Below are 72,089 nucleotides of genomic sequence, written 5' to 3'. Positions count from 1 at the left end.
GCTCTATTGTCTTTCTATTTATTTATTTTTGTTCTGTTTGTCTCTGTCCCATGTAAAACGTCTTTGAGCATTTTGAAAAGCGCTATATAAAATTAATGTATTATTATTTTTATTATTATTATATTATTATGTTGTTGGTTTGTTTGGCTACCACTTTTAAGTGTTACACTCTTTAAGGGATTATACATTTTTTCTTCTTTTTTGTAGCTTTGTTTTTGCTTTGTTGTTCATTTTAATGTCTGACGCTGTGGTTTAGTGGTTAGTGCATTTCACATCAGCATTCTTTACACACACACACACACACACACACACACACACTCACAGAACAGAGGGAACAGTTGTCATTTCATAAATTACGACATTCATTTAGTTAAGTATATAATTGCTTGTTATTAGCCTTTCAGTATGTTCATTTGTGTGACTTGTTCTTCATGAGGCAAACAAATTGATTTATCAAACAGATAAAACATGTTAAAATACAACAAACATGCTGCGTTAAAAAAAAACATATCCTTGTGGAGAGGAGACGGGTATGAGGAGCAGCGCAACAACAGAGAGAGAGAGAGAGAGAGAGAGAGAGAGAGAGAGAGAGAGAGAGAGAGAGAGAGAGAGAGAGAGAGAGAGACACAGAGAGAGAGAGAGAGAGAGAGAGAGAGAGAGAGAGAGAGAGGGGATCTAAAGGGACAAGTGGTGTCGGTCCTTAATTTGGAGACGGAAATGGACCAAAAAAGGAAATACAAACAATGACAGGAGTCAATCAAAGTTCCACTTCACATGGCTCCCTACACATGTGAATGATCTGAGTGAGCCTTTCCACTGGAGGGCTGGTGATCGCCCGTGTCACTGGGAGGGCTGTAACTGGGCTCGGGCTCCTCGGTCAGCCCGCTTGACGCTCCGCTTGTGTCGGGGACAACCGGGGACACACTTCTTCTCCGACTTGGTGCCCAGCGACGCGGGGGCCGGAGCTGCAGAGCCCGGCTTCCTGTTCAGAGAAAGGGAGAAACCAGACACACCGGCGGAGGAATGAGAGGAGGAAGCGTGGGGAGTGTTTGTTCTGGCAGTGACACGAGAGTCTTTCATTATTAACGCGCAGACTCCTGTGGCCTCGAACCGCTGGTGTGATCACAGTCCAGTTTGAGGCATTACTGTCCTCGCGCAAGTCATCCATAATGTAAAAACAATAATCAGCCCGATGGATGCGTGTCAACTCAGTCATTACCGCAGAAGAATCGATGCTTTTTAAAACGTCAACACCGACCAAGACTCAAGTACAGAGAAATAAACATGTCGAGCCCTTTCAGCTCGAGCCACATACTAATCACAGGAGTGTGTTCATGGTGATATCAATAAATGTGGCCCAATATCCATTCATTAATTAATTATCAAAAGTTACAGCTGTTTAGAAAGGGTTCCTGGATAGGAAAGTGGTTCTCAAATGTTCCAAAAGCGGTAGTAAAGTTTATTATAATATGCTTTACCTAATATTGCATTTCTACATTTTGACCATTATATTTATGTGCTGGTTAATGTGTCTTTGGGCAACAAAACATTCTCCACATATTATACCGTTTTTAGCTACACCAGCTGGCTACCATCGGTCCGGCAATGTTGGCTGTTGGCTGATCCACGACTTTGGATCAGACTGAAATGTCTCGACAGCTATTTGATGTATTGGCATGACATTTTGAACAGATATTCATGGTCCCTAGATGATGAAGCCCAATGACTTTGGCGCCACAAGCAGGTTAAAATGCTCACTTATCCAGCAAAATATCTCAACATAAACTATTAGCACAAATATTATTGCAACGCATGACTTTTCCTGTGGCACCATCAACAGGTTGACAATTCAATTTGTCCAACTAATTTGTGATACCAAACAAATACCTGCAAAACTAATAGCATTCCCATTGGCGTCGGCTGTGCTTTGTGTTTGGCGCTCACAAGCAATTGTTAGCATGCTAAGCTAAGCTGGTAAACATGACGACACTAAACACTATGTCTCAAAATTGTTATCAACATATAAAAAAAGCTAAGGTCAATTAATGCACTATAGTTACTGGCTACAAGTTAGAGGTCACTGAGTTGTTCCTCACCTGTTGGCGGCGGCAGCAGCAGCGGCGGTGACAGCCTCTGTGTTCCTGACCTGCTTCATCACCTTCAGCATGCGACAGATCTGTCTCAGGCTCATCCTCGGAGCGTGGCATACCAGGCGGGGCCGCGGGTCGAAGCGGGGGTATGTGAAGAGAAGCAGGTAGTTGCCCCGTCTGGGTCGTCTGCCAAACAGCTGCAGGGGCTGAACACTGGCATAGCAGGATGCGAACTGGGGGGAGAGAGAGAGAGAGAGAGAGAGAGAGAGAGAGAGAGAGAGAGAGAGAGACATTTGTCACATGTTGTGATCTGCTGAGGAGATCGATTAGACACGGACATACATGCACTTTGTGGATATATGGTCAAGTAAAAAGAACAAAATTTAAATTTTAAGATTAACCTCAATATTAGCAACAAATAAGTCATTTGGAGATTCAAGTAGTTATTTTTAAACTTGTCTTGTGACGTGGATCCCCAAATTCTATCTTCTCAAAATTCTAACTTTAAAAGCACGAGGCCTCATTTATTTTTCCACGTGGTGCTAATCTTCTTTTAGCAACTGAAGAAGGACACAAACGCCTTAATATATAATAACATAATAAATAATAATTAAAGGAATAGTGTGGTTACAGCATATGTGCAGCGTGTAATGCACTGAGGAACACAAACCCTGAATGTGCATCTCTTTACACGGCGTGTGAAGCTCTGTTCTTACACTACGCATGTGTTAACCAAGAAATCCACTTGGCCACCGGCGCATTATGGGACACACTGATTATCACTTAACCAATAGAAAACCAACATATTTTTAGGCCTCTGCTCGAAAATTGCATGACCAAACTAAAAAGGGTTTATCTCTGCAACCACTAGGGCTATTTGAATAATTACACTTCGACACACACACATCACACCATTTTAATTAGTGTACGAGCCGCTGTCTTCCTCTCGCAGACTTAATCCTCCTCTCAATCAGAAACCCAAGACACACACACGCACACACACACACACACACACACACACACACACACACACACACACACACACACACACACACACACAATAGCTGACCTAGCGTGTTTAAGTTGTCAAGCAAAGAGAAAACGACACCTTTGAGCATATCCAATATCGCTATTACTCAACATTTTTTCGTACAAGTATGGAAACGCGTCTCGTAGAGTATTTTGTATACTTTGAGCGCTGTAGGTCACTTGCACTGAGTTTACTTGCTGAGAACACCTAACACCTCAAGTCACACAGCGATGCATCTCTCTGCACGAATGACACAGATGAGACACTTTGGAAAAGTTTGAGATACTCAAAATGTCCTCACTCTCAAGGTCTAATAAACTCACATCGGTTCTCACAAAGACAGACGCACAAGTACACACACACACACACACACACACACACACACACACACACACGGATACTTACAGGGACGACAGTAGCCATGGAGGAGTGTTTTTGCTCTGTGAGAAAAAGTTCATCACAAAGGGAATCGTTGCCTTCTTATGCAAGTTGATGTGACCGGGCCAGAGCACGGGCCAATCATTCTTTAGAAGACAACATAGCCCCACCCACTTCTGACATCACCACAGTGATGACACACACACACACACACACGTTTTTTCTTCAGGTTACACGACATTGACACGTAGTCTATTATTGAGGACTCTTTTGTTATGGGGGGAATATTTAGAAAGGCTGTAATAACTGAGAGAGGAAGAGAGACAGGAGGGGGACTTTGAGGGGGGTCAAGAAAGAAGAGAGACATGGCAAAGGAGGAGGAGAAAAGACAGTGATGGAGGGATCACACAAAAGAGGAGGGGAAGCAGCGTCACAGTGTGCGGTGGTGACGTGCCAGAACAATGTGAGGCATCGGCGCGTTACGTGTCATCCATCCAGTACAATATCACACGCCGCTGCCGGGAAGGGACAACAAAGGTGAGACGAGTTTGTGAAGGAAAAGGAAACCGGAGAAGGGCCGAGCAGCCGACACGTCAAACCGTTCCAACCGTCGTTGAACTCATCGCCTGAGCATCATCATCATCATTCGAGTACGCTGGACTCGGCCTCTGATTGTGTTTAGATGCTCAACGACGGGCGTGAAAACGATGCACAAGACATCTCAAGATGGACTTTGGTTATGTACTTCAACTTTTAAGTTTAGCAACCCTGACCAAACTAATTTCTTAATGGACATGAGATTCTGTAATCAGTTTAAGCTCCGAGGAGGTCATGAGCTGTTCTGAAATGTGACTTTATGTAACAAGTGTAAACAAAAACAAAAGAACTGATTTTTCGCAGCTTGAGTCCGAAACACCTTTAATGCCACAACATAACTCTGTTAGTACAAAACAGCACAAGCAGACATTTAGACCCCCAAACAACAACTGCTCTAACACAATATCATGTCTGTCATAACACACCTGGAGCTTAATCTGAAGATTTCAGAAAACGGCGAGAAAGACTGACAACAATCACAGCTGACATGAACCCAGTGTTTACAGTATGACACCAGACGACTCCAGCCTTATAATACAAGTGTGCTGAGATGTCAGCAATTACATGTGAACCAAACGTGTTACTTCAATGTCAATATCAACACCTTTTTACATTGTCAAAAGATAAAACTAGAACATATTGACACAGTTATGACAGTACTGTGTCTAAAGAAATATGAGCAATTTGGACTTTGCTCCATGTTCAAGAGCATTTTGTAAAACAGTTGTATGTATTTCAAGCATTGCGAGCCATCTGGGTGAATCATAGCACGCTGTTATGATATCTGGTGATGAGGTCACAGGTTTAATCTGGCGATACAGGTCTCTGAGTCTTGACACAAGACAAAAGCAGATCAGATTTCACAGATGTGATGCCTTTTTCTAATGTGAAGACCAAAAATCTCATGCCAGGACAAAACAGTACTAAAAGATTCTCAAACTAGCAATGATTGTTTCTCATTTGTGTCGCATGCATGAGGTTATTCCTAAACTTGTTAAATACAAATCAAAGCCAAATGCTGTAATTAAGGCTAAAGGCTTAAATGTATGATAGCAATATGTAATTTTCTTCTCTCCTGCAACACGCATAAACAACACCAAATGTTGCAGTATGTGAACTACTCCAATAATCAATTATCACATCAAACCTGCAGTCTTGGTCACAGATCATGAATGATGTGCTGACTATTATTAGGAGATATTACATAATAACATAATAGATTATTAGTTAATAGATCATCTCCATAAGCAAGGTCCTCGGAGTGATTTTTTTCTCACTCACTCGGAATGCTTTGGTTTGGATGCATGCTGGTGATGCAACTCATCTGTTTATTATCCGGCATCACATGAAGCAACAACAACATGAACATCAACCCACACTGTGCATCTTCATTTGAGAACATCGTGGTTTATTCTGTTGTCTTATTGCCGTGTGATGTGCTTTAATATCTTGGGAGTTATAAGCAAGCGGTGGTTTCAAACCTTTATGTTTTGTGGCCCCTTAAAATAAAGCCATATTAACTCACATCACATACGAATGGGAATAAGAGAGGACTTTAAACTAAATGTTGGTTCCCTGCTCAGACAGTGTGATTAGAAGGCTTTATGGTTTTAGTTTTATATATTGCAAGAAAAAAGAAGAAACAATTACAGAAGAATGAGAAAATAAACATTATTTGGTATAAATACATATATATATGTATATATATACATATATATACATATATATATATATATATATATATATATATATATATATATATATATATATATATATATATATATATATATATATATATTTATTCTGAACCTCTGATTTAACTTGGGACCCTTTGACAGATCACGACCCGGAGGTTGGGAACCACTGCTGTAAAGCAAGAAGACCTAAATGAGATGCCCTATAGGGGACATTTATATGGTTGTAAAACATACTTTTTTAAATGCTGCTTAAGATGTACAAATGTATAGGCCTCAATACATTCTATATGCCAGTCGTGGGATCATTTTATTTGAACAGGTTTCCGATCGAGCAGCAAAACAGCAACTGGCCTAAACTAGTTGGATTCAACAGGTGAAAGAAGAGCAACCGTGTGGAACACTGCCCAGGTTTCAATGTCACTGGCTGGTAAGAAGGACCACTCTTTGTCCAGCTGCAGTGAGAAGTCCTGGCAAAGAAAATCATGAAGATAATGCAGTTGTCCTTTTCTGGGTATATTACTGCATAGGAGCAACCTCCTGAATGATTGTTTGAACAACAATGCAAAATAAATAACGCTTTTCTCATGAAACCAGCCGTGAGGGACGATTAAAAGTTGAATGTAGCTGCAAACGCGTGCTCACAAACTGGCTTGACTTACATTCAGAGACATCCACGAGTGTTTTTCCGTGTGCTCAGCTATTGCTCAAGTGCAGTTTGATGATTAACTTAAGATGATAAATCACCCGTTTGAAGAATGTGCTGTTGGGAATGACCGATTTAGCTGAATAAATCAAGTTGAGCAGTGTGGATGTGACATCAAATATGTAGGCTGCAATTCAAAGTTTGAGCCAAACTACAACATTCATTCTCCACCTAGAATAATATTTAAGGAGGCATCAGGGTCAGGTTCTCTAAAAGCAACTTTATAGTTTATTTGTATGTATAGCCAACAAGAATGGAAGGCATGGAAAAAGAAAATGTTCCTTTTTTAGTAATAAAATCACTGTTTCCACTAACATCTCAAATCTTAATAAAAACACGTCTGCCCTCTACTGGAGAAACGATGAACATACAGTATATGAAATGTATTAAATGGAGAATAAAAAATAAGTCTTGCAAATGACTGCAGGTTTAGTGTAGTTCTTCATTCACATTGCTTCATGAATGCACTTCAGCCATTAGCCACCTGAATAAACAACATCCATCTTTTCAGATTGGGAAATTGGAATATTGTCCTTGGATGTATCTTGTGAGGGAAATTTAAGATAAAATAAGATAATCCTTTATTAGTCCCGCAGTGGGGAAATTACAGGATTACAGCAGCATTGCTCACAAGTGAATAAAAGAATAATAAAATAGAAATAAGTCATATAAATACATATAAATAAGCAGTAAAACAGTAGAGAAGGATATTAATATACAGACTGAATAGAACAAAGTATGTATAAAAAGGTACTTAAACGTATTGCACGTAATATTGCACCAGGTGAATGCTAAAGTGAGTTTGTAAAGTTTGAGGCTGTGACTATATGTAGAAGGTATACAGTACCACTTAAATGAATATCACACATATCAATTATTAAAACAAGTGCTAAAGGGAACCAGGGCTTGAACAAAAGAAAAGCTGAGTGTTCAGGTATATCAAAACATACGTATGAGATGCTAATTACAAAGACTATCTTGCCAATCCCCCACAAAATGGAGACTATATTGTCGGTCAATACCTTCATTAGATAATAAAGCATGTTAGCGATGTAGATACAAAATACTGCAATATACTCACCTGTCTATTATTTATGCTGACATGCAACTGTCAAAAGCCTGTTTGTGTTCTCACATGTCACATAACCAGATAAAGCCATCTATCATGGCTGCTGAGGTTTCATATAAACTGTCTGTGATGAAAACTAATGAGAGAAGAACTGACGTGAACCGTATGATTACAATGATGCAAAGCAGGAGTCCGTCTAAGCCACAGAAAACGAGGAGGACAATGTTGAGCATCACGTTGACCAGCATACTGTCTACTTCCTGGTATGTCTGCCATTCCAGGAAGTAGACCGTCATCAGGATAGTTGTCCCAGTTCCAATGAGGTTTAAAAGAATAAGGTCCTTATTCGCCGTCAGGTAGTCCAACACATCTGCAGACAGAGTCAAAGATGGTGGAAGAGGGATGTCAGTTACTGTTGAATCTATTGTTTTCTGTTGAAACATAATACGAAAAATGTATAACTGAAAGTGTGCTTTACAAACTGGAGTCAGGCCGTTTGAAAGACAAGATCAATTCTGCTATTAATTGTGGGAAATGTTGCATCCAGTGTTTCAGGAGCTTGACCCATGCTAGGAATTTAAATCAGGATATTTCATACTCATCACAGGCCTTTAGATTAATATGTGTTTTATCACCATTTGTTTGAGCACTTTACAAAATCACACTTGCAGAGTCATATCACAGTGAAACATCATCTATCTATATATTTTCGTCAAACACTGTTATTGCTGCAAGGTGAGGATTTCAAAAGTGGACGGTTTGGAATCTCTTCCATGGGCCTTGAATTTATACCCCACGTTGTTATAAAATGTAATAGCTAAGACACGTATTACGAAATCACGTCATAGTAGTTTTGATTGCTTTAAAAAGGTTGTTCTCAGCCAGAACAAATTTGAAAGCTGCTGCTAAGTCTGACTTGAGTAAGTTGCTCCATGTCAGACGTTTAAGCAAACTACAAATGCTACACTAATTGCCAGTGGTCCTAAAGCTACTAATTAGAGGTATTCACTGGTCTGTTATGTATTGTGTGTTATAGTTATGAGGACATGTAAGTAATGTCACTCTTCTTCTTTCTGTCTGCTTATTTCGTTTTTTTACCTGCAGACAAATAGACATGTTTCCCCATTGAAAGGGGGTTTAAAGGTGGAGAGGTGTATCTTATTTATGCAACACTGTATGCATGTATGAACTGTAAATATGTAGGTAAAAATAAAATGCAGTCATCAACCTTGAAAACTATCATATGCTTTTGGGAATGGACGAAAAGCAATAATATATGATAACGCAATCCAGTATACATGCACTGTATGCAGAAACATGGTCCTAAACAGGCAGCATGCCCATAATAAAAAACCAACCATGCGAATCTGTTCTCTCACCAGATAATACAAGGAGGAGCACCAGACCAACCAGGAGGGACCGCAGATAGGCGTCATCGACCAGGTCATCAGTGGAATAAGTTAACCCCAAGCCTGAGAGCAACAGACTGTTCTCACTGTTCTTCAGTCACGCTTACCTGCCTTAAAAACTTGAGTGTAAATAGGCACCAAGAATTAGAGAAAGACTTGCAAATACTTAACAAGCAATGTTTCTGAAGAGCCGCATTATTTTGATGAAGAAATGCAAAAGAAATGTATATGGTCATAGTCCTTCACTATTTACTGTTATCTTGGGAAAATAATAAAGAAGAAGACAAACTCCTATTTTCCATTGTCATCAATTAATGTGGGAATCTATTACAGTAGGCATGAATTAAAATGAACATTGTGATTTTCCGAATGTTTTATTCCAAAAGGCGTAGCATAACATGCAGATTAACTGTACTAAGGCCATCAGAGACATCAGAGTAAAAGTACCTCGACATGTAGAGTAAATGGGCAGTTACTTGAACTATTGATGAAGGGTCAACAGAGCAACCGTTAACCTTTAAAAGCTCTCACCAAACACCAACAGTGAAATCAACACGTGTTCATCGTTTTGAGTTTCTTCATCATCCCTCCGAGGATACAGAGCAGGTGTTACCAGACTTTGATGAAGAGTAAACTACTACAACAGTAGCCTTTGTAAAGATTACCCGAGAATGTACTGCAGTCCAGCCTCCACTTCAAAAAACAGTCTTAAAGCCTTTAAGGTTTTCTTTAGGTCCCCATATACAGGCATTACGGTAAGAGCGTAGAACTGACTTCTTCCCGTAATGCCGAGTACATACGGGTACTTGAAAAACACGAGCGCTGAGAGAAGCAGCGATATTACACTCCCTTTATTCTCTCACATGTACAGGCAGCGTGCAGCACTGCGCACATGCGCAGTCCTGGTTTAGGGCTCAGCACAATAACATAATCAAGTAAACAAACACTATTTATACCAGGAGGGAAACACTGTTCCCCGAGGGAACACACTTCCACATTACACAGGGGAGATGATTTGATTTGTAAAATGAGACAAAAGGAGAAAACATTTGACAACAATATCCTATTTCTGCTATTCAGTTGTGTCTTCTTTACCCCAGGTATCCAGAAGAAGTCGGCGCTGCACAATAGAAAAAGAAGAAGAAAAGCATCCTGCCGTAAATATTGTATTACACAGTAATCATTTTATCTTCCCCTAACAGTTTAAAGAAGTTGAGAGGGGAAATGTCTCTTAATCTGCAAAGTTACTATTTATCGTAAAAAAGTGCAATAAATACTCAAAATAAACGTGCAATAACAATCCAATTTCCCCTCAAATTAAATACTCAGAGTGAACAGAGATATTATTCACAACAATAACTATATACTATATAATATAACTGTATTCATAGTTTGACATATGAGCTACTAAAAAGGCTCATCACCAAGGTCATTGGTCATTTATTATTTGTATTGTTAAAAAATTATGTTAGAATAACAAACATTAAATCATGTTCAGTTAGCTGTAGTCTGTCTGTTAATCTGGGTTGAAATAAAAATGGAAGAGTGGTCGTTATGAAAATGTTTGAACTCAATAATCTCAATCATGTTGCTGTCTTTGTCACGTTGGAGAGAAACAGGGCAACAGGGCAACTGCAACATGCAACTTCACTTTGCAGATACTTTGTCTTTGATAGAAAATCTATCTACATAAAATGTTGGTGGTTTGGTCTTTTCAGAATAATAAACTGCTACAATATTGGGACTAAATATTGTTCTGGCATACTAATCGTATATAAACCTCCAATAAACCACTGAACCGGTCCTGTTCTGGTCCAGCGCCATTTTCTTGAGTCAAGACAATATCAGTGTTTCAGAAAAATAAATAAAAGTCAACACAAATGAAGCTTTAGAGTAAGTTTAGTCGAAGACCAAACTTTTGCAAGCCCGTCATTTATGTGTATACATCTGCCGCCACGTCTCACGCATGCGCACTCCTTGTTTACTAGCTGTCATTGTTCGGGCCGTCAATCACGACACCAGCTGCAGATCAGCTGGTCTCCTCTGACCAATAAGCACCACGAAACAATCATCTTGCTGCTGTCTCTTTCGATATGACCGTCTCTACTTCAGTTCATTTATGTTGCTGTTACGCACCCTCCAACTCCCATCTCCGCCCAGTCTTCATCAGATCCATCATCATCACCACCATCACCACCAGGTCTGGACTCCACGGGGGGATTCATCTTGTTGCTGATCGGGCAGACGGCCCTCAGTTACAGATCTCCATGCAGAGTCCAAGTGCCGAAGACTGAGACTTTATCATCACATATCATCTGTTAACAATAAACAATGATCCTTTCTTTATTTGACTGGTCTCTCCTGATTGAAATGAGCTTATCTTGGTGGTTTTGGAGTTGAACAAGGGGAGATGATGGTTTCAACAAATCTATACAGCATGCGAGAAGGAACAAAAAAACAAGATGTGCAACAAAGTAAAGCACACAACGCTGTAATTGTTGTGATTAATACAGCGAGAGCATAATTATCTACAATATTGCCCGATAAAAGAGTCTATTTAATTTACCATTTGGCTTTCAGTGTTCAACAGATCTGTTATGTTGTGAGACATTTGTCCAACAACACATTTACAACGGAGGAGCACATATCTCTCTCTCTCTCTCTCTCTCTCTCTCTCTCTCTCTCTCTCTCTCTCTCTCTCTCTCTCTCTCTCTTTCTTTCTCTCTCTCTCTCTCTCAATACCGACGTGTTCACATATCGCAGAGACGGGTTGTGTAAGGTTTACAACTCATAGCTGTACAACAGATCACTGACAAATGAACTAAACATAACTTTATATGAATCAAATAAATATATACAGTAAATTTGACAAATGTGATCAAAACAATTAATATCTCTCTTTCTGTATTGTTTAATGGCACGCACGGAGGCACGCAGTTACGTACGCACGCACACACGCACGCAAGCACGTCAGTAAATGCCATGGAAACCGGACCGAGGCTATTTAAGGGCCGCGGCGGTTCTGATTCTTCCCTTTGCACTTTGGACTTGGACATGGACTGAAAACCTCCTGTGAACCCAAACCGTGTAAAGTTTACTCTTTGAGTTTTGAACTGCTTGAGATAATTTGCTGGAAAGAAACTTGTTGGCGAACAGAACTACTACACCTGAGCGACAGAGACCCTGAAAGAGGACCAGAGACCCTGAAAGAGGACCTCAGTGGCCTGCTGAAGGGACTGGGCTGTGAGTTGGACCAGAGCTGTGGAGGTAAGACAACTTTTATGTTTTTTTTTTTATTATCAACGAAAACAATTAAATAAAAAGCTTTTAAAAAAAAGCTTTTAAAAAGTGTTCTCAGTTTAGAAATCAGTGAAACTTTTTGACTTTCAATGTTAAAACGTCACAGAATGTTATCAGGCCTGTAAAATTATATTTGAGCGACAGAATGGCTTAAAAATTGCGGGAGATGTGTGGAGTGTGTTAACGATTAGTATAGAGGTTCGAAACCCTTGTTATTTTGGGTTTAAGGCATCAAAACTCGAAATGTAACATTGAAATGTCAAAAACAAAATGGCGCCTGAGCCATTTTTATCGAATTCTGTAGACTGTGCACCATGGAAACCATATTTGTTTTGACTGTTGAAACGTGACTTATTGCACACACATCTGCTCTTTATACTTTAGTATATTAAATACATGATTTATTTAACATTTAACATTGAACATTGAAATGCACTTTGCTCGTTGTTGCGATACTTTGTTTTGAGGGGACAAGAGCGATCTGTTAAGTCATTATGGGACCCTCCACGCACTGTGATTTGCACCTCATGAACAGGGAGAATTATGAGTTATAAACGAAAGAGATTACCATGGTTATGTTGGATTAATATCGCCATGTTTTACTGTGCGTCATGACGCACGTCCTCAGTGTCAATTAAATACGTTCGCGCCGTTTATTGCAAACCATTGATTGTTTTGTTCACACAAACACTGAAGCCCTTACAATTGTTTGGTGCAGAATACATGTATTTGCCAAGAGCTCACGAGAACTCAACATGTCGGTTAATTGACCAGAAAAAAAAGCTGAGCGAGAAAGGCACCTGCATGGTCTGTGCTTTTTAAATGAAGCACTCTTCATGTGCAATTTAAGATTTAAGCTTGCTAATTATGAACGCTACATTGTTGTTTGAGACAAATACAAATAGTAATACTGCTGACAATATCAATAACGATACTAATAATTATTGGCATTGGAATATATTTCTCTCTCTCTCTATGTATATATATACATGTGTATATATACATACAGTATATATAGTAAAACAGCCCGTGAACAGATGGAAGCAGTATTATTTGTTTCTGATTCCCTCATCTCTTTAAACTAACACAGGCAGAACTTATGTATGTTTGATATTACTGTTTATAAATGTTTACAGGCACAGCCTCCTATGTGCTGTCTGCGTTGTTAGGTTATGGATATGCTGTCGTTTTTTCTTTTTTTTAAACTTTGATTATTGCTCAATGTAATCCAGAAATATTTAATGTTATGAGAAATCCTTACGTTTGAACCTTTCCCTTTCAGCTGGTGTGAACTACGTCATGGAGCGTCCTGCTAGAGGCCCCGTCAGGCTCGCCTTAGACGACGAAGGTAAGGAAGGTGAGTTGGAGCTTGCATTTGTGAATGGTCATTTTGTGTATGGTGTTTGGGAACAGGAGGTGTTCATTCGCCAGCTCCTCCATGGTGAACGCCTAGAGGACGACGAGGGAGAGGAAGACGAGGGAGAGGACAAGGAGAGAGAGGACGACGAGGGACACTGGGAGGACTGGGAGGACGACGAGGAAGAAGACGACGAGAGAGAGGACAACGAGGAAGACTGGGATCCCGAAGATTCCGGATATGGCTCCATGGACTCTCCGGAGGAGGAAGAAGAGGACGAAGAAGAGGTGGTGGAAGAGGAGGATGAAGAAGATGAAGATGACCCTGTGGCGCCCACATCCCCAGAAGAGTCTGCGCCCTCCACGTCAGGACTTGCACCCTCCGCCAAGAGGACCAGAGAAGAGGACGGGGAGTCTGCGCCCTCCACGCCAGGACTCGGATCCTCCGCCAAGAGGACCAGAGAAGAGGACTACGGGGAGTCTGCGCCCTCCACGTCAGGACTCGGATCCTTCAGAAGATACTGGCAGTGGGATGAGGACAGCGACTCGGATTGAGACCGACAGCCTGTTTGCTGCAGGATTGTAAAACCTTTATGTCTGGCAGGACTGATAAAGCACCAGACAGCCTTCCCTCGCGTCTGGCGGGGTTGGCAATAGGTAGCATCCTGCAGCAGAGGCTTGGTGCGGATCGTCCTGAAGATGCTTCGCTGAGGAGGAAGAAAAAGATGAAGATGACCCTCTCACCCAGCGGTTCCCAACTCTGAGTTTCTGACAGGACCTGCAGCACCCAAGTCCCTTTCCCCCTGGCTATCTTTTCACCCTCCCTTTTGGCGTGGCGCCCCCAGCCCCACAGAGGTCAGAAGAGTCTGCACCCTCCAAGTCAGGCCTCAGATCCTCCACAAACAGAATACACTGGCAGAGGGATGAGGACAGCGACTCGGATTGAGACCGACAGCCTGTTTGCTGCAGGATTGTAAAACCTTTATGTCTGGCAGGACTGATAAAGCGCCAGACAGCCTTCCCCCGCGTCTGGCGGGCAAGGTAACCTCCCTCGCGTCTGGCGGGGTTGGCAATAGGTAGCATCCTGCAGCAGAGGTTTTGGCGCGGATCGTCCAGAAGAAGCTCCGCCCCCAGTTGTGTACTTTGGAGTTTTGTGTAGGGTACTGCGGGAGTATGGGGAGCTGGACCCGTTGCAACGGGCTATCCGGTCTCTGTACGACTGCAGTGTGAGCTCTGTTCTTATTCTCTGCATTAAGTCTGTGAATTCTGAATGGTTGTTATTCTGTGTATGTTTTTCTTCATACGGTGTCTTTCCCAGAACAACACTTAATACCAGCAATAACAGGAGTCCCCTGAAAGTGTCTGGCTGAACCAGACAGATGTGTTGTAAACAATTACTAACGTTAAGAAAAGTTTCCAAGTCTCTTTTACTCAGGTATCGATGGCCGTGATACAGGAAGCAACATCCAGGGTCTCCTTCAAGACGCAGCAGATGAGAAGGATAAGACTACAGGACCAGATGGAGAGCGGCGGTCGCCTTTCTTTCAGTGGGCTGAGTAAGTAATCCCTCCCAAGGACTACAGAAGTATCAGTAATACGATTGCATCATTGGAGGCCAGATTCAACACAACAATGTAAAGGTTGTGTAGTTGAGTTCCAAAGTATTCATCTCTTGTGTGTGTGTCTCACAGGGCAGGACTCCTCAGGTCTCACTCTTGGGGCAGCTGAGGGTGGACGTCAACCAACCCGTCATCCCAGGACGACTCAGACCCACAACAGACCTGAACCCCTCTCAGCACCCCAGAGAGTCAGAGACCCAGTGAGTACGGTCCTCCCTGCCCCTCCACCCCGACACCACCCGCCCCACCCACCAGCCGAGAGGACGGGGAGCGTCCCGTCCCCACCAGCACAGAGGACGTAGTTTGTCTCCATCTGCTTCTTCTGTGCTGGAGGGTTCGGGAAGCTCCTCACACACACAGGAAGCTCCTCACACACACAGGAAGCTGTCAGCAGCTGTTTGCATCTGCTCAGAATTCAAGAAGGAGACTGACGGTTCAGGCTGAACAAGAAATGATCATTCTAAAAGCTTTAAAGTATTTCATTTGTCACATAGAATACAGTATGTTCATGTAAACTGTATGCACAGTATTTATAGTTGTATTAGCATGATTACATACATGTTCTTCTACATATGTCTTTATATTAGAAACAATGTCATAATATTTCTGATATAATTAAATGTATGACACTTTATATACAATAAATATTGTGCAAATTATAATTGCATTTCTTTTTGATTTCCATTTGACTCAAAGGCATTACTGTTATTACTGTTAAGTATTGATCTTTGTAATATTACATGTTGATACAAATAAAATGGAGGAACAGCCAGCAACTTGTAGTATAATTCTTCTTCTCATAAACAATTGTTATCTTTACTGATTGTGTACCAGAACAGAAAGTAATGATACATACATGCAGGTGCATGGGAACAAGATATGACGTTAATATATGAGGGGGAAACAATGTGGGAACTTAATTAATGATGTCATTATTATCATGTTCATAACACTGCTGTAGCTTATTTCAAAATGATCACATAAAACTTACCAACACTGGAGAGGCATAACAAAATAAAGAAATACATAGAAAATAACTACAAGATCCATTTGTGTTTTTACTTTGCAACAAACAGGTCCGGCTCAAAGAGTATTGTCAGGTACATATACTGTCGGCCTAAATAGATCAATGAAACATTTGATTGTTATTGCACGATATAAAAATGAAATTATGAGATGAAAGTTCCGGTCAATACTCGGTCAATATGTCCAATATGGAGGGGGTGCGCGCCGAACAACTTCCCGTCATCCCCGTATTTATGTACATGATATCAGAGAGCAGACCTGGGTAGGAAATGCACGGCCTGCCACTGGAGGTCAGGGGTCAACCGCAAAACATCTGGTGTACAGTCTGATGCAACAACTAAGAGAAACTAACTCCTTTTTCACAGTTAAACGTGCAGTGTCACACAGATCAGACGGAGAGATCTGAGCAGACACATGCAGGGCAGGTTGTACATGGGCACAATAATCAACCAATTGCAAGTGACAGTAAATGGACCTGTACACATTCATTATGGATGTAAGACTGTTATACATACATGGATGTTCAATGCGTTTTATTAAACTGATGAAAATCACATGCGGAGGAAGTCAAGAAACAAGGTTGCACAAGTCATATTAATGTAACCAAACAGCAGCCGGGCATTATCCATTCAATATTACAATACATTAATTAATTAACATTTTTGCAGAATTGAAGTGATTTTAAAGCTCAATATTAGTTATGTATAGATTAGCCCACCATTCACTATCCATCTACTATCACTGTGGTACTGATGTGCTTTTTTTGCTGGGCTTTAGCAGTGTCAATGGATATCTGGACATGCTTTAGAGAGGTATAACATATATAATGAGGAGGACTATCTCCCTCTTTACAAGATTCAAATGAAATGAGTGTAATATGGAAGTGGAGCTCTCTGGAAAGAAACATGCTGTAATGGTTGCACACTTTACTTTTGTCCTGAACATTCTCGTCGCTGGGGAGCCCTGGACAGCACGTCCGTTACCACGTTGTCCGTCCCCATCACATAACCACCTGATTAACCTCTGGTTGGAACACGTCAAGGAGTTCAGGAAGGTAAGTGGGTTGTGGTCAGTAAAAACAACTACCAGAATATGTCACTCTTACCTGTCTTAAAAACTTGAGAGCCCTGCATTACTAATGTAGAAACCAAAGCAAACCAACTGAAATAAATAAACCCAGGGCAAATTTTTTTCTCAATAATATTTGTTATTCTAAGATACTGTAATAGCACTTAAGTTATTTGGGCAGAATACCGATTATTTGTACTTTTTCCTTGCCGAGGCTTCCAAATAGCTGTCTTCTTTCATGCTCATATTTCTGTCTGTGTAGAATAACATGTTCTATTGTTTCCTCTTGCCCACATTTGCCTGTGTCATGTTTCCCTATTTTTTTGTAGCGTACTATTCAGCCCAGTGTGTCCAAATGGCAGTCTTGATTTGACGGTTTCTTCTCCTGTTCCTTCCTGCACATCTAATTTCTCCCACTTTCATCTGGACTCTGAAAAACCATTTATGTCCTCCTCCCATTGCCGTCCTCCTCCCATTGCTTCTGCCACCTTTCCTTTAACCTCTTTTTAATAATGCTTTTGGTTTTTAATTTGCTGAATTTGACTTCAACTTTTGTGCAATTATTTTTTGTGGCTTCTTTTGCCGCTTTATCTGCCATTTCATTCCCTCTGACACCAACATGTGCTGGAACCAGGAACACTACTGTCAGACCCATCATTTGAATCCTGTATAATGTTTGTTGTATTTCAATGAGGATGTCTGGTCTACTGTCTGAATGACTGTTCTATACGCTGCATGATGGAGTCTGAACAAATGATGGCCCTCAATGGTCTTGTGTCCTCTATCCACTGTAATGCAGACATTATTGCCAGCATTTCCCCTGTGTACACCGATAATTTCAAAGCAGTTCTATCTGCCCCCCATTCCCTTCCCACCAAACACCTCATTATATTTAGCACTTATCCTCTACTTTTTTAATATGTACAGCCCATGTGGCCCTTTTGTCAAACCACACACCCAAAAAGTGTTTTACTCTTTACAATTCGTGATTATATAGTTTTAGTTTGACCTCATTACCAATTTGTTTCCTTGTAAAGAACATTGTTATTGTCTTATCTGCTGAAAATGTAAAACCCCATTTATATGACCACTCTACCTGTACAAATAGCTCTCTGCAGTTTCTTTGCTATGAATTCCACATTTCTTCCCTTCTTCCAAAATGACCCATCATCTGCAAGTATGACAATCCATTTTCTATTTCACTGAACACATCATTGATCATTATGGAGAATGACTATACTCCCTTGAGGTGTTGCTTTTTCGACACCACACTTTCCCGAATAGCTCTCTCCAACTCAGACTTCTATGAATCTCTTTAATAAAAATATTGCATCCATCTATACATTTGACCTTTAACACGCAACTTGCAAAGTCTAATTAATAACCCTTCCCTCAACATCATATATGCCTTCTCTATGTCAAAAAATACCGCTACCACACTTTCTTTGTGCTTTCCTAGTTTCATGTTCCAAACTTAAAGCTGGATCTGTTGTATTTCTCCCTTTCCTGAAACCACTCTGATATTTGGATAAATAACCTTTACTTTCATGATATGTTAATCTTTCATTTATAATTTTATAATGTTTTTATAAAGGTACTATGCTTTATAATCTGTTTATATAAGTGTATAATTACAGTTTTAAGCACTCAATCGATAATGTTTTTTAACAATAATCATCATCATTATTAAGCATTTTTATAATGACTTATAAGTACATACTTCAGGCAGATCACACAAGGATCAAATTACATTTGAAACTTTTTCCAGGGAAACACTTTAGTTAATCAAACGTTGGCATTACAAAAAATACTAAATTACAGCTGAAGGTGAAGTTATGGAAACGTCCATAATTCCAATTCATCATCAACACAAGTTATTTCTGTTTCATGCCTCTGAACAAATAAATATTTTTTTTTATTATATATTTTTTATTTATACTGAAAGCAAACAATGCACTCAGTCACTCATATTCAGCTTGTAATCGATTCCACAATGACCAAGTAGAGTAATCACATTATAGCGCATTATAACAGTGATTATAATGTGTTATAAATTGTGTTTTAGGATGTACCACAACTATATATGAAAATAATGCCGGTGAGTGATCAACAATTATGAAGTATTATGATACTTGACCTCACACTCATTATAAAATGCTTTCAAATATGTTCGAATTGTTGTCATAAATGCTATTATGAGAGTGCTTAGTGTTATGCAAAGATTGTAATTAATAGAAACGGGCTTCATAGATTTTTTTTATCCAAATGCCGGTGACTCATATTTGTATCTAAAAAGTGTAAATATGAATGTGTTGAACAGTGTGAGAGAGATGTTGTTGTTCAAAGCTAAATAAAGGGTCAAATAAAACCATCTACAGCTTAACAGAAACTAAACAATGTAATGAAGCTAACGATGTGATGCAAACCTTTTAAAATGACTGCAGGACAACTCTAAACTTCTCACTGATCTTCGAACTAACCTGACATAAGACTTTGACGTCACGGGAAGGCGCTCGTGCACAAGTGCGCGGTCTAAAGTCCTAAATGCCACATTGCGCATGCGTGTTTTTGATCGGCAACAATGTAATATTGTCATGTGTTTCCTACCGCACCGTTTTATACATAAGGTCTGTAGTTATTATCTTAATTATATAATAATAATAATGAGGATGATAATCATAATAATTATATTAATAACAATAATATTTACAGCAAGTCTTCATGAGCCTCCACGCTAACCATACAATCACTGCACTTTCATTTTTTTGGAGAGTTTTGGAGAGTCTGTGCGGAGAGTGCGCAAACGCATTGCTTATTATATCAAGAGTTGCTCCAAAAGGTCAGGTTTATATTACGTTTAGATTTAGATATTCTGTGATTTCTTTATTGTAAATTCCTCCTCGTAAGGGCAATGACCTCATCTTGTTTATGAGAAAGCGATGACAGGTTATGTGGTGTGTCCCATAACTTCTTTATTTGACGTCCGCAATGAAACTTTAAACTTGTTTGCACTTTATTATTATTATCACAATTCACTTCATGTTGGAGAGAAACGTACTTTCAATCTTCTGTTTGCACAAATGGAAATTGACATTAAAGCTTACTTTTGACTTTTTGACTTCTTCTTTTTTTAACTCTCATTTGAACAATCCAGGTTGCGACATGTTCATTTGTTCATAGAATATCATCCAATTATAAGATTAGTAAAGTTTGCTCTCCACAGCAGGCTAGAGGTCGGAGTGTCTTCACTGTCGCCCCGAGAGTTTTTTCGCAACAGGTGCGTCTGGATGCGATGCTGCATTCAGGGAACATGTAGGAATCGGGTACCTTTGACAGTCTTACACAAATCCCGTCCTCTCTCAGCTTTGAGGTAGACAATAGCGTTCGAGACAGCTGACCTTTGTTTACCAAACAAGAGCAACCCTCCAGGCACATTATTCAGACGTTTCGAGTTGTCGAAACAACCGCAGCGCCGCTGTGACTGTCATTAACTCGCGTCCACGATCTTTATCGGAGGCGTTTGAACGCCTCACAGACCCCGCCTCTCGTGAATAGTTGGGAGCTTTAATGCCCCTTGGTGTCAGCGGAGAAGTTGAACTCTCAGGCCAGTAGTCAGGTCGACGGCCCCGCGAGGAGGTCTCTGTGCTCCCTTCTTGTGTTCAGCTGGACGCCAGTCCGCATCTCCACTGTCAGCATGTCCCCGCGGCTCTTCACGCAGAGGGAGGTGGCCCGCCACAGCACCAAGGACTCCTGCTGGGTGCTGCTGGGGACCAGGGTGTACGACGTGACCTCTTTCTTGCGGATGCACCCGGGCGGGGAGGCGCTCCTCCTGCGGCGGTCAGGCAGGGACGTCCTCCGGGAGATGGAGGGACCCCCGCACCGGCACTCGGAGAACGCGCGGCGGTGGATGGAGCAGTACTACATCGGGGAGCTGGACGCACACAGCGGCTCGGACGAGGCACAGGTAAGAGGGGTGGGGGGCTACAGTTCTTTTAAACGACATGACATATAGTAACACATCATCTTGGTGGAAAGTTCATCGTTCCTTCAGTCTCCAGAGGTAAAGAAATAAAAGCTGGGATGAACCAGTTTTCCATAAACGCTCCATTATTAGATCATAATCATCAATTTTGCAAGCAGTGGCAAGCGCCTACCTGTGTTTTTAAAATGTCGAAGGTTAAAACAACTAACTAAAACTTTATTTATTCTTTTTTAAGTTATAAAATTAGAGGAGGAATGTGTCCCTCTGAGCTAAATATTCCACACGCTGAGCGAGCAGTACCTTGACAGCTCTGAGTTGTGGTGGTTTTGAAAGCCGAGGGCCCTGTTGGCCCTGTGAGTAACAACAGGTGTATAATTGTCTCTCACTTGACTTTACTGGGCGTTTCTGTGGGAGCAGAGAAAATAAACTCCCTGCTTCTCCTGGACTATTGATTTTAGGGGAGGGAATGAGGAGTTAGTGGAAAAAGACATCATGGGGCAGGCGGGGGGAGGCAGGTGATACGATATACCTGTGGAGGTAGAGTAGGGTGGGGGTCAGTGGTGTTAATGAATGATTCAAGAGCTGTGTGTGTGTGTGTGTGTGTGTGTGTGTGTGTGTGTGTGTGTGTGTGCGTGTGAGAGAGGAAAAGAGAGGGAGGAACTGGTTTGTTTTGTCCCAGTAGGGACCAGAGGCGACATCCACCAGGTTTCAAAAAACAAAACGATCTCCGCCCATAATAGCAAGCCTGAAAAGGAATATGGAGGCTATTCATGTGCGCGGGTGCCGGTGTAAACAGGTAGATTGGTTGTTTAGTATTAAAGCAGTCTTTAATAATAATAATAATAATAATAATAGATAGTGCTTGATAGTGCTTCAGATCTTCCTCTATAAACTCAAACAGACACATTTTCGTGGAAAGTTTTCGAAGTTTCATTTCTCTATCTCTCTCGCACACTCAACTAACACTTACAAATCAAAGTTGACTAGATCACGGGTCAATACATGTGGTCTTCCTTGGTTTCCTTGTCTCACTCGTAGCTCTGCCGTGTGGCTGAAGTCCCTGACGTACTGGGGAGCATTTATGCTTTTTTTCGTTTGCAGTTTCTGTGTGGACTAACGCCATGGCCTCCAAACGTATGTGTTTGTGAGAGGAGAGACCGAGCCAGTTTGCATAAAACTCCGGCCGATAAAAAAAAAAAAGAAGGACTTTTGGACTCCTTTCTTTTCTCTGTCAGCTGCTACATTGAAAGCTTTCTGTATCGGCTGTCTGTTTAATATGCTACCTGAATCGTTTTCTTTCTTCAGGACCGCCTGACGAACCTAATTTCAACGTGAAAGGACTGTTTCTTAATTGTACGGTCACACACTCACACAGACAGACCCACACACACACAAGAAAAAAATAATTCCCATTAACGTCCTCTGGTCACGCTATGGTTCTGCTAAGGAAGACTGGTGCAATCTGACAATGGAAGTCATGAGAGTTCTGCCCACTGACTAAAGTCACATGGACATTCCGGTTGTTGAGGATAATATCGCCCCGACATCGACAAGGACAAGCGGCACCTCGGCCTAACAAATGTTGAACCTACTCCACATTTTCTTCTTTAATGATTGGCCTGCTTAACAGTGGACGGCACGCAGCACAAATACCAGGGCAGGAACAGGGCGTGTGCCAGTGAGACTTCAAATGGGTTTTGATTTGCGCTTGGATGGCATCCAACGGGTCAGAGGCCACGCGTCTTGTCGAGTATTAGCAAGCAGCTTTGCCTTTTGTGGTCGGGTTTCTGTGTCATGGACACGGTGGCATTGATTAATAATTTGCTTTATGAAATGTGTCCCAACAATTACTGATACTATCAAAGAAAATGTAATTAATTTGCTGTGTGCAAGTAACTGGGATCTGTTTCTTTCCACTCTTTTAACCAATTCGAAACCAATCCCCCCCTAGGGGGTGCAGACTGAGCGATTGTTATATAAAACTGTAAATCATAGCTTGTTTTATGAAAGAAAAGCCCAAACGTGCTGTATTTGGATGTATTGAACACCATAAGTAATATACAAGTGAAATATATGGTTTGGTACATGGGAAAATCCTCACAGGCGAAAATGTGCCCCAATGCAAATTTGGGATGCCGTGCCTGAATTTTCTTTGTACTAAACCTCTCTAACTTTGTAATAATCACCCTGAAAGTGCTTTTTTTTTAGGCGGACCTGAAACCTTTTAATTTTAGCTGTGTGACATCTTCATTTACTCTTAACCAGTAACATATAGACTGATATTTACACATCTGAACAAAATCTCACATGTGTATCCTTTTATAATAACACTAAAATAGGTTGGTTTTCTATTGGTTAAATCATAATCAGTGTGTCCCATAATGCGCCAGTGGCCAAGTGGATTTATTGGGTAACACATGCGTAGTGTAAGAACAGAGCTTCATACGTGGTGTAAAGAGATGCACATTCAGGGTTTATGACCGTGTGCATCAGTGTATTACACTATAACCTAAAAATAGGTTCGTTTTCAAAAAGCTAAAGGAAGATCTTGTGCACCAAGGAGTTAAGCCCAGAGGAGGACACAGCCGCCGCTCTCGGGGGAGAACCTCTCGGCTGGCACTCTGCCTCATAGGATGAGAGTGTTTGATCAGACTACAAGTAAATGGCATTTAGCTCGGTGGACATTACAGGACATTCTGTTTGGTGTTGCTTACACAGCAAACAGGCGGAGATTAGAAGACATGGTATCCTCCTTGTTTGCGTAAGTAAGATTAGATATCCTTGTTTTAAAATTGCAAAGCCCAAATGCATCAGTCAAGACACGTCACACGTCTTTCCGCCAGTGCTCAACAAATGATCTCGACCCACGCCTCCGTATTGCCGTATTCTGCATTAATGCGCTATAGTCACATGCTTCCGGACCCCTGAACATGATGTTTTACTAACGATAGATAGACGTGTGTGTGTGTGTGTGTGTGTGTGTGTGTGTGTGTGTGTGTGTGTGAGCAGGTTTACGCCGATTGCTTCCATTCCGTGACGTCATGATCAATCGTCGGCAGCGCAGACACCGGCTGCAGAGAGAACGACCGATGTTCTCGGAGGTTAGCCTTATGGCATCAAGCCCTGTTTTCCCGAAAATCCGAATGGTTAATATTCCCATACTAAATTCCGATTATCTCCTCAACCACAAGGCCTATTTGAGTACGGTATAATATACAACAAACCCTTGGGAACATAGCTAATAAGTTCATATGTGTTACTGGTATATTGGTTTATTGGTTTATGCACAGAAAAGAAATAATATATATTTTGCAAAAAAATAATTAAAAGTTGTATTTCCTTATCATAACTATATTTTCTATATTTGAATTTAATGTTAATGTTAAGAGTATCTGTGCGAAGTTTGGCTTTGATTGAGTGAAGTTAAGTATTTCTAATATTTAAAGCAGGACATTTCTGAGAATACGTTTTTAGTGTTTGGGCGAGGCTAAAATCACGAGTAAATTTTTTAAATATAAAGATACTCTTAACATATGTTACATATTAAATTCAAATATAGCAAATATAGTTACGATAAGAGAAAACAACTTTTAATAATTTTTTTGCAAAATGTATTTATTTATTTTCCTTTTCTGTCATAAACCAATATACCAGCAACACATATATGACTTTATACATGTCCTTTCCAGTCCAGTAGCTGAGCTTTTTGCAGTGTTTCGGCAGGGTCGACCCCAACGTTTATATTAGTTAAATTAAGGAATGTGTGTAGCAGCGATCCAAAGTCACCAGTGTAGTTGTATGTTGCATTGTGGGCATTTTTCAAAGACATAACTCCTTATTCTTTAGTCAGTCACAGGTGCACCTTTGTTTGCCCTGTGCTCTGGTCGCCAGAGGCCAACCCACTTCTGGACAGGATGTGGGAATACCGCTCGCCTCGACAAAGTCTTTCAATTTATTTTCCTACTTTTTGTCTCTCTCTCTCTTTCTCTCTCTCTTCCATTGATCGGAAATGGCAATTAATTCAACGGTGGCAGGTCACATTTTTACGCCTAATGTGCAGGAGAATGCTGCTCTGTGGTCGTGAACTTGGGAGGATAGTGCGCCGTATTGTTAAATAAGTGGATCCGCAAATGAGAAAGCGACTGAATGAATGAACAGCGGTGTGTGTGTGTGTGTGTGTGTGTGTGCCGAATTGAATAGTCGTAGTTAAGAGCACAACAGGACGTTGTAAGGTGACTTGTGACTTTCAATATGCACGGATCCTCTCTGCTCAATGATGGGATTGTGTCTTTCACCAGAGGGCAGGCGGAGGAAGAGGGGGAGAGAATTGGGAAAGGACTCGGTACAATATTAACAGTAAGCTCAATTGGAATGTGGAAAATGTACGCCACTGGTTAGTCATTTATCTTTTCATCAGCATTGGAGATGGTTTGTTCCGATACCATCTTTTCCTTCCACATACCGATATCTGAACTTGCGTATCGGCCGATAGCCATCCCATACCAGTGAGGGGAAAATCCTTTGTTATTGTCCATCGTGGTTTTATTGGCATAAAAACACACCATCCAAATGATTAGGAAATATATGATTGTATTTCTATTTAAATATGTGCTTTGATTAAAACAAAATTGAAACAAAATCTAACGTCTCCTTCAAACAACTGTATTTATTTATTGTATTTATTCAAGATTACAAGATTACATTTGAAGACGCCATTATGAAGTGATGATTGACCTTCGCCCAGTATAAATTGTTCCCTACTGGAGCTTGAACGCACCTCCGTTAACGTTTGCCCTCCAGCCGCTAACGCCAACTAGCCGCTAACGCCAACCAGCCGCTAACGCCAACTAGCGCTCCTGCTTTTGGTTACGTTGTGGTTATTTATGAAATACATACTACTACTATAATACTTATTACTCCCTCAGTAGCCACTGAAATGAATAGCTTCGTATAATCTAGGATCCTTTGCATGTGTTTTGTTTACATTCAACTCCACTCCACACCAGCGGCGGGTCATCAGTTCTCTCCCCAACCAAGCTGTTGAGGCAAACGGCCTCTTTTACAACTCTTAAGAGCCGCCCTGAGTTTATCACCAGGGCGACACATTACCCGGCTCATTGTGTTCCTTTGCTGCCATAGAGACTGTCGATACGGCAATTAGTGCTCAGGTGCCCGGCCCCAGGCGGCTCCCCTTCACCTGGGAGAGACGGGGAGAGAGAGAGCGAGCGAGGATGAGGGAAGCTGGGTGGACGCTCAGAAGGGATGGAGACGACCATGTGCTCAAAGGAAACAATTGATTTGGGCAAAGGGTCTCACAGGAGTGATGCTGAAGCTCCCAGTGTTTGCACTGAGCCTAGAGTCCTAAGGTCACAACTTGATTTCCCCCCCGATGCTATTTCTGCGTTCTCATTGGTCGGTTGCTCGAGCAGCTCGAGGCCCCGCCGGTGTTCGCTAGTGACACAACGAACAGGACAGAGGAGAATATGGAACACTGGGACTGAATTTCCACTCAACTTTCCTAAAATATCATGATGCATTTTGTATATCCCGAGTTACTAAAACAAAGTCGCGTGACTCATTTTGAGGATGTGTTTGGTTTTGATTTTACAGTCCTTTAAAACAAACAAATAAGCATTTGTTCTGTATAAAATGAATACTCCAACTAAAATTGATTAACCAAATAGTGTTTTAGATTACTTTCCGCCCCTCCCGCTTAATCCCATTATGGATATTGTGTAATCAGTGCAGGTGCTCATCTGGGGAAACACCTCGGTGTCGGGTGAAAAGACTGGGAATTTGCGGTAAGAAATACGTGTGTGTGTGTGTGTGTGTGTAGTTGCCTTTTACTCCATGCCTTCCCTATTCCAACTCACAGGTTTTACAAAGACAGATTATTAAATAAATAAGATATGGCAACAATTCAATTTAACGTGGCTTCATGTGATTCACACATATACTGACACAGGAAATGAACCGAGACGCATTTAGAATGGTTGCACCTGCGAAATGGTCCATTCATCCATCGGCCAGCCGATCGTCTCCCCAGTGCTTGTTAACTTTTTTAACTGGGACGATATCACACAGTTCAATGTTCATGTCACTTACTGGCCACCGTACCTGAAGCCCAGACCAAAAACAGTTTGGTCTGGGCTTTTCCTTTTGGTGCCCAAGAAGTTCATTAAGGTCGATCCATTATTTCGGCCCCCAGCAAAGTGAGACTTGATTGAAGTCTTTCAATTTGTCACTGAGCAAATTTTGTTGTTGTTTTCTTCTAACAAGAACATTTCTTCAGAACATGGCAGCATGCTGAGGGTGGATGCACTGTTTATATGGGACTTGGCTCACTAGTTACTGTCTGTATTGTAACATGACACCTGCTGCACACACTGGCCAGCTACACAGAGCCTCTGATTATGACTCACACAGATGGAGAGGGGGAGAAAAGGAGAAGGAGGATGGAATCTCATTCAGGTTCGACTGGTTCCTTTAGTTGGACGGAGACGAGTGATATTGCTAGAGACACACACACACACACACACATACACACATACACACACACACACACACACACACACACACACACACACACACATATTCCATTCCTTTTGTTGTGTCCTCGGGCTACAAAAAAACACATCTGCACACACGAGCTACACTAGACATTGACTACGAGTTTGTCGAGCCACTGGAAAAAGATGGGGGATTAGTGGAGCTTTAAAATCGTTGTAATCGTGTTTACCTTCTGTGTGTTTGGTTTAGGTCTGTTTATCTGCAGGATTACGTCAAGAACTACTGGGGCCCTATTTAAATATATACGTACATATTTTTAAACTTGGTGGAAGAGTGAAGCGTGGGCTGCAGAAGTGTTCTTATCGGCCCGTCACCCGGCTGTGCCACGGGTGCGGGATCTTGCCGTTTAATAAATAAACAACGTTAGCACCTCTTTTTAAAGCTAAAGTGCGACAATTGATTTCGACTTTTTCTCGCACACCCTGTCTAGGACTGCTGTTCATCACCATGGCCGTTTTTGCAGGTTGTTTTTGTTGTTGTTTTGTTATAGTAGCTGCTATCCGGAGGAAGAGAATTATTGTATATATATACAAAGATTGTATTTTTATTGATTTAAAAATAAGTTTGAATTATGTATTATAAACTGTGAACAGCCTATAGTTCCCTCTCTAACGTCGATCTTATATTCCTGTAAAAAAAAACACCCCAAACATTTGACGATTACATTTAAACACATTGTGATTTACTGAAAAGACCCTGAACGCATCATAATGTAACTGAATTGAACCTCTGCATGTTAGCCGTTAGCGCCGGTGCTGCCAACGCTCCTCCTGATGATTTAAAACAGTTTATTTTTCTTCACAATGCATTATCAGGGATCCTCGACTAAAAAACATTAATGCCGATCTCCCGATCCCATATTTCTTTTACTGAATATCTCGATTGGCAGTAAAACTTTATTTCACTTAACTTAATTAATCCACAGTCCACGTGCTTCCATTCCACCACTAATGAGACTGAACACAGATGGGACTGGTTGCTGGATAGTGTGTGAAATGGATTGATAAAGGTCAACAGATTTTGGCTCATCATGTCTGTTGGATTTGTAAACAAACCGTTTTCCGTTCGCTGTAACCCGATGGATGGATGTGCCACACGATGGTCAGTGTTATCGAACCCTCCTCGCTGTTACTGAACTTTCAACCCAGCTCTTTCCACATGCATCCGGCCCGGGCACCTGCTGTCGACACACACACACACACACACACACACACACACACACACACACACCCAGGTTGCAATATGCAACTGTTAACGTCTCTGAACACGTTTTCATCCCATGTTGGCCATGTAAAAAGAATCGTGTGTGTGTGTGTGTGTGTGTGTGTGTGTGTGTGTGTGTGTGTTATGCGGTCAAACGCCCTCCAATCACACAACAAAGGTGGAAATACAAGAAATTAAAAATGTATATGATGTAATCACATGGTTTTGTAAGCTCTCAAAACGATCGTATCGCCGCGGGTGTGATAAACCAGGTCATTCCCCACAGGTGGACTGACGCTCCTCATCTGCAGTGTAAATGGAGACCAGAGGCACGAAGGTCGCCTGTAGAGCTTCTGCCTTTAAATGCCCTGTTGTGTCTTGGCTGTTATTTATTTACTAAAATCCTGGCAGGATCCTCAACCGTGCTGCTGGAGTCAAAAGCAGAGTCAATGTGATGATGATGATGTTTTTATTCATCACAAATAGGGTTTGACTTTAGGGAAATGAAAGACCAGCGGCAAGCGCCTGCACGGCTTCAGAGTGTCGCCTTTGAGCCACTTGACGTCATCCTTTCATCACAAAATCTCAACTTCACGACCAACCAGGACCACGTCCGCTTACGTGGTGGCGTTACCAGAGGGCAACGTCGACTCAGCCTTTGCCCTACACATAATCCCCCCCACACCTTTTAGTCCGAACACGCTCCCTGTCAACGGCCATAAAACACACGGTGATAAGAACATAATGATATGAAAACCCTGAAGGGGAGGACCCCAGTCTTTCTGGTGAGAATGCACAACCTTTAAATTGTTGGTTTAATATTAACTCAAATTACCTGTGGCCGAGCCTTTTATTGAGCCTTGAGAGTCGGTCACAAGTTGTGTTCTGAATAACATTACACAATTGCTCTATTTTAGATAAGTTTGTCATGATAATAGTCAAATATTAATATTTGCCTGTTTCTACTGATCGGTTTAATCTTTTGACCCTTGGGACGGGGGGAAGGGAAGGGATGGGATCCTGAATGACGTGGAGATATATCTGCAGAAGACGAGGCGTATAAAAAGTTTCATGCAGTTTAGTGTACACATTTTTTTTTAATTGAAGGGGGAATAGGGAGGTATGGGATCGGAACTCACCATCAGCAGATACCGGCGTTAGGAATAGGATACCAGGTTTTAGGAATTAGGAGCTGTTACTTCAAATGGCTAATCTTGATGAATTTTCCTCTGCCCTGTCGTACGTAAGCAGTGTTGCGTCAGCGCGGCTCGCCCATCGAGCATCTCTATCCTTCACCTTTGTCTTACCCCATCCCCTCGTTGGTTCAGTATCTGCCCTGCTCAGCCCTCTGCCCTCTTTCATGTCATTTCAACCCACAACCCCATGATGCCATTGGGACCAGTTCAACATTCCAAATGGGTCCATGGTTGTATCCTGTTGCAGTGCGATGACTGTATTAGAAAAAGGAAGGGTCATTACGTCATTGTGACAGCGCAAGTCAACGGGATGGGCGCCATTATAGTCCCATTATAACCCATCATTTCACTTTTTGACGAACAAATGCTTCTACACAATAACGGCAACACCGCGAGACAAAATCAAACAATTATCCTAAGCTCTGGCTGCTTTTACAGCCATGCCAATTTATTAATGGCTCTGATAATAACTGGTTTGACTCAATGACATGGCCCGTCAGACCTAGGTAAATAAAGGGTCGACAGTATGATGCAATGCTTGCAGTTTGGCTGGCTAACGTTAGCTCAACAAAGTGCAGATGCTCATTGAGGTCATTGACCAACAAAGTAGCCAAAGGTCCAGATTTAAAGAGGCGTGACGTTGGACAACAACAGAGAGCACTGGCTCATGTTAGCCCTCCTGAATATTATTAATGTCATGAACAGTTTGACGGTCGGTTAGTTATTGATAACAATCAACTGCACGTAGAGTATATCGGCATGGCGCTCCCAGGTGAGGTTCCCGTGACGTGACAACCCTCCCTTCTTTCAGGGCCTCGGTTGGGAGTGTACTTGAATAAGGTCAGCTGATAGGAGTAAACATCGCCCGAGCTGTTGCCACGCAATTTAAGCCAATTGAGACGCATCTTCACCATTTGGTTCCTCTTCCTCCCCACCTGCTTATCTTGGGAACACAATCAATTGTTGAGGAAATTAAACGAGGACCGCCATCCATCGTGCCTTCTTCGTGCTCCTCCTCCTCCTCCTCCTCCTCCTCGGCTGACTGTAGTTCCTGTGTTGTGATGGTACCAGGCCACACGGCCGCCCCACTCTAACCGTCTCCTTTGTTTTATGTTGTGTTTTCCCTCCTACTGGGACAGAGCGCTCCTTATGTTTTTCTCCTTGACAGTGACGTCCTCTGTAAAATAAGATTATTCAGTCAACCCGGCCCTCTCCTAATGAGGCGACTCAGAAGCGTGCATTTCACTGCAGTCCATGGAAGCAGAAACATGGTGACGCGGCAATAACCTCAATACGGGCCGTAAAAATTAGAGGGTATTGGAGGGTAATTTTAAGATTGTATAAATGTAATAAATTATCTACCTAATCGGCAAATATGGACAAAGGAGGGATGACGTAATTGAGGTATTGCCTTTAAAAAAAATAAAGGATTCTTTCGGTTTCGGATATTTATGAAGCTTGTTGAATGATTGATGTAATGAGGAAAAACCCAATAATCATCCCTCTCCATACTGGAGTCAATAGGTGTCCTTCTCGACATGACAATGGGTCAAAGTAAGTGACAGTTGTGTCAACAGCACAGGCATACCAGCCATTGTCTCAGCCCAGGCCTGAAGAGTGTACACAGGCACTCCTGGATCAACGGAAACAAAGATCGAGACCAGCAATTAGTTACTGAAGTCCTTTTTTTTTTTAACAACCATCTAACTGCACCGGCTATTCATTTGTTCTTCGGCCCTTTGGCTTTACATGCAGGCAGAAACGTAGAGGAAGTGTCAGCGCGGGTTGATTGAACCTGAGCTGCCTTTGACTTGCATTCTCTCTGCTCGCCGTTGGTGCGCGACTCCTATGTTTGCAATAAAAAGTCAGTTCTCACTTGATTTATTACCTCAGTAAACATTGATTTGAGTTTATGGTCTCAATCGCTAGTTTCCAGTGTTCTTCAGTCCAGCACGTTGTTCATTTACTAAATGACGGTCCCTTTTAGAGTCAAACAGACCATAAAGCAGGGTAGGCCTTCGGGCCAAAATGGCGACGGCCTAAATGCCAAACTCAAGGCTTCAAAACCACAGTCAGCAAACCAACTTCTTACATAGTCTATGAGATGTACAGACATGTTTGGAGAACCATAGGCGGCCTTACTGTTCATGATGGAAGACTGAAAAGAATAGAAGCTAAAGGTAAACAAATTAATTTTAGGTTCCTAAAGAGTATGGGGACACATGATGTTCCATTGTCCAACTTCAAAAGAAAAGAGAATCTCTTCCCACACAAGCCTGGGATCGTTAGGAACTATAACTTTGGGCAAAAGACCACATCCAGGTTGAGCATCCACAGCGCAGCAGGTTGAAACCCATCAAAGATGTGGTTCTGTTTCTTTGTTTCAGGTCAATGGCAGATCTATTGCTCCATTCCTATAAAACCCAATTTCCCTATATTTAGGCACATTGTAAATCACCACACCTGGCTTTTCTAGTACCTCTCTGACACATAGTGGAACTGTGATCTTTGGTCAACCTGCCACATTAAATACGGGTTAAAGATTTATATTAACTGTGAAACTATAGCAAAGAAAAATCAAAGCCTGCACCTGATTAGCGATTATTGCCGTGTCCTTGTATGAAAGGGCAGTTTTGTCACCGTAGTGTGTATTTGAAATCTCCACAGACAGCAAAATAAAAAAGAGATGGGCAATAATAATATTGCCCAATTCTTCTTTGTTTAATTGTTTTTGTTCAAAGATTGGTGAGTTGTATAACCATAAGGGAACCTCCTGTCCTGGTCAGGTGTGAGGGCACGACAAAGCGTTGGTGTCCCAGTGCGAGGAACACCGTGTACTCCACCCGAATTCCCCTCATGAGCTTTGTTGCTTTTCAACCACTGGCCTCTCCGCTCTCCGCTTCAGGCGGTCAAAGAATCTGTCATAAATAATATGTCAAACTTGCACAGGAAGCTCACTCGCACAGTGATAGTGCTACAGCGATCGCTTCATATGCACCAGCCGCCGTGCCAAACCTTCTAAGGTGGACGCTAAGCCTTTAATGGCTCTAGGTGCTGACACATTTTCAGTGCCTGTGTTATCTCAGGATAGGAATATTACAACGGGTTGAGTAAACATTTAGCCCAATTTAAACCTTCAGTTGTCACGTTTTGAAAATAAGGAAGCCGAGACTTTCCTTGAGCTTTGAAGGGTGGTTTAAGGGCAGAAACCACCTTCAGTGAGTGTCTCATACAGAGACTTGCAGAAGTGCCTTTGAACTTGCATTCTATCTGCTGACCAGCAGGGGGCGACTCCTCTGGTGGCAATAAAAAGACTGATTGTTTAGAAGCCTATGAGAAAACCAACCTACTCACTTGATTTGTCTCGGTAAACATGGTAAAGATGAGTTTATGGGCTCAATAGGTATGTTTTGGTTAATCATTGAATCGCCAGTTCCATTTTCTTTATTGGACACTTGGCTGAATAGGTGAGTTTGATATGAAATCTAGTTTGGTAGAAGCCATAGCTCCTTGGCTCTTTTTCAAGAAAACACAATGGAGGACTTGTATTTAATATCTAACAAATCGATCCAACAATGGTAACGAAGGGACTTGTGTAAATAATCTACACGACAGAACTCTGATCATATTTCACTACTGCAAATATTCAGTGGGCCAAACTAGAACACATTTTTGGCGCATGCACGCAGGGTGATACAATGTTTCTGATTTTTTTTATATAACTAAACAAAACAACAACAAAAGAGACCGAGGAAACAGACATCGAGACCCAACCCCGGATAAGCGGCTGATAATGGATGGATAGATGGATGGAAACAGACATTGTTGATCACTTTCTAGCCAAACTGGAGCTTTCGTCCAATTATTGCCAACAATAAGTTATAACTTGAACGAATTATCAATGCTGATACAGATCACTTCTCATATTTTTACATACTGTAAAATAAAGCCCTGTACCACGTTTATGTTCTTACATAAGGTCAGAAAAAGCTTTAAAGTAGCGTGTGCGGGTTTGCACATATTTTGAGTATAATTGAAACAAGGGAAATGTTGACGCACTTCCTGAAGCATTGCTGTGAAGCCGTATGCAGGGCTCTCAAGTGTCACGCATTGAGCGTGACTGTCACGCATTTCGGTCTTAAGTCACGCCCTCCCGCCACACATCGTATTTCTCACGCTGAAAAAAAACTCTCGGCTATTTAATGTGCCGCAGCGCGCAAACATGACCTGGTCGCGCTGCCCTCACCATGGAGGAATCAAGCACGTCTCCCCCGAATCCCCTGGAGCTCTGCTGCGAGGTGCCACTCATCAGCCAATCAAAAAAAAGACATGGGCTACACGAATAGCCAATCAGAAAAACGTATTTGTTGTATCTGGGTGAAATGTAATCCAGCAACCAATTAAAATAAAGCTAATAATAATATGGAGGGGAGAAGGGCTGGTCTGTGGGCATACGGCATGGGCGAAGGCGCGGCCGGAAGGGGGGGTGGGGGGGGAGGGGGGGGATGTGTCACTCTTACCTGTCTTAAAAGCTTGAGAGCCCTGCGTATGTATAAAGTGAGACGAGCCTATTAAGCCTTCGTTTCTCACAGCCTCGCTCACGTAGGCCACGGCCACTGCTGACACAGAGGGTGTGTCTGCCAACATAAAGCTATCACCCTGTGTGTGTGTGTGTGTGTCTGTGTGTGTGTGTGTGTGTGTGTGTGTGTGTGTGTGTGTGTGTGTGTGTGTGTGTGTGTGTGGTTTTGAGCCAAGAGAGTTTGCCGTGCCGCCCTGTGATTGTTTTGGTATCGGGTCTGTATCACCAGGTACAGTTTCACCTGTAACCGCGACAAACAAATGACGCTATTTTTGTGATACCGACATTGATTTGTCTTTTGTCTCCTCTTTTCTGAAACCTTTCGTCTGCTGTGTAGCTATACTTCTCCTCCAGTGTATCTGAGGAACATGTTATCCAATCATATTTGTATTAATACTGCTGTGAATACGGACACGCAAGATACTTTCTTTCACCTGCTGTTGCTTCTTTTTTTTGGGTCTGTCATTTTTAATAAAGTGTACAAACTGTGTCAGGGTGATCCACATCACAGTGTTATTATTGTAATAGATCGCAAAACAGGTTGCAAGTAAAGTATTGATCTCATATTACTGGAGTGAGTTAATACGTCTACAACATCAGACGTATTGGTCTTCCAAGAAGGACGAGACAGCTTAATGGGCCCTTTGTGTCTTTTTTTGTTTTTGTACAGTGTGATAATTGGGGGGGTGTTATGTTGCCTCAGTAGGTGTTATATCGCCAAGGTGATGTAAGAAACAAACCACAGGGCACCTGTGAGTAAGGGTGTGTGTGTGTGTGTGTGTGTGTGTGTGTCTGAAAACCAACCAGTTGATAAATATTTCACTTGACTGACAGCCAGTCGGAGGACGAGCCGAGGCGGCTGATTGCGGATCAGAGAAGGAAGACGACGACGAGCTCGGTCACATCGTCACGGACCAAAGAGAAGCAGAAACATTTCCCTGACGTATGACGAATAAGACAATATTCCTATACGTTTACATGGCTGATGAAAATGAATATTCCTCTGATATTCCCAAATCATCTCCTCATGATACTGGCCACCTCTGGTAAAATCACCTACATCCTCAGTTGAACAGATCATGTGATTCTACTCCTGTCGTATGACAATAAATATAACAATCTGACTTAGGCAATTGTACAAGCGTTTTAACATGGCATTTTGAAGCTAGCATTTAAGCTAGCAATTTAATTCGCATTTTTGTCAATGAAAATCTCACTCAAACATAATTTGACCGGTATTACAGTATACCTGTTGTGCAATGTCTAGAGGCAGCTTGTGCACCACTACTAATACTAATTGGTATTAGTTTTTTGTGTTTTCTGAAAAACCTGAAACAATTATTTAGGCCATTATTGAACGCAGCCTCCCCCTTTCTCTCTTCAACCACCTGCTTGAAAAGGTCGGCGCTGTTGATACCCAAGCCTTTCAAACTGTTTCAAGAGTTGGTGTGTTTCTCCCTGCGACCAGAATCCGTATCTAATTCGGCATTAATGGTGGGATATCGGTGTGCGTGTACAGATCGTCTAAAGATGGTTTAGAGCAGCAGCTGTACTCGGGTTCAAGGTCGGTCCGGGTTTCCAGTGCATCAATGTCTTCTTCTCAAACTTCTCGTGCAGCACGATCCACACCTGCATTCATAACGCTCACGTCTCCTCCAACACACGTGTGAGGCCGCTTCCTTTCGTCATCAGGGTGAGTGACGGCGTGAAAGCCACTAATGTTTCATTCAAATAACACGGCGCCTTTGCATCGCCAGTTTCACGCAGGAAGTCAAAACCTTTCCACCGACTGGGGAAACTGAGTTTTTGTGTGACCGGGCCGCACGCTTTGCCTCCACGGCTGACACTTCCTGGCCCACACTTTCTGGTCTTCTTTCCGACCGCGGCCAACAACAACAGCAACCTGGCCTCATATTCTGCTCACATCTTGAAAAGCGTGCAGCCGTGTCTGATAAATGATTGATCAGTGTGCCGTGTTTTGCACATCCACCTGTGCAGGTGTTTTTGTCGTCTCAAAAGGTTCAAAGATTGAGGATCGTAAATGATAAGGGTTGAAGTGGACATATCACATGTTGTCTCAACCCTTTTTAGTGTACAAGGTGGTGATGAGAGTAAAGGGCAGTTCCTCTGGAAAAGAACTGGGCCGCGTGACTCATGGTACACACAAACGGAGACGCCTCAGCGATGGAGCGGGCGGAGCGGCTTTATGCACCAACCCCTCCCCTCGCCCCAGACCTCGCTCCGGACCTCGCCGCTTCCCATGGACCCGTGGACTTAGGAGAAGGGATGGGGCTCCTCTGCTCGGACTGGTCTTGACCCACCTTGAAGCTCAAACCCCCGTCTTTTTTACAATGCTTTTTCCCCCTTGTCATCACCATTCATACATGTTTACAAGCACAAAGTCCTTCATCGACCTCGCCTCTGAATTTGGTGTGCAACAGATTGACCGACTTCACTTAAATATACACACACAGTCCCGTCCCCCCCACTTGTCTCCCACCACAGTCTCACAAACTGTGGGAAACGATGTGATATGTTCAGTGCAAAGTAGACTGGGATTTGTAGTAACAGAGCAGCTTTATTGGTCATGGATGAAGGCTCTTTATTGTAGGAAATGGCGCTTTCAGGTGTTCATCTCCTGCCATACCTGCACTGATCTTGCACCCCCACTATGACTCGATGCCATACACACACACACACACACACACACACACAAAGGTCCATCTATGACTTTTGTAAAATGGCAGGAGATTAGAAAAAAGGGGGCTCGTCCCAGCTCTGACCACGAGTCTCCCGTTCCGCTGTCATTCACCTCCATTTTTATTTATTTTCTTTGTCTCGTTTTTCCTTCAGACTCTGAGAGAGAGGAGGAAGGCCAGCGAGCAGACGGTCGGAGAGACGGGAGACGAGACGACGGACGAGCAAACGAAAGAGGAGGACGAGAATGCCGATTACAACCGCTGCAGCTCTGTGGACCTGGACAAGGTGTGTTTGTCTGTGTGTGTTTGTTTCTGTGATAGAGTCACAGCATCTCTTTTTGTGTGTGTGTGTGTGTGTGTGTGTGTTAAAATTGTTCACGGTTACATGGTCTTGACTGGAACAAGAGTGAGGCTGTGTGTGTCTGTTAGTGTGCACACGTGTGTGTGTGTGTGTGTGTGTGTGTGTGTGTGTGTGTGCTGGTCATGGGGTTGTAGACGAAGAGTGAACAGTCATCGGGTTATTCACCCTGCCTCGTTCTAAACCCGTCCCTGTTTGTTAGGACACTGTCGTTCTCATAAACCCTCACTGAGAGTCTTCACCGACAGCGTCCCCTAAAGGAGTGTTTCCTGTCTATGATCCTGGGAACGGAGTATTAGTATAAAAACAACGCCTTCGCATCATGTCATCGAGCAGTGTGACAGTCGTCCTCCTCCGCCTCGCTCACTTCGTCGCCATCAGCGCGTCGAGCTGAAACGCGGCCCAGACCTCGACCGGGCCTTCGGGACCTTTTAGCCTTCGGGACCTTTTAGCCTTCGGGACCTTTTAGCCAGATCGTTCCAGTGACGCTGCCGGTCCCCAGTTGTGATGTCACTGTGACGTAAACCCTGTGCATCACTGACACTCCTGTCACAGGTTTGATTCCAACAATCACACCTGTGTGAGAGATACATCAGAGGCATTTGATGTGTTCTGACATGCAGAGGCAAACTGGGAAAGCAGGAATCCCGAAGTATCCCTGTGAATAGAGTTTTAAGCTAAGCATCATCTTGATGATATAATTAAATGACTTCCTCCACCTCCGTCTGGTAGAAGTAGCGACTCTTGTCTCGTATCTTCATCATGTGATACGCGATCTCACTTCTTTCTTCTTCTTTCTTTTTGAATAAACAAGGTACCAGCTGATTTCAGTGCAGTTGTTGTTGTTGTTTAATGCTCCTTTACTTTCTGCTGTAGCCCTGTTACTATTTGTATTAACTATTTATTGCTATAGTGGTCCAGACAACAACACTTCGCCTCAGGGAGTAGCAACCTTTTAAACTACCCTCTCATACTACACCTGCAGGTCTTAGAGTGTGAAGTAGTCATCACTAAAAGATGAAAATCAGTATACTTTATTTATAATAATACATACAATATATATCCATTGACATCTGTACTTATGTTACAGCTGTGCAAAGTAGGCTTGTGTGCAAAGCTGCTCTCAAAAATAACTTTGGTTATTATTTGAGCATTCTGTCATTATTATATAAATATAGTAATATAAGCGTAGATATTGTCTTATTGGATACCGTAATATGGCTCAACTGTTGTCTTTTCTACACTCAAAGTGATTTTCTGAACTAACCAGCCTGTTCGTGCTGTCACTACAAATGCATTGCTGAACTCAGAACAACAACAAAAAGAAAAAACAACATGGCCTTTTCACCGAAGGACAAAAGAGACTCAAATTATTTAAACTGAAGTCTGTGCACGGTTTTTCCTTTTTTACAATCGCACATGGAGATATCTAATCATTTACTGCCCCGCATTACTCTCTCTCAGCACTAAAGCAGAAACAACTGGCTATCAGTTCGTCCCGAGGTCATAAATGACACAGATGCAACGCTCCGGTGTTGATAACTTGGCAACCCGACAGTGAGATGACGGAGAGCTGATCCAGCTTGTGCCGGACAAAGTGCCACGGCAGGCTGGACTGTCGGCGTGAGTGAATGTATTCGTGAGGCTGTGGAAGCGGTGCCGTCGGCCGCAGTGGCTGCGCGTTGAGAGAAAACCCTCTCTGGGTTGCTTTGTGTCCACGTGGACACGTTATCACCTGGAAAGACCTTCAATCAGCTAATATATCTCTGTAATTGTGTCCGTGTGTGCCTGATACGGATGTCCGCAAATTGGGGTTGTAAGTGAGACACCGTCGCCGGGGCAACAATCATCATGTCCCCAAAAAAAATAAAGTGCAAGATTAGAGCTCATATGATGCCGACGCTCTGGTTTTTATGTGATCTCTTCCGCAATGGTCGTAGTTTTGCTGTACTTAAAAAAAGTCTTCATCGTTCATCGAGTTCTGCATGCCTCATGTAAAAATAAAAGAAGCTCATTCTCTGGTCTTATGATTCAGAATCTCAAACACAAGGAGTCTCTTCCTGGTTTGACCAGAGCGGTTCATCAGTTTTCTAGCTCTCTGCTGCCCCCTGCTGGAGGCTTCTCCACAGCACAGGCCCATTCCCCTGTCGCCCCGTTGCACCACATTGCCATTGTTTGTGTTTATACAGGATTTGGTGGACTGGCGGAAGCCGCTGGCGTGGCAGGTCGGCCACCTGGGAGAGAAATATGATGCGTGGGTTCACCAGCCAGTCGACAGACCCATCAGACTGTTTGGAAACCCCTTGCTAGAGGCCGGCACCAAGACTTCCTGGTAAGTTATATCATTAAAAAATAAAATAAATGATTATTATAAAAATATACATACATAAATATAATATTATTATTAGTATACATTTTTGTTGTTGAAATATTTAATCAAATCTAAAGAAGAAGAAAAAAGAAGAAGAAATATACAGGCATACTTCTATGTATATATACTTTTATTTTTCTAGATAGTTCAACTGCGTAGTGCAAACTCCAAGTACACTTGACTCCTTGACAATCAAGTAGCCCTGATTAAGAAATAAATGTCCGTCATCTATGAATAGATGACAGCAAAGCGCATGACCGGCTCACAGTGCACGGATTTTAGAAGTGCTCATAAATTATGTAAATAACGAATAAATAGTCTTGTATTGCCTTTTGCTGCCGTTCATAGTCTGTGGTGCTTTGTCAAATGTAGCTTCTTCCATAAAGAAGGAGAGAAGGACCACATTGCTTTCTGCTCTCTCCTGCTACAGGTACTGGGTACCAGTGGTTTGGCTTCCTATTGTGTTTTATGTCAGTTGGCACTGCTACACCACCCTGGCTTTGGGCACCACCAGGCTCGACCTCACGTCAGGTAAAACACACACACACACACAACACACCTGAACACACATACAATGCCTGCTGGTAATCGACACAAAAGCACACTTTTCATTTGCAAGTCCAGCTAACTTATCCACGTCTCGACGTGTGTGTGTGTGTGTGTGTGTGTGTGTGTGTGTGTGTGTGTGTGTGTGTGTGTGTGTGTGTGTGTTCCCAGGCATCTCGATCCCGATCCACAAGTACTTGTTCCCCCTGCTCTTTCTGCTGGGCTGGTTCTTGTGGTCGTTCATCGAGTACTGCATCCACCGCTTTGTCTTTCACATGAAGCCGCCGGCCCACAACTACTACCTCATCATGATCCACTTCCTCCTGCACGGTCAGCACCACAAGGTACAGACACCGCGCCACTGAGGGAAACTGGTTTAACCGTTAACTCGTCATTGTCTCCCTACTCCACATATTTGTTGATCATTTATGAGCCTCTTTAAACCAACATCTATGCGGCGCCTGTTGCTTCATCCTGTCTCGGTGTGCGATGTCTTGTCTCCACAGTCTCCGTACGACGGCTCCCGGCTGGTCTTCCCCCCCGGCCTGGCCTCCCTGGTGGTGGGAAGTTTCTATCTCCTCCTCTGCAGGACGCTCCCAGAGATCCTCGGGACGTCCGTGTTCGTCGGAGGCCTGTGCGGCTACGTCGTGTACGACATGATCCACTACTACCTGCACTACGGTTCGCCCAAGAAGGGCTCGTACATGTACGGCCTGAAGGCCTACCACGTCAAACACCACTTTGAGCACCAGAGGGCAGGTGAGCACTTGAAGCCTGTAAGACATGGGTCTCAAACTCGCAGCCCGCGAGCCGATATTTTGTGGGCCCCTACTTGACATTAAAGTTTAGTGTTAGTGCGGCTCGCGCGTTTTTCTCACATGCTCTCACATTCACATGCAAGAAAAAGTATCCGTTTTATAGTAATATAATCTCAAGCGTCATTACCTGAGAGACGAGAGGAAAAAACAAGCCACGCAGCTTCAGAAAGGACTCGCGTCTCAGCAAAGTCTTTTTCATAAAGTTATGTGGTGGGTGAGTTAATCGCCAAAGCAGGAAAGCCGTTCACCGAAGGCCAGTTTCTGAAGGATTGCATGTTGCATGTCGCTGATATTCTGTGTCCAGAAAAGAAGAGCTTGTTCAGCAATATCTCTCTATCGGCAAACACCATGGCAGAGCGGATTAACGAGCTGTCGAGTGACCTCTATGATCAGTTACGTCAAAAAGCCCGAGGTTTCACTGCATAACCGACAATGCTCAGCTAGCCATATTCATCTGGGGTATTAATGAGCAATTCGAAGTGACGGAAGAATTGCTGAGTTTGTGTCCAATGCACGGTCGCACCACAGCCAAGGGTGTAGTTCAGGAGCTGTGCGGCGCGATTGAGCGAGCTGGTTTACCTGGAACAGACTGGTGGGCACTACCACGGATGCTCCCCTTCTATGACAGGCAAAAAAAACGGACTGGTTGCGCTGGTCCAAAGTTTCTGAACTTGATGATCCAAGATGGGTTATGGACCTTGCTTCACTCAGGGTTTCACTGTGACCTGGATCAGGGTTTCACTGTGACCTGGATCAGGGTTTTCACTGTGACCTGGATTAGGGTTTCTATACTGTGACCTGGATCATGGTCAATGTGGCTCAGCTGTGTGAGCAGAAGCGCTGCCAGGTGTCTGGCAAGAAATAGAATAAAGTACATATGTATTCAGGGATTGCATTTGTTGGTTCGGTGCAGTTTCAATAAGTTATTTAAAAAAATCTAAATATATTTGCACTGTTAAAAACTAATATAAAAATGTATAGAAACTGCTGGTTGCCTTTTTTTATGACGAAAAGTAAATAAATAATATTAAAATATATTTCAAAAATATTGTGCTTTCTGTGTGGCCCTCCGATGAGATCCCAATACCAGCGGTGGCCCCAAGTCAAATTGAGTTTGAGACCCCTGCTGTATGACCAAGGGGGGGATTAGTTGTTCGATTTGATTCTCCACGCCGCTTCTGTTTTTGTCCGCTCCATCTTAAAGTGTCAACGTAATCTCTTTCCAGGTTTCGGAATAACCTCCACGTTCTGGGACCACCCCTTCAACACAGTCATCCCCGGTGAGAAGTTCTAAAATGGAGACGGTGCTCCTGAAGGGCCACAGGACTTATCAACCACCCTCCAGCTAGCAACCCGCCCACGTGCTGTAACCATCCCGGACTTCAATCTCCGCCGCCAAAGCTTTTCCAAAACCACGGAGGATCCGACGAGTCCATCTTCCGTCATCCTCCCTTTTGAAACATTCTTGGCCTGAGCTCGGTCATGTGGTACACACCGTTTCCTCTCTGTGATCATTCCTGCACAGTTGCAAAGCCGTTTTCTTGAAATTTTTGTTTTATTATTAATAACCAAATCAACATCGACCACCACTGACCTCGTCCAGCCGAGTCACCGGAGGAAGGCCAGGGACAGACTGTGAGGGACACACACACTCGAACAGACACACATACAAGCACGTTCCTTTCCAGCTGTATAAAAGTATATCGCACATTCAAAATCACACCGAAGAAAACTCCCCCAAAAGATATTCCAAATACGCTCTTTTCCTGTTCTTTGTGCAGCTTTAATGCTTCTCAGACCCAGAGCCGTGCTGCTACTCTCTGTGGGCTGCAGGTATCATAACAGTCTAGAGATGATCCCTCCTCCGTTCTTCTGGCTTCACTGTTTGGAAACTGCTATGAAAAATGTTTTGATTTCAGACATTTGAATATGCTGACGGTTGGCATTTAATTCATTAATGATCAGCGAAGCCGCAGAAGTGAAATCAAGCTGTAGGGCACTAATGCAATGTCATGTTTATGTCATGTAAAGCCGAGTCCCACATGTTTCTAACCACTGGAGATATATATATTTTTGCAAGTCTTTTGTAATACTTTGTCCGTTTAGTTTTTTCGTTATTAACGATGCATCACAGATGTAGAAACTGTGTTTTGTAAGATGCTTTGTACAGAAGAGGAGGGTGTTTAATTGCGGCGGCGTTTTACGTTGCCGGAGTGAGCAGATTTTTTTTTCTTATCGGCATTGAGAAAACAAATGCGTTGGGATGTAGAGATGGATGGATGTAGTGCGTTGCCATGGCGTCAGAGCTGGAGGCATGAGGCCGGCCCGTCAGACTTCCTGCTGTGGGGATCTCGGGGGTCTTTTTTTGTTGAGGCCCCCGCAGACCCCAGCAGGATGACGATGGCCGAACCATCTGACCGGGCAGCAGGAGGCCCTGATGGCGACCGGCGGATCCTCACAATGTCTCCTGAACACTCCACGGCAACACTGATAACTAAAGCAGAACAAACTATTAAATAACATTTACATGAATGAGTAAAGCAAAATGAGAATATACCACAAATGCAGAAAATCATCTTTCATCCATTTTTCTAGTTTGAAGAAGAGACTCCTATTTACATAATATATATACATGTACATACATTCCTACATTGTGTAAAATAAAATCTATTTCAGAACATTAATGAAGAGTGAAATAATAACAATAATGCAGTGAAATGATTTCATTTGCGTAGTTATCTTTTCTTACTATTCAGTGCAGCAATAACAATGAAGTCTTCAGGTAACCCTCAAGAGGGCTGTGTCACCAAACTCTGCTTCTGTTTTGTTTTTTAACTACATAAGTTGCTTCAGAGAAAACCAAAGATTCCTTTTGATGTCGGTAATGAAGGTGGAGATAATGATGACAATGATGATATTGATGAAGAAGAAGATGAGTGTAATTGTGGAACGATTCCACCTGTCCGAATGAAGTCCACGCAGATCTTATTTATGTATATTTATATGATACAGATGGAAGGCCACAGCTTGTACGCCTTGATCCTGACAAGTGGACTTTTCCTTGTGCTAAATTATACAGCATGAAATGATATTCGCTGAATCTGTTTACTTTAATATCTATCTGTAATTGTAAGTGTCTATGCAAATGCAAAAACAACAACAACGTATTTGTAAATAAATGGCTGTATATTTCTGATGTCAGTCTGTCTTTTACATTTTGTTTGATCACTGTTTGTTATACATTTCCGTGATTAAGGCAAGGCAAGTTTATTTATAGTACATTTCAACAATAAGGTCATTCAAAGTGCTTCACATAAAACCATTAAAAGCATCAAAACATAATGCAAAAGAAAAGAAGATTTAAAAAAATTGTCATTCATTTAAACAATAAAAACAGTCAGTCAAACATTAAAAAGCTAAAAATGGAATACAAGTTAAAGTTTAAGAAATAAAATGCAGTAGTGAAATGCAGAAATGTATTAATATCCTTGAATCTGGTTCAACAGCAAACAGAAACGTTTGTAGATTTAAGGAGGATTTTAGGAGCTGAGGGTTAAGGGATCAGCAACATTATTACAATTCATCTTAAAAAAAACCTTTTAAGATTAATAATAATATTGAACAAATATAGTATACAAATATTTGATGGCCTTCCATTGCATTTACCCCCTACGGTAAATGGCATGGAAATCCATCAAATATTTGTTGAGATATTTCAGTTCGTACCTAAGTGGTGGACTGCCAACCAATGTTGCCATTCCTAACCCTTCAGAACAGTCAGCAGATACTACAATAACATACAAATGTACTTATACTATACTAAAAACGTCAAGGGGACTTTCAGAGAGCTCCATATTATATCTAGCATGAAGCATCGGTTCCCCACCAGGTGGGTATGTTGGTAAGTCAGCCGATTGGTCCACACTGAAATATCTCACCACTGTTAGATGAATATGACACATTACATTCATGGTCCCCAGAAGATGACCACACTAAACTTAGGGATCCCCTGACTTTTCCATTTAGCGCCACAAGGTCCGTCATTTAATTTGCTTTAGTGACACAGCTCCACAGACTGCAATGGACTACCAGGAACGTGACTGTTGGCTTTGGTTGCAGCGCCACCACCAGGTCCACAGTTGACTTTGTCCAAGGCTTTTATTGATATCTTCTTTACCAAACGAACAAAACTACCGTCGGTCTCAGCTTCACTTTGCTCCTAGTCGGGTGGTGAACATTACCTGGCAAATGCTAGCGTGCCATTGTTGTCATAGTTAGCATGTTAGCATGGGGATGTTAGCATTCATCTCCCTGCTTTTTTCAGTGATGCACCCCATGTGAAATGTTTTCATTAATGCTAATTTTAAATAAATATATATATATATATATATATATATATATATATCTTTTTATCTGAAGTACCCCCAGCGGTGCCTTCAAATACCCCCAGGGGTGCTATTACCCCCATTTGATAACCACTGCTCTAGCACTCCCTCACAGGACTGCTAGCGTCTCTCATTTTTCAGTGACTTCCTGAATGCAAACCGAATGGCATGGTGCATGCCTGTTAATACAAAGAGTGAATATATCCTTGATATTTTTCAAAAACATGTTTAAGAATTTAAGTGGGAAAAAAATTCCTCAGCAAAGATTAGAAAATGAATCTGCTGTATGGCATAATGTAGGTTTTCAGCAGCCCACTGCTCCTGCTAAGGATGGGTTAAATGCAGAAGACCTATTTCATTTATGTATGTAAAAAGTATGTTATATGACAAATAAAGTTTCTTCTTCTTCTTTTCTAGCCCCCCTGCCCACCCGCTATGATAGTCACCTTGCGACCTTTAACATTCTTCTCACGATCCCTTTTAGGGTTTCAACCCTCATTTTGAGAACCACTGTGGTCACATGTGGTACGGTACGGTTTATATTTGTGTCAAACATTGAAAGCTCTTGTTTGGATACAGAAAAGGTCAGGAGGACTCCACCGACATGCTTTGAATTGTCTAAGAATGCTCAAATCACAGTGTAGTTGCCCCGGAGCATCTTTTAGGTGTGTGTGTGTGTGTGTGTGTGTGTGTGTGTGTGTTTTCTCACACAGTTTTAACACAGAGCCAAGACGGGTGGAGCAGTAGGACCCAGTAGCAGCTGTAAAGCAGAGCGCTGGCTGGAGGGAGGAGTCTGAATATAAACCAAACAACACTCCACACCCTGCAGTCTCTGGAAGTTCCTCCGCATTCCTTCCATATTCACACACACACACATATATATATATACCCGCACAGGAAGCTGGGAGGAACCACACACTGAGGCTGGGTAAGTGTGTGCAGAGAGTGAGAGTGTGTTGTATCTGGTTTCTATTCAAGAAAACAGAACAGATTATCTTCACGTTCATTTGTGTGTGTGTGTGTGTGTGTGTGTGTGTGTGTGTGTGTGTGTGTGTGTTCAAACAGGAGCTGGGTGGAGGGGTTGTGGGCCTGCTGTAGGACCGGAGACCAGAGCACCTCATCATCACCGCTCCCTGCCAGGTGCTGTATTTCCTGTAGTCACCCTGCACATGTCTCTCTCTCTCGATGTCATCATCTGTTTCAACATTACTCAGTCGCTATAGGAGGGACGGCATCGCTTCCAGTCGTGTCTTCCTGTATCTCTGTCAAGTCTTGTTGTGTCCACCATGAGTGTGTCTGTGTGTCAGTGTATCTTCAAGCCCAGAAGCGATGCAGAGGAAGTTACTTTATTTGCTGTTTTTTGCCGAAATAACCACAATTACTTCCTGAGAAGGGGAACAAGTAACTGAAATTAGAACACCGACAGCAGTATCAGACTCCTGGAAGACTGTGCCTGAAATTGCTGTCTCACACAACCAGCATAATGCTGTTATAATGTCATAGCTGCTGATGCAAATGCAGAAATGAAAGATGAAAGTCATAACGGTCAGGATATGATTGCACTCAAATATGTAAATGGATCATTAAAAAAAATGAAAGAGTCATCTCAGAAAGGAGGTAACAGAGGTTGGGAGTGTTCGGTGGCACACTGACCGAGTCCTTAAACAGGGAGAATAAGAGGTAGACTTTTTATTGCCTCGTGGCTGGGCTCATAAAATGATTAATAAATAGTTAACTGACAAGTGTATGCTACTGTGCTCACATGTGCAAAGTGAACATTGTGAAGTAAAGAGGGTTTAATCTTTACCATGTTTAGCAGCTGATATTTGTTTATTCACACAATGTTCAGCTGAATTGTACTTTGGACTGGCATTCTCACAGGTGTTTGAACTGATGATAAGGGATCTCCTGTAAAAACGCAAATGTCAACCTCATGGTGAGGCTGGAGGAAATGTCAGTCGATCAATAAAGTTCAACCTCTGGTAACCACGAATGTCTGCGCACAACATTGTCCCAGTCCATCCTGTAGATACTCAGATATTTCTCAGGAGAAGTGAAAACTTTGATCCACTGTTGGCGCTAGATGTAAAGTCAGATCACTAAACGTCAGTAGAATTTATCCTCTGGGGACCATGTACAAATAGACGTTAAATATTTCATAGAAAACGTCTCGCCATTCTTTTTAGAGTGTCACCAAACCAACAGTTCTTTGAAGACGATCCACCCCCTAGCTCCTCTTGGGAGATGTTTAGGATGGAAAACAGTGAGCATAACGGCGGACGGGAACCACAAACTAAAACTGTTTTGTTAACATTTTGTCACAGTCTCAGCATGAGCAAGGCAGCTGGCGATGAAGACGGCGGCGGCATGGAAACAGCCGAACAGCCAGAGGTCAAGACTCCATCGGGTGCTGCCACCATTGGACCGGACTGGACCAGAGTCAGCTGCCCCTGCTGCGTATCGGAGCGGGTCGAGCCTTTGGTCCTGGTGAAGCTCGGAGAGAAGGTTCGCCCGGAGACGAAGAGGTGGCTCATCCGAGTGATTGGAACGCCTCAGAAAGATGGAGGTGAGGGCTCGGATAACGGTGATGAGCCGCAGGAGTCCTGCAGAGCTCACTGCTCCGTCTGCATCGACTAAAGCATGCATATCGAACATGTGTGAGCCTTTCTCTCATACTGGAAGTCTATTGGACAGGAGAGTCGTGGCCTGGAGGGTGTCGAGCATTTAAAGCATCTGGCAATAATGCATTTGCATGCCAATTGGCAAAATACATAAATATAGTGAAATGATTCCTATCTAAATATACACTAGAGGGGTGTTTACATTTAATTAGGACAGAAAACATGAAAAAAAGAAGGACACTGGTTTTCTGCAGCCGTATTCACATATTCACAATATTCAAATTACCTTATGAATGGAGAATTCCATTTCATTATCATTTCTTTGCTGATGACACGCAACATTATTTTTACATCATCCAGTTGAATGTCACATCATATACAACATAAAGCTCAACCAAACTAAGACAGAACTCCTTAACTTCTCGGGAAACCAAATCATGCTAGTGAGTTTTGATAATATATCAACTATTGAAAAAGGAAAACTAAATAAGAGTTTCACTGTCTCTCCCCAGGTGCTGCATTGCTGGCGCACCCGGGCGAGGACGCCAGTGGTGACATCATCGTTCTCTCCGCCCCGCGCTGCACGTTGCTTAAAGCCACTGAAGAGTTGGGTCTATGTAAGACTTACCACAACGAGGAAATGGAAGCCTTCTCCTACAACGACAGAAACAACTTTAAAAATGCAGGTACTGGCCCTGAATGCACATTACATGTTTATTACAACAACAAAATGTGCATTTTTGCATGGTATGGCAAGTGTTACTGTCTCCATGTTTACGTTACCAGTTGCTCAGATTTATATATATATTATATTTATAGTCACTCACATGTAGCATTTATGATACATACTAAACCACCATGGTAGCATTATCATTGTGAGCATGCTAGCTTGTGAGTGTTAGCATTTAGCTTAAAGCTGTGGTTCTCAACTTCATCCCCCCAGGTTTTTTGTTGTTGTTGTTGTTGTTGTTGTTGTTGTTGTTTTTAACAGACTAGGAGTTGTCCATCGTGCTCCAGGCGGTGTGGATTTTTGGTCCATTCCGTGACTTTTTCCCTGCCTGAAATCCCCCGTCAGAAAGGCACACTTTGACTCCCAGAAACAAGCTAAAATATATTCTGTTGCAAATTATGTCAGCGGTACGGCCGAGGTAATATAAAAACAATCCCAGGTATAGTTATTACATTTCCCCCCACAACCATCTGGCAACCCCCTGAAAGATTCTCCCTTGGGGGTCCCCAAACCCCAGGTTGAGAACCACAGACCTAATAAAGCACAACAGGCCGATAAGTGCGGCCTCGCAGGTTCTCGTGTGCGTTCGTATTCATCGCTTGGCTACATCCACATATCAGTCTCCATTCACGTGTGTGACAGACAACATGGAGGCGTTCCTGACCCTGGCGGAGCGGCAGTACATCGTGAAGTATGAGCTGGACGGTCTGCGGGCGCAGAGAGACCTGAGAGTACCCGGCCTGCCTGACAACTACACACTGCAACACCGTGACAGCATCTGTGAGTGCTCTCCTGCCAGTATGGGGCCGACATGATGTGCACACAGTGGGGGAAACATCCATATATGGGGAAAAAATGATGTATTGGGAGGATTTCTGTTTTTCAATTTGTTGCTTAATTTGATCCTTAACAAAGATGGAAACACACACACATCTCTTGTTGCACTCATCTATTCCACTTCATAGACTTATATGTCTTGAGAAATCTCATCCACACTTTTTTTTATGACATATTGACAGCAATGTTGTAAACACTCCACATTCAGCCAGTATGTGCATCGTTGTCTCGCTGACCTCAGCGGTTCTGCTCTCTCCTCGCATTCGATCAAGAAATTGCTTCGGTCAGCATCAGCCTCGGAGTGTGTGACGCACTGAGTAAGTGTGTGTGTGTTACTGTGTACAGTGTGGATTAGTCATCGCGTCCGTCCCTCTCCAGGCCACTGTGAGGTGTGTGTGAGTGTTGCTTTGTTGTGGGTCTAAAGGAATGTTGTTGCAGGGCGGAAGCTCGGGTCAGCTGGTGTTATTGTGGACACGCTTCCCCTCCACAACCCGGACCAGCTGAAGGATCTCAGTGAGGCCTGGTATTCTGGGAATCAGCTGGCTCAGCCGCTGGGTGGGTGTAAATACAGCAAACACATGACTGCACACATGACTGCACACACACACACACACACACACACACACACACACACACACACACACACACACACACACACACACACACACACACACACACACACACTCACACACACACACACACATGCAGAAGCTAATGCGAATTGGCAAACAAAATATTCAAATATATCAGAATTTGCAATGGCTGTCTCTTGATTTGAGGGAACCAGCCGTGCACTTACACCAGACAACCCGTCTGCTACTTTGTCCAGATTCAGTCAACGGGTATTTCGGAAGCTCTGTGGCTTTCTACTTCAGCTTCCTTGATTTCTACACCTGGTCTCTGCTCCCGCTAGCCATACTGGGCCTGTCCATCACTTACTTCTCAGGTAGGTGTGCGGATTTCTCCTTTTTTTTTGTGAATGTACACAGTCAAGTTTTTCCATTATAATGGAGACATATGCATTTATTTTGCAAGCTACTAGAGTACCTGAAGCAGAAACCTGTTCACACCTTGAAAAGTATCTAACAAGTCTGCTTTGTTTCAGCACATATTATATTAAGGTGAAGCAGATGTTTGAGCTTGACGTGATGCTTTACACTGAATGAGGAAAACAATAATACCGGTCTGCCCAAGTGAGGCTATAATAATCATAAAAAAGAGAGACGCCTCGCTAATCTTACCAAGAACGGTTGTTGCCAGAATTTTATTTAATCCTGTTATCTTAAAAACTAGATCGAAAGCTAATTATTAGGAATAGGACCCAGATGCAGACATACTAGGCAGACGGGGGGTCAGCTGTTTATTGGTCAAATAAAGACACAGGAGCTCACTGGCCTGGGCGGAACAGTCCACACAGAGTCCACAGGTGAACAGGAACAGGAAAAATGTCTCAATAAGTATTGCACCCTGACTGCATCTGCCAGTTGGACACTGAGTTTCTCTCTCCCCGCCACAGGGGAGGTCCAGAAGGAGATGGACGAGTCCCTCTCGGGTTCGCCGGTCACAAGTGACGAGGACTCGGGGGCGGCCGTCAGCGGTCACATGGTCCAGGCGGTCTTCAGCATGCTCTGGTCCACGGTGGTCATGGAGATGTGGAAGCGCCGGAGCTCCTCCCTGTCCTACCGCTGGGGGACCATGCACCTCGCCGAGCGCTTCGCCGAGCCCCGGCCCGGCTTCCACGGCGACCTCGGGGTCAACCCCGTGACGGGCCGGGTGGAGCCGCTCTTTCCTGGATGGCAGAGGGACCTGCGTATGGCGCTGGTGTCCGTCCCAGTGGTGGGGCTCTTTCTAGGTACAACTGGATGAGAAATGAACAACCTCATCAGCGCACGTAACTGAAACTGTGAAATTGCTGTTTGGAGAATGCAAACCTCTCAGCTCTTCCTACGTCTTTGTGTGCCCTGCCCTCTGCAGGGTTGGTGGTTCTGGGGATGCTGTGCTTCTACTGGGCGGAGGCCCAGGTGCAACAGCTCCATGGAGACTGGGACTCCCTGCTGTCTCAGACCCTGCTCTACGTGCCCTCGGTGCTTCACATCGCCTACACAAATATGCTGGGCACCGTTTACAGGACGGTGGCCCGGTCCATGACTGAATACGGTGAGTGAGACGGAGAGGGGCACGTTTGTCTTGTACTGATGATGGTTTGTGTTGGAAACCAATGCTGAGGCTGAGGTAAGGGAGGGAGAGACGGGGACACAACGGGAGTCACTCGGCTGGCCAGGTCGTTGCGATCGGCCTATAATTCCCCTTGTGTGTTCCTTTAGAGAACCACAGGGAGGAGTCCGCCTTCGAGAACCATCTGACGGCCAAAGTCTTGGTGGTGAGTTCCTCGCCGACCATTATAGCTTCATATCTCCTCTTAACCAGCAGCCGCTTTCATCCGGCTCATGTCTCTCTCTCTCTCTCTCTCTCCCATCAGTTCACCTTCTTCAACTGCTTTGCAGTGCTCTTCCACATCGCCTTCTTCAAGCAGGACGTGCCTTTGCTTCGCAAGGTAACGGCAACAAATCTTCCACCGGTCTCAGTTGAGTGTTGTGTCTTCGAGCAGGGACCCCCAGTGGTTTAGCAATGCACTTCCCTAAACTTGGTCGACGTCAGCCAGCGTTCGGAGAATATTCTCGTACCTCCTCATCTTCCCATCTTCCCTCTGCTTAAGAAACTCTGAAGCTGAAAAGGTCCTCAGCGCCTGCTCCAAAGGAAAGCTCTCTTCAAAGGCTAAGATGCTTTGTGGATAACTTTGATCTTTACTTGTTGTAACTGTAAGGAGTACAATTCTTAAACCCATCATCATTTGAAAGAACTGTCTAAGAGTTTCTTCAGAAGGGGCAACTATTTGTACAAGGATGCTTCATGAATCAGGTCCCTTATTATCAATGTGGGTCATGATCCCCAAAAAAGCTGGCTCCCACAATTCCCATAATGCAACTTGATAGTGCGTCCCTGCCCGTGTCTTTTGAACTCCACCCACCTTGTTTCTAACGCAGTCGTTCTTTGAAAAATGTAGTTTCTCAACACAGGCTGAGAAAACCCTGACGACTTCCTGTTCGCCATGTTAATGTTGGGAGGCGGTCCTCTGTGTTTGGCCTCACCAGTGAAGTCAGTGAATGAAACTTTTAAAAAGCCCCCTGAGTGACAACAAGTTGTCGTGTTCTCTTTGTCTGTCTGAAGCGCCTGGCGTCTTTGCTGATAGTGACCCAGCTGTTGAACCAGGTGACAGAGGTGGTCATCCCCTTCCTGGTGGACCGGTTCATCAGCGCCCCCCATAGGACGGAGAGCGAAGACGACCCACAGGAGGATAAATTCCGGAACCAAAGCGCCCTGCCTGTTTTCCCCGTGAGTGTGCAGCATGCAGACAAAAACTAGAACACATTGCTTAAAAGCCGCTCTGGCAGCTTCTGACACAGTTTTTTTGTTTTTTCCCGCCACAGGGCTTGTTTGGGGAGTACATCGAGCTCCTGGTGCAGTTTGGGTATTTGAGTCTCTTCTCCTGCGTGTTTCCCCTGACGGCCGTGCTGCTGCTCCTCAACAACCTGACGGAGATCCGAACGGACGCCTACAAGATCTGTAAACTCTTCCGGAAGCCCTTCTCTCCGCCCGCGGCCAACATGCGCGTGTGGCAGGTCAGCGGCAAAAAAGCACAACGCGAAAACAGAGCTGAGACGCGGCCGGTGCGTCTCACTCAGTTATCTCGTCACCGTCCTTGTGTTTCAGATCGCCTTCGAGATCCTGAGTTTCGTCTCCGTGGTGTCCAACTGCTGGCTGCTGCTGCTGTCGCCGTGGTTGCAGAAGGTGTGCCGGGACGGCGGCTTGAGCGGCACCAACATCCTGGTGTTGGCTGTTGTGGTGGAGGTAAGAGGGAGCAGGGAGAGCACCACCAGTGAGAGTCACATGACGGATAATTACAGCGTGACATTTATTTTTGGGGTCTTTTGCGTTCGTTTGCAGCACGTGCTGATCTTGGTGAAGGTGATTATGTCGGTGCTGATACCTGATGAACCGGCCTGGATCCGGAAGAAGAGGGAGCATATTGAGTTCACGTCCATGCAGGCCCTGAGAGAGCAGGTTAACCCCTCCACCATGCACTTCACCTTCTTTCTTTAAAGTTCCACTTCATTGGCGTGACATCTTCCCATTCTTGTCTTCCAGAAGCTGCACTGAGAAGGATCTTGATTGCGCCGCCGAAGCGGCGAGCTGTTGCTTGTGTTGTCCTGTGCACGCCGGCTTTAGCGAGAAGATGGTACCAACCTCAGTGTTGTGTGGACCCACGTAGGAGAAGAGCCTTATATCTTCAGCAGGGCCCACAATGCATTCTGCTGTGCCCCAAACGCTGCCCCTGCTGCTCCACTAGTTATGGTGCTTCTGCAATGTGCACCATTTTAAGATGCACACTCATATTACATGTACACTGCAAGTGCCATTGAAACAGCAGCTAAAACGTTTTTTTTATGTATATGTTAGACTTTATTATGTGTGCAGACGCCCTTTAATTTAAAACTAACTTTAACTAAAATTAAGACTTTGGTATGATGACGGAGGCTTTTGCAGGCTTTGTCAAAATGTAATGAGGGCACTTAATGATGTTAAATTGCTTTGGCTCCAGTTCAGTCAGTAGTTACAGTAGTAAAGGACGACAGGGCAGAGTGTTTGATGTTACGAGTCCAAGGCGGACAGAATACTTGACAAGGCTTTCCGTTTTAATTTTTTTAAACGGAAAGCAAGTGTTTTTCTTCAGTTTACTTAGTGATAGCCATAGTTAGTGTTCAATAGGTTTCATAATAGGAGGAGAGTATCATCCATGGAGGGATTATAAAATAGGATAAATTTTTTTTATTTATGCTGAGGGAAATCACTGTTTAGCACTACTAAACTAAGTCTTTAAGACAAAAATAAACGTATACTTGTTTTTATAAGCTGCTCTAACGATTCCCATTTCAACATGCAGAGCATTAATATACAACCAAATAGCTACTTGATACAGTGGAGTCATGACTCCCTCTGTGTGTGCTGTAATCCGAGCTTCTCCTCGCTTTCGGGCCTTGCTTGCATTTTTCGTGCATGTTAGCGCGTAGCGTAGCGCCCACCCTCCGGTAAACACTGTTAACTCCTTCAGCGCTGTTAAGCACCTAAAGATGAGAGGCAATAGATGTGCTCTGAATCTTCACGTTGAGCACCTTTATTCCATATTTCTCCGTGAGCGGTCGGGCTCATAATAATGAAACCACAGAGAATTATCACCCATCTGTTCAGCTCAGATCAACAGAGCTTTACAGCATCTCTAAGCTCATGGTTTGGGGTTTTTAACTTTGCTGTTTTGATCGACTCGCACTGCTCTCGTCAGTCTGAATTCAGTTGTTTTCAGTCAAAATAATAATTTAAAAGCACTGATAAAAGTCATAATTGAACTTGAAGCAGCTAAAGGGAGCAGATATTTCCCTGAGGAGCTGGTGGAGACCAAAAACAGAGCCAAAAGGAGAGGGAATATTGGATATTAGGAGGACAGAAACACAACCCAACATCAATGTTGTGTGTACAGTTAGTTGTGCTGACCCCCGGTGGGCAAAAAACAACAACTTTAACTTCCGAAAATCCTAAATTTGGTGGAGAAATAGCAGATTGAATTCTAATTCTTTCGTGACAGTGAGAAAAGAGTGATGCAAAGCCTTTTAGAGTGGAGGGTTTGACACATGTATTTATGAACGCTCTACTGCATCCGCTTCACTCTGTTATTGTAAACAACTCACTCGTCTTGTCTGAATTGATGTTGAAGACGACCTCGTAAGAAATCACGAAGAAAACGCTTACAGATTTGCCTCAGGTTGAGTAGTGAGAAGAAAATGTTGCTCTTGTTACTCTCCTTACATAACCAGAGCATGAGACCGTGGCACATCTGTGACATGCAATGAATACAGCGAACTATGTACTGAGATTTGATTTGCTTCTAAAGTGATGGAGAGCTACCAAAGAGCCGCTGTGTGCTTTTATTAGAAATGTAGATATTTTTAAATGTGTGTGGATTTCCGTCTTTACTCACCTGCTGACCTGTTGTGTGCCTCTAAGGACGACTGCTTGAGTTCACTGTGCTGCAGCGACTAATTCACCAGTAGTCTGTACCTTTACATTCATGTTATTTTTTATTTGATTTACATTTGTCATCATGCCACGAACGTCAAATCCATTGGCAGAGTCCACCAATTCTCCCACACAGTGGCGTATTGTTTTTCCTCATAAGATATTCATTTTAAGAGGTAGTTTAGTATTCTTTCCAGCCACCAGGAGGCACTAGACACTTTCCATGTAATTCCACATGCAGCTTTTTCACAGTATGTACCCTGGTGGCTGCAGGACCGCCTCAGTGAAGATGCAGAAGTGAGGTGCGACTTCCTCATGCGGCAGTAAATGTGCACTCCTGACATTAATTATACACCTGTGTGTGTGTGTGTGTGTGTGTGTGTGTGTGTGTGTGTGTGTGTGTGTGTGTGTGTGTTGAAGGGGTTGTGATAGTGAGAGATAGCGAAGATTACAACTATTAGATAACTTGGTTGCAGGATCAGGTCAGAAAACAGGTTTCATTGTTTGCCGGTTGATCTTTCAATAAACTCACAGAAGGAAACTGTTGTTTGCTGTGTCTTATCTCCAACCCTCTTTGCTCCATTCATTTGACTGAACGATTAGTGGATTTATCCTGTAATCGATTAACAGAAACATTTCGTATAACAATATAATACTACAGCCTTTTTTTATTATTACTTTTTTCATTATATTATACTCTACTATGCCTTTTTATGATGTTTAGACTTACTTTACAATTGTTTTTGACATTTTACACTGACTTTAAATTTTTTTATAAAAAGTATGTTTTTTTACATACTGTATATCTTTCTTTCGGGACATACTTCAAGACTTTTTTTCAAATTATATTCTATATATTGTGTATTAAATGACTTTTTAATGACATTTGTTTATCATTCTATCACATGACTTTTTGCGCTCCAGTTCTCATCTCCTTAGTCTATTTTCCCCAACATTTACAAAAAAAATATAACGACTCTCACACTAAATAACAGACCGTGGCTCACCCCTTTTCAAACAAACTGTTATGTTGGTATATTTATACACACGCTGATGACCTGATCATGTCATCGCAATGTAATGATGACACGTAATTAACAAGTGATTTACATTTTTGGGACATGTCTTAACATGTTCATTTCACAGTGTGTAGGATGGCGCCGTGTGGTTGCAGATTGCAACCGACTGAGTTTCCCTCCGCTCACTCCATCGGCCTCATGGGCCGTCCTCACCATAACAACGCTGCTCGAGGAGCAACAGAAGTCAGGCGGGGGCTGGTTTGGCTCCTGGTGTTCCTGAAGCGTGTTGGAGAACTTACAGGGGCCTTCGGTAACGTAAACACGTGCAAGGCCCTCGCTAGAGCAGTGTTCTGTTTGTCTATTCTGGGCTACTGTAGAAACACGGCAGCGCAGCAGGGGCCCCTCTCCCCGTACATATGAAGGGCTCATTCTCAGCCAGGCCTCCAGCATTTTATGGAGGATGAACAAACACACAAGTTCATATACAAATACCACGCCATTTGACTGTTGCACTGTGTAAAGACAGCAGTGTTTTTCAGGTCTTCATCCAGTCTGCTGTTCGTCCCCCTGAAACCTCTCATCTCTTCTCTGAGAACAAACAAGGTAGATGAAGGAGCTCCTAAAAAAACAGCCTGTAATTTCAGCTTCAGCTTTCATTCACCCAGTTATCGGAAGTTAGAATCATTTGCTAAATCTAACGTGGCACACTTGGTACGACCCCCCACCCCTCCAAGAACATTTAAATATGAGAAAGTTAAGAACACGAAAATGTTCTTGCATGAGGTCCAATGATCCATCTCTGGACGTCAATGTCAATCATAGACCACATATATTGTTTGGTGAATTTTCAAGAAGTTCATAAAGAAGCTAAAGATGGCAGACAGCTGGTCATGAGAATACAGCATCTTCCCATGAAGTTCTTCTTCTCGGATGATGTAACGTCTGCGAGCAACACCATACAGTACCACTTCCCACGTTCTCTCGAAAATCAGCACACTGCACACACACTGTAGTTGATTTATTCCATTTTAATAAATAAATACAGAAAAATAAGTTCACAGCTCCGTGGAGACGTGGTCCTATAGTTACAACGCAGGTCAGTAGACACGGACACATTGAGGGGAGCCGGGCCGCAATCGCGCAGAAACAAATAATGGGATTTATTTCTCATCCCTCGTCTGCGCAGATTTTTATGCTTTATGCGGCTGATGAAATATGAGCCATAATCAGATTTCATGCGACAGCCGCCGCGTATACGGTCGAGCGGACCGTCCGATCACAGGTCGCACGCTTCAAAGAAAAGAAGAAAAATCCAATTAGTTGTACCCATGAGGCTGCAGGGACCGACTGGAATGCGCTCGCTTTACTAGAGGAGGAGGATCAATCTTATTGTACAGCTTTGGCCTTCTTTAACCTTACAAAAATGTTCCACTTCTGGTCTCGGCTTCCAAAAAGAGGGAAAATAAATATACAGTATGAGAAAATAGAGGAACACACAGAGGCTTTATACGGTATAGTAATAATAATACCATGGGGGAGGGGACGCCTCAGCTACATAATAGGGTATCACATCATTTGGTCTAAATGGCCAACCAATCTAATCCATCAGTCCCAGGGCAAAGCTTGCACAAAGCTACCTGCTGTGTGCAATTCATCATTCAGTGGATTACCTCAAGGTACTTACAGTTACACTATGTCCCGTCAGATCAAGACACATGGAGGTATATCGTGATAAATAACAGTAACAACATGCACAGTCACATGTCTCTTCAAAGAATTGAACATCTTTGACGGTCATAAAAAATAATAAAAAGAAACGTCATCTCTGCACATCCAGAATAAATCTGTTCTGATCAAATACGATGACACGGTTCCGTGTGAATGAAAAGAACACGTTTGAATACGATGGAAGACCTGCATCCCGATTCATGATCCGATGATCCGATCCATGAGGTTTATACAGTATGTTAGGACACGCCATCAAATAGACTTTTAGGGTTACAGAGTACAGAGAGCCACGGCATCGTCTCAGCGGTGGGCATATATTACACAGTATCATACATCACATCATAACAGTCTCAGTTGGTCTCATAATGGAGCTGAGAGTGAGAGCTTTTTAGACCAATGACAAGCCGGCTGTGCAAAAGGGACGAGGAAAACAAATTGCTACTCTGTAGCAGAAGCTGGTTCAAACTTTATTCTAATTCACATGTTGTAAAATATGAAATCTTGGATCTACTGAGCGCAAGACCGTTCAGACTTTTGTATTCTTTACAGTCAGAACCAAAATGACGCGGAGGCCATGCATGTACAGTGTGAAACCCATTTTCATCGTTGTAGGCACCTTTTAAACAAACAAGAAGACTTTAGCTTATTCAACACGCCCGCGGGGCGTCCCCGGTATCGTTTCTAAGCAACCGATTGGACGCCGTCTACTCGTTGTAATTCTACGCCCGACTACTGTGCTGTACACCACCGCTAGCTTAACACGACGTCCATCACACGAGCACAACGCTGGAGGTGTTTGTAGGTATGAAGCTGTACACGTCCCGCTGTCTTTGCACGCCGGCGGGTTTCGGACGAGGGGCGCGCCCGGACACCAGCCGTCTGCCCGCTGCTCAACAGTCAGCACGCAGGCCGGGGGGTTTCCCGCTCACAGCACGTGGCAGCAGTTGTACTGAGCCAGCGGCAGGATCTTGGGCTTGTTGTGCGTCGGTATGTTGAAGGCCAGGGCCTTCTCGCACAGGGGGAACTGAAAGAGTCTCTCACGCAGCTTGAGGCTGTGCCGCTTCCCCGACGCGTTGTGGGGTTGGGGCCGCTCCGCTGAGGGGTCCTCCCTCGCGCCCTCCTCCCTCGCGCCCTCCTCCCTCGCGCCCTCCTCCGTCTTCTCGCCCCGCTCCGCTTTTTGCGACTCCTCCCCGTTCAGAGCGAGTCCGGGGGAGGACGCGGGCGCGAGGGACTCATGGAGGAGAGGGGGAGGTTTGTCGGTGTTGTTGTTGGGTTCCGTCTCCTCGCCCCGTTCTTCCTCGGGGCCCGTGGCGTCCGGCGGCCCTCGGCAGCACGGAACCCCCAGAGCAGGCAGAGACGATGGTGGGACGTCGGGTGTCTGAGCGACCGGTTTGTCTCCGTGACTCCCCGGCTGGTCTGAGATCACACACTCACTGCCTTCTTTCTCCAATTCCACTTCTTCCTGCTCCTCCTCTCCCTCTTCCTCCTCCACAATCTCCACTAAGCCGCCTCGTTCTTCTGTTTGTTCCTCCTCTCTGCACTCTTGATCGTCTGCACCATCAGGCATCTCCTCAGCTTCTCTTTCCGGCTCGGCCACGAACAAAGATGCCAAACACTCACCCTCTTTTGCCAAAACACCCTCCACCTGCACCTCCTCTACCTCCTCCTCTTCATCTTCCTCTTCTTCCTCCTCCTCACAGATCTGCTGTAGCGCGGCGATGTTCTTGGCGACCGGAGGCTCCTCGGCCGGAGGTGGACGGAGGGTGAAGCTGATGCTGGGCTGCCAGGGGCCGGGGAAAGCCTGCTGAGGCGGGGGCCGCGCCGCGAGCAGGTCCCCGCACTCCGGTGCTCCGCAGCGGGGAGAGCTGGGAGAGAGGGCCCCTGAGAGCCAGTGGGGCGGGGCCTCGGGGCTGAGCAGGGCGTCGTCGAGCCCCTGCAGCCAATCGTGAGCCTCGATCTCCTCGAGCGAGGCGCGGTGGGACGGGTCCTTCTGGAGCATCCTGGAGATCAGGCTGACGGGGAAACGACAGAGAGGATTATTGTAACAGAAGCGGCAGTTTGCTTGCTCTGTATATTTGCGTCACATCCTGGATCATGATCCGATTAATATCTGTAAAAGGTCATCGCTGCTTTGAACCTAAATGAGTTCACTGTGTCCGGAAGGTTGTTCTGTTCTCATCGGCTCCTTTTGGGAAAACCGTACGCACCATCATGTGACCTGCGGGCAAGTCATATGACTAGAGCTGGTTCAGATACTCCAGGACGTGTTCGCGGCTGCAGATCATGGAACAAAGCCCTTGGTTGAGCGTATTTATGTTCCTTCGGTGTATAAAGGCGTTCATTCATTTAGTTCTATTTTTTCTTTCTTTATTTTAACGATGCATAATGTAAAACACTCAACACTTTGTCATGTTTCGGTATTTTCCCCGTCTAAGCTTTTAAAAGGATGAGGTTGGTTTTGTTCTATATTTCTTTTCACTGTCAACAAAGCCAAAGAAAAGACAACAACGTGTTGGTGCATCTCGCAAGACTCTCTCACTTTCCTTTCCCGTCTCTGGTTGTTTGCTCCTGAGCCCATTTATTACGGTTGAAATCTTTAAAAAAAATATTTCATATCAATGGATATATATATAAAAAAAAAGGCTCAGTAAAACGGCTGTTGATTTGACTAAACATTCTTCAGGCCATTGCTGCTTCTGGTCTTCTTGTCATTTGATTGGTGTGAGATTATTTTAAAGAGCTGGTTATTACCTATTTCACCCGTCCAGTATGTTGGAAAACCAGTAGAGACGATTGTGGGCTTCAGTCCTCACTAAATGCTCAGCAGTATATGTCAAAAATGATTAATTAATTAGATTAAAACAGCCCGGAACAGGAGCAGAACACGGGTGGAGGGATTAACCAATTAGAAATGATTAATTCATAGTGAGCAGTAGAGACAGGGCTGGTTTTAGGTCTGAGGGGCGTCGACTGAAACAGCCTCCAAACGATAACAAACACGTTGTAATGAAAATGATAACATTAATATTGAAACTTTTCAAGATTTGGCTATTACTTCCAAATGTAAAAAAAAAACAAAAAAAAGGGCGTTCTGAATGCAAATCTGAATTTGGACTTGATAAAAGTGTTTGGAGTTTTTCATTCACTCTGCCAAGCTGCAGACGCAGCAGCAGATCCAGCTGTATGTGATGTGAATGCTGTAGTGCTTTGTAGCGGAGTGTGTGTGTGTGTGTGTGTGTGTGTGTGTGTTTTGGTTGGACGTTGTGAGGAGTGAAAGTGAAGAGAGGGAGTGAGTGTCTGTGAGCCTCAGATGGGATTAAATCACGGTCAGAAGTTTTGTCCTAAAGAAAGCAAAAAGGCAAATCTACGGCTAGATAGACCACGCTCACTGTTTTCGGCCAAGAATGTCATTTTTTAAAAAATTTTTAAAATGTTTTAGCAAGAACTGCATTAGCAGCAGGGTGGAGGAGCTTCTGGGATAACTATGACACGATCATTATCCAGTGAAACGCACAGTAATGAGATGATTTTACGGTCAGCAGCTTCTTAACACGGGGTCGTCCAACGCATCTATGCCACAGCACAAACATGTCCCGGAGCCGAATGAGCCTTTAAATGCATGAATCAATTTAATATATTTTTTTTTTTAACTAAACATGCAACGATGACACAATCTTTGTTTTTTTCTTTCTACAGAGAGGTAAACTGTGATCTTATCGGCCTCGTTCTAACCCGAGTGTGACTCTGGTACTCACTCTCTGCAGCCGGCGGAGACGTGTTCGGGGACGCGGTAGCGGCAGTCCAGGATCATGACCAGAGTCTCGCTGTCGTTGGTTTCCTGGAAGGGAGGGGCCCCACACACCAACATGTACAGGATCACCCCGAGAGACCAGATATCTGGAACACACACACACACACACACACACACACACACACACACACACACACACACACACAGAAAGAGGCACAATAATTAGCCTTAAATATAAATGTCAGGCCTTTGAAAAAGAAACCCACAAGCTATCAGATCATATTTAGAATTCTGCGAGCCTCTTATTACATAAGGAATATTTCAAAATAAATGCATAAATGCCCCTTTTTTGGATTTGACTCAAAACAAACACCCCTGCAGTTATTTTCTGAAGGAGAACACGAGGTGAAAATCTGATTCTGCCCAACAAAATATACATAAAAAAGAACGGCATTATTTATATACTCTCTTTCCTCCTCCACATCCTCGGCAGAGAGGTCAGAGGTCGGCGTGAGCAACAGAGCGACCGGGCGTTACGTAACGTCAACTTAGGTTATTCCTCAATGGAGCGGAGAGGAGAGGAGAGTGAGCAACGGCTGCATGACCGGTCCTAATGTCTAGTATGAGGCATGAGGCCTAAGCTGGAGACGGCTTGGCCCCTGACTCACACTCACTCACACTCACACACACACACACACACACACACACACACACACACACACACACACACACACTTCCTGCTGCTGACTGACAGTGCTGACACTGTGTTCTTTTCCCATCTCCTCCCTTTCCTTCCTTCCTCGTGCAAATGCAGTGAGAGGAGGTCCACGCAAACTTGGAGCAGCCTGAACCAGGACAGGACACTGCAGCGACCCGTTCAAGGACACACACATGCACACGCACACGCACACGCACACAAGGGCCATAACAAACAGAGGGCCTGTTGTGGCGTTGTGCTATTCTGAGAATGATCTTGCTTTACCTCTTTCTTTCTTTTCTCTTTTTCTGTCTCTCCTTGCGTTTCTCCCTGAACACTGGAAATAGAAACAGTGCACACGCTGTTCACATTGTGCGTCTGCCCTGATGTAACACTAGAAAATAGAGCCAGATGGCAAAATAAATGCCGACCTCTGCGAATATCACATTTGTTTCTCGGGTGACTTAAAGGACAATTCCAGTTATTGTCGAGCTCGGTCTTTTTTTTATCCTCCCCCCACGAAGTTTTTGCTATCTTAATCTTTCATCTGCCTTGTCATCGCCTCGTAGGGTTTCACAGGGACCGCTGCCGTCCACACACAAGAAGTGGAAAAAGTAGCACATTAATCTTAAAATAAATGGTGCCTGATTACTATATTTGCACTTTTTGACTGTCAATTTGAACATTTGTAGATTTCCTTCTTCTCACAAATTGTTTTTCTCACCTGGCTGTTGGGCTGCTGTACTCAGGTCAGATAAGAAGAAGATATCTTTCACTTCAGAGCAGTTCTTTTGCATTTTCTCCCCAGTGTTGCATCAGCACGCATGTAGTTTCTATATAACGTTTTTAACTAACCGCAATGACCATGACATTTAGTTTCAGTTGTTCAGTCAGTCCACCGGACGTAGACATCTATTGGATCGGCAGCATTCATGATTTCCAGAGGGTGAACCCAAATGTTTTTGGGGTGAACCCTGACTTTTTCCTCTGTTACTGTTCACGTCAAATTTCCAAGCCTCAAAAGAGTGAGCATGTCAACAGTGCGTGTACAGCTCTTTTTTTATTTATTTGTTATCTTAGATTGTGGACAAATGTGGAAATCTTGCTATTCGTGCCACACAAAAAAAGAGTTGATGATCACATCTTTTTCTGAGAAGCCACATACACACACAGCATCAGATAAGATGAGAACACAACACGTGGGGGTGCAGAATGCACACGCTGTCGGATACAGATAGAAAGATGACTGCAGCTTCATGACACTTCACAGTGAGATTAATGAGCGATCATCAGCAAAATCTTGAATTAAAAGGCCAGATGACGTGTAACACCTGCCTTTGTGAGTTAACTTTTCCCATTATCACCTCCAAAGGAGATAGACGGGGACGGAAAAAAAACCTCTTTCAGAACCCGCACTGAGATCCATATCTATCCGTAGATCCTCACACGTACCACTCCCCATGTGGGATAAACATCCAGCCATTGTCCCACATCGCACTCATGATGGTCCAAACAACAGCCCTCAGTCCGCGCTGCACAATGTACACTCACGTGCACGCCCACGTGCACGAGTATTATGCAACAAGGAGAAGCCACTAAGTGCAGGGAGTGTTCTTTCCTCCACTGGCTGGGGAATATCACACGTTCCCACCACTAGTGCAGAGGCGCTGGACAGGCCTGACGAATGGCCGGCCTCAGTCGTTGCTGCCAACTAAAAGAGCTCCAAACAGCTGTGGATTCATCACGACGTCTACATGTGAAAAACATTTTATTACGTTACTCGTCATCCCCTGAAACAAAAAGCATCTGAAATATGTAACTGAGCTTGTACGGCCTCCTTACTTCCTGTGCACTTCTACTTCAGGGGAACACATTGTACCGCGACATTAAAATAACAGAGAAATGATGCTGCAGAATCAGACTTGACACACCGAGTGCAGCGCTTGAACTACGATGCGTTGTTATTTATTACACGGTCCGGCGTCGTATAGCATTGAAAGCAGACGTGAACCCTCCCCTTCAGGGCAACGTTTGTAAAACCGTTCTTCTACAACGCCTGCACCACATTATCGGTGTAAGAAAGAGTGACGAGTAAAGCAAGGCGCCGTTCGCTCAGGGGCCCGAGATGGTTAAGTCCCGCCCTGACGACACAAATCCAGGTCGTGGTTACTCAAGAACTGCGTTGGTCGAAGGTGATTTCCAGCGCGGTTAAGAAAATAAAAAGTAGAGCATGGATTTCATTAACCGAGGTATTTTTCTGGAGGTAACGTTATTAGTGTCATGGGTTTGTATCGAGTCTCGCAGCAGTACATTTGTCCTCACAGAGGAAAACACACCCGTGTTGTGCAAGCAGTGCTTGTTGCCAAATATGAACTTCAAAATAGGCACATTAGTTGCTTCCTTTGACATAACTTCCGTGGTTCATGAGTAGAGCATAGGTGTAATAGGTTAGATGCTAGTATGGCGAACATTTGAGCTGCAAAGGCCGAGTGGCGCTGTCCCTGTAGGCTGAGGAGAAGTATTGTGACATTATCCAGCGTTCATGAAGCGTTAGCGCGCTTTTATCCGCGATCCCATCCGGCAGCAAAAGTGAAGTACAGGCAGCCACAAAAGTTAAAAGAAACTGCTACCAGGAGTGAAGAAGATTGATTCTCAAGATTTACAAAGAACACACACTGAAAGACAGAAATCTCTTCATGGCAGAGATGCATTGTGGCCTGCAGACACACAAACATCAACTAAACACACACACACACACACACACGCACAGAGTTCAGCAGCGCTGCAAAGAGGAGCGCAGCTGATCCCGGTTCTTTGGGCGACTGTGGCCCTTTTTAGGAGCTGCCCTTTGGAGTGCACATTCCAAGACCAAATATGTCAAAAGGGGGGGGTCAACAACATCAGCCCTGCTCCAAAGGGACCTCCAAGTTAAGACTAGAACATTTATTTTTCCTGTTCTGATCTCCTGATCCTGACAAGTCTCATTATTCTCATACGATTATCTTCTAACGCTGATAGAAGAAGGTTATACGGACATGTGTTGTGTGTGTGTGGGCCTGCATTTCATTTCTTCAACCGATGCAGACTGTGACTATTTGTAGGATTCCACGTATTCACCTTGCAACGACAGCAGGGAGGACGCAAATCCCACTCTGGTCCGTCAAACATGTGATGTCCATGGATAATGTTTACGTCTTCCAAACAGTGCCAACCAGTCAAGTTGCGTTTCTTTTGTGTCCACGTCTGTTCAGATGGCTTCACGCCAATTCTCCCGATGCACATTGGGATTGTTGAGTTGTGGCGCTCATGAGAACGACGGACGGGCGTACGGGTCACGGTGACCTTGACCGTTGGCAACAAAACACTAATCAGTTCATCCTTGTGCCAAATTTGAAGAAAATCGGACAAAAAAACACCCGCGGCGGTCGTTGCCGTGGAGGGATACAAATACCTCGTCTGTCTACCAGCAGTTACGATCTTGTCGTATTTGAGCACTGCAAGAGGTGCCATCTAAAGGCTACTCCCGCAACTTAGTACTGTACGTACATAAAAGCGTTGGATTTTCCAGAGTGGAAATGTGTCCAGTGTGGGTTCAGCTCCAAAAGACTGGATCCTAAATGTCCTATCATGCAACTATGGGCCTATTTCTCCTCACACTTTAGAAAGCTGCAGAAGTCATTTTTGCGTGATCGTTTAGTTTCACAGGCAGAGGCGCTCTCCTCACCTTCTTCTGTAGAATTGGTGCGAGTGGTCCTAAATTTAAAAAAAATGGACAGACTTTGTTATGCAATGAATGCAGCGTGGTTTTAGACATGGCATATTGTGAACAATTTCCTTTTGAGGATTTCGTTGCCAAGAGTCTCGCTTCTAGTGTGTGTGTGTGTGTGTGTGTGTGTGTGTGTGTGTGTGTGTGTGTGTGTGTGTGTGTGTGTGTGGTGCGCTCTGGGCTTTGCAAGCTTTGGAAAAGTCCTTGTTGATATAAACAGTCCAGCAGCCTTGAGGTTGATATGAAAACACTGACAATGAGGTTTTAACCCCTCCGGTTATCCAGTTATTCCTAAAAGGGATGTTTAGAGGAGGGGGGGGGGGAGGGGGGCACTTTCCATGAGCTGCTCTCAGCTAAGCCACAAGCAACCATCCCCTTTCCTCCCTGGGGCAGAGCAATGAGTGGTGTATATACATGGGAGGACGCATGGAGAGTCACTCTAAATGCGACTCTTTGCTGCGGTTGAAGACGTCACACCCTAAAGGACATCGGGAAGCACATCAGAGCGCTCCAATCCGACACGACCTCAGACTTCACCACCGAGTCGAACTTGCTCTGAGCCGTCTTGTAAAAGGCGCTCTTTACGAGAATGGGAGAATGCCCAAATCTGCCACTTACTGTTTTACAAGGCAACTTTTTTTTATTTTCCTCCCATGAAATGAAATGGTTGCACCGTCTGTTTTATTTTAGGAGTTCATAAAGACGAGCGGAGCACAGAACAACTAAACAGGCCCCGGGAGTCGCAGCTTTTCCTCATATATTACGGGACTTCTAATGTTTGTAGACACAACAGCCCTGTCGAGGTCGATACATTGTTTGCGTACCTTTAATGCGCTTTAGGGCGAATATGATTCTAACTTTAACCACATTGTGTAGCTGACGCCCAGAGGCCGACTTCCAGAATGCAGAACTTCCCCCTGCTCAGAACTTAGTCCACCGATGTAGGCCCCCCTCCCTCCTTATCTTGTCATTGTTCTGTGACTTCATGGCCGAGCACTTCTCCGTCGCAGCTCGACAATACATGTTAAGATTGTTTTCAGGCGGTGTGCGTTCACGTGCAGCCAAAACTGTAATTATTATTTTTGGAAACATGCTGACCCAGTTCTATTCAAATCTTCAGTGAGAAATCACTAGAACCAAAAATGTACTACATTTAATTAAAATAAAGACTATTTGGCCAAGAAACAAAATAGCATTACCGAACATTAACCATGAGAAAAGCACACGTGTGAGCGCAGCAACGGGCTGCTATTATGTAACTGCAGACAGTGTTTATCTTTGTCAAAGGGAAGGGGCCACACACACACACACACACACACACACACAGGAACAGAGTGCACATATGCTGCAAAGACTCCCAGCAGCGAAGGAACCACAGTGAATTAAACAGCAGTCTGTTTAGAGACAGAAATATCAAAGACGTGTGTGTGTGTGTGTGTGTGTGTGTGTGTGTGTGTGTGTGTGTGTGTGGAGACAGGTTTATGAGTCACCTTACTAAGCTGAGATCACTAAGGGACATCTCTTCCTCCATGCAGCACAGGATTATCACACAGCGGCCTACACATGTATTTATTGGTGTGTGTGTGTGTGTGTGTGTGTGTGTGTGTGTGTGTGTGATGGAAGTGTACATTTCTAACAAAGAGATGATATAACCGTGGCATTAGCAGGTAGAATCGTGCTAAAATAGAACGGGGAACAAAAATAAAAAAGTGCACTCGGGAGTGGAGGTTTAAATATATACGGCCCCTTTGTGTCGACACTTTTAGAAAACAGGAAGTCACGTGAAAAAAAAAAAGAAGTAGAACCAAGGCAACAAATCAACATTGAAGTTGAAATTGCGTGTGAGAAGTGTTTCTTTGTGACTGCTCCCTGTTTTGTTTTTTTACTTCTATCCCACAAAGAGGATTACAAGCAGACAAACAACACAAGGTGAAAACTCTTAAAATGACACTTTCACGACAGACGCTGGAGCTCCTTCCACAAGATCGGCTCCCGATTGCGGTTGGGATGCACTTGTATTGTAATCGGTATTCGGCACAGATGCCTTTGTGGTCACCAGAATAAAAAAGCCAAAACCCAAAACCCTGCCAAAAATCCACCCTGATCCAGTCTCGCGGATCAGGCCACCGACCTCCCTGAAGTCGACATGCTGTGTGTTTTCCTGCTGTTGCGATCGTGTCACATCCTGCAATCTATCGGCCTCTTGTGTCACACAGATCCACAGCAGGACGGACCAGCCTTTCTGCTGTGGATAAACAGTGATGCATGGCACTTTCTGCTACCTCTCTCTATCTCTCACACACACACACACACACACACACACACACACACACACGTACACAAATGCTTGCTACGCAGTGTGAGAGACCAGTGGTGAGCTGCAGTGTTTTGTTCCACTGCAGAACGTGCCCGGTTGGCTCAGGACTGGCTGGCTTGCTTAGACTGACCCAGATACACACACACTAATCCTTTACGGACATTGCACACACACACACACACACACACACACGGTCAGGCACAAACAAATCTAAGCAGATATACGGAAGGGGTGTACAGCGCAGGAGCACACTCACTAAGACACAAGCAAATACCCGGGGGCAAGGGGGACAAATGTGGCCACACACGCACGCACGCACGCACACACACACACACACACACACACACACACACACACACACACACACACACACACACACACACACACACACACACACACACACACACACACACACACACGTACAGTTCGGTTACGCTCATAATCATTTTTGTTTTGTTTTGGCTGTTCACACTTTTTTTTTTTTTTTAAATGTGGTCGATATCAGAATCCAGCGTGATCGGGTCACCGTGGCGAACTGACCGGCACGCATGAAAGATCAATAACAAACGGCGTCACAGGCAGCAGCGCGCTGCGGCGCAGAAGACACCATGTAGGCCACCGAAGTCCACGTCCAGGGTTTCATCTATTTTTTACATCATAAAAATCACTTATAAGCAGTTCCGAAATCGGAAGGAAATATGCCACAAGTATGTATTCTGTTAATCATCTTGTGACCGTTCCGATTTCTCTCGTGACCCCATGTGGGGGTCCTGACCTTCTAGGTCGGAAACCATTGTTAGTTTCAACACTCCCACATGCGAAAAACAAAATAAAAAATAAAATCTCAAAGCGTTTCTCACCCACAGCCGGAGCGTCGTACTCTTCTCCCAGCAGAATCTCCGGGGCGGAGTACGCCAGCGACCCGCAGCTGGTGGCTAACATTGTCCCGGGTTGGAACAGGTTGCTGAACCCAAAGTCTGTCAGCTTCACCGCCCCCTGCTGGGGGAAGAACACCACGTTCTCGGGTTTCAGGTCCCGGTGCACCACGTGGAGCTGGTGGCAGTACGCCACGGCGCGCACGATCTGGGCGAAGTGGCGCTTGGCGGTGCCCTCGGCCACGCCCCCCTCGTGGCGGAGGATGTAGTCGTAGAGGTCGCCCCCCTCCGCCAGCTCCATGACCAGGTAGAGGGTGGTGGGCGTGTCGATGACCTCGTAGAGGCGCACCACGTTGGGATGCTGCACCAGCCGCATGCACCTGGAAGAGTCCAATGGCGAGATGATGTGGGAAATAAGAACGTGAGCTTTTACTAGAGCAGTGGGTTTCACCCTTTTTGAGCCGTGGCACATTTTCGAAAAAGAAAAAAAATCCTGCAGTACACCAACAACCAAAAAAGTTACAAAATGTCACATTGTAGCATAATACAGCATATGGTAGGTAATTATTGCGTTACCTACTGGCATGGAAGAGTATTTAATTACTAGGCCAGCCACTATATTATAGGCTCAGACGTTCAACAATGGAAAATGATTTGAGGCAACTAAATAATATTTTTTGGACCGATTAAGTGAAATTGGATATTTCCCAAGGCACACTGGTTGAAAATCACTCTACTGATGCTTAGAGTAAAACGATCTACATATTAAGTTTTTTGTTCCATGTTTGGCTCAGATGGATCACACACGGTTTACTGCCAGCATGCCGTTTGAAGTCCCATTAAATTGGACCTAAAAATATCGACAAAGCGCTCCCACTTTGTTTTGTTTTGCAACCCTTTTCCTAAATCCTTTCTTCTCAAGCTTTCGTCTTTCAGCAGCCTTTACCTCACTTCCTGTAAGAGGTGGCTCGCTGCCATCACGTCGAGTTTCGTCTTGTCAATCATCTTGACAGCGACCAGTTGCCGGGTGCTGACGTGACGGGCCAGCTTGACCACGGCGAAGTGGCCTCTGCCCAACGTCCGACCCAGCTGGTACAGCCCGCTGAGGTCTGAGCGGCCGGGGCTGCTCCTGGGGTTGAGGAGTCCGTCCTGAGCGCTGGTGCTCTCTCCAGAGGTGTCCATGTTTAAAAAATTAAAAGGGGGTGGGCTGAAAGAGCTTCAGGAGAGAGGGACAAAAAGGAAACGGGGGAGACGGAAAATAGTTGTTTCAAGGGCCTCCTTCGTTGCAGGGCCGCGAAGTTCTTCAGTGGCGGGGAGTTGCCTGGCAGGACAAAGAAAAGACAACACGGTTAGACGCAGAGCATTGAGGATTCGGGCCCTCGGGCCCTCGGGTCCCAGATTGATATTTCACATCTTTGTTTTCAAAGTCGAGTAGTGAAGACTAGATGTATACAAAGGTCACGCTCCAGTAGCCCAGAAGAGAACGGCAGAGGGTCAAAGAGGATTCTTGTATCGTCTGTGATGTTGAAGGGCTGCACTTGGCTCGATCTCAAATAACAGCCATCCAGCA

The 72,089-nt window shown here is 43.9% G+C and overlaps 3 protein-coding genes across 3 annotated transcripts; 2 read left to right on the top strand and 1 right to left on the bottom strand.

Annotated features, from left to right (window-relative positions):
• Nucleotides 1-14,613: 14,613 nt before the first annotated feature.
• Nucleotides 14,614-42,958, top strand: fa2h (fatty acid 2-hydroxylase; the record flags this gene model as incomplete). The annotated part of the gene is made up of 9 exons (XM_079224091.1): nt 14,614-14,670; nt 15,321-15,448; nt 21,006-21,306; nt 37,726-37,857; nt 40,119-40,261; nt 40,731-40,831; nt 41,018-41,190; nt 41,353-41,605; nt 42,891-42,958. The coding sequence occupies 9 exons, from the start codon at nt 14,614-14,616 to the stop codon at nt 42,956-42,958; spliced, it is 1,356 nt and encodes a 451-aa protein (XP_079080217.1).
• Nucleotides 42,959-48,380: 5,422 nt separating this feature from the next.
• ano10b (anoctamin 10b) lies at nt 48,381-56,897 on the top strand (the record flags this gene model as incomplete). The annotated part of the gene is made up of 14 exons (XM_079224026.1): nt 48,381-48,615; nt 49,183-49,356; nt 50,043-50,180; nt 50,676-50,792; nt 51,067-51,183; nt 51,754-52,089; nt 52,212-52,394; nt 52,562-52,617; nt 52,717-52,791; nt 53,466-53,630; nt 53,726-53,917; nt 54,009-54,146; nt 54,243-54,359; nt 54,444-56,897. 14 exons carry the CDS (start codon nt 48,381-48,383, stop codon nt 54,453-54,455), a joined length of 2,055 nt encoding a protein of 684 aa, XP_079080152.1. The 3' UTR covers nt 54,456-56,897.
• Nucleotides 56,898-60,038: 3,141 nt separating this feature from the next.
• On the bottom strand, nt 60,039-71,701 carry snrkb (SNF related kinase b; the record flags this gene model as incomplete). The annotated part of the gene is made up of 4 exons (XM_079224089.1): nt 60,039-61,125; nt 62,869-63,010; nt 70,505-70,899; nt 71,466-71,701. 4 exons carry the CDS (start codon nt 71,699-71,701, stop codon nt 60,039-60,041), a joined length of 1,860 nt encoding a protein of 619 aa, XP_079080215.1.
• Between the last annotated feature and the right edge of the window lie 388 nt (nt 71,702-72,089).

Source organism: Taurulus bubalis, assembly GCF_910589615.1.
Source record: "Taurulus bubalis genome assembly, chromosome: 9".
Lineage (NCBI taxonomy): Eukaryota > Metazoa > Chordata > Actinopteri > Perciformes > Cottidae > Taurulus > Taurulus bubalis.
This window is presented reverse-complemented; position numbering and strand designations above follow the sequence as displayed.